This window comes from Sturnira hondurensis, unplaced genomic scaffold, assembly GCF_014824575.4.
Source record: "Sturnira hondurensis isolate 20B ecotype Veracruz unplaced genomic scaffold, ASM1482457v3 Scaffold0019428, whole genome shotgun sequence".
In the NCBI taxonomy this organism is placed as follows: domain Eukaryota; kingdom Metazoa; phylum Chordata; class Mammalia; order Chiroptera; family Phyllostomidae; genus Sturnira; species Sturnira hondurensis.
The window spans coordinates 7,838,174-7,910,262 of NW_028092059.1; the positions used below are offsets into that span (position 1 = coordinate 7,838,174).

The 72,089-nt window shown below is 41.1% G+C and overlaps 2 protein-coding genes across 4 annotated transcripts; both read right to left on the reverse strand.

Annotated features, from left to right (window-relative positions):
* Positions 1 to 14,972: 14,972 nt before the first annotated feature.
* Positions 14,973 to 25,023, reverse strand: RBM43 (RNA binding motif protein 43). The gene is made up of 4 exons (XM_037027817.1): positions 24,922 to 25,023; positions 21,387 to 21,591; positions 17,310 to 17,398; positions 14,973 to 16,588 (listed from the first exon to the last, which is right to left on the reverse strand). The coding sequence occupies exons 1-4, from the start codon at positions 24,922 to 24,924 to the stop codon at positions 15,833 to 15,835; spliced, it is 1,053 nt and encodes a 350-aa protein (XP_036883712.1). The 5' UTR covers positions 24,925 to 25,023; the 3' UTR covers positions 14,973 to 15,832.
* Positions 25,024 to 38,267: 13,244 nt separating this feature from the next.
* On the reverse strand, positions 38,268 to 52,500 carry NMI (N-myc and STAT interactor). 3 transcript variants are annotated; one of them, XM_037027805.1, is made up of 8 exons: positions 52,224 to 52,500; positions 49,141 to 49,230; positions 48,262 to 48,357; positions 45,264 to 45,426; positions 42,358 to 42,464; positions 42,084 to 42,270; positions 40,245 to 40,351; positions 38,268 to 39,489 (listed from the first exon to the last, which is right to left on the reverse strand). In XM_037027805.1, exons 2-8 carry the CDS (start codon positions 49,222 to 49,224, stop codon positions 39,304 to 39,306), a joined length of 930 nt encoding a protein of 309 aa, XP_036883700.1. In that variant the 5' UTR covers positions 49,225 to 49,230; positions 52,224 to 52,500; the 3' UTR covers positions 38,268 to 39,303. The 3 variants fall into 3 exon arrangements, with proteins under 3 accessions (XP_036883700.1, XP_036883701.1, XP_036883702.1); XM_037027806.1 differs by having other exon boundaries at positions 52,220 to 52,241; XM_037027807.1 differs by lacking the exon at positions 52,224 to 52,500 and adding an exon at positions 50,600 to 50,671.
* Positions 52,501 to 72,089: the final 19,589 nt, after the last annotated feature.

A 72,089-nucleotide genomic window follows, 5' to 3' on the forward strand; every position in this document is an offset into this window, starting at 1 on the left:
TATAAAATATCCAAAAATGCATATGTAAAGATAAACAGAAATAACAAAAGAATTTAGCAAAGTCACAAGATACAAGATCAATATTTCTATGTGAGCAATAAATTTCTACATAAACATTAAATGATACAAAAATAACTGTTTAAAAATGTAATTTACACTAGCATCAGAAAATATCAAATACCTATAAATCAATTTAACAGAAAAGATGAGCAAGACATTCATGCAAAAAAGTGCTGTGTGGCCCTGGCTGATGTGGCTCAGTGGATTAAGCACGGGCCTATGAAACGGAGGGTCACCGGTTTGATTCCCAGTCAGGGCACATGCCTGAGTTGTAGGCCAGGTCCCTGGTGGGGGACACATGGGAGGCAGTCACACATTGATGTTTCTCCTCCACTCTTTTTCCTTCCCTTCCCCCTCTCTAAAAATAAATAAATAAAAATTTTTTAAAAGTACTGGATTCATGGTTTAGAAGATTTGGCATTGTCTTCAAATTAATCTGTAGATTCAAAGTAGCCCTAACCAAAGTGCTAGCAATTAAGTGTAAGATAGGGAAAAATTTAAATGGCTGAGATCATGTAAGAAGAGAAACAAAGTTGAAGGACTTCACTAACAGATATCGAGATGTATTACAAAGCTATGAAAATTAAAATATATTATTGGTACAAGAATAGAGAAATAGGCCAATGGGAAAAACTGAGTCCATAAATAGACCTAGCACTTACAGTCCCCTAAATTATGATAAAGGTGTCACTACAACACTGGGCAAAAGAGTGCTCTTATCCATAGTAAGTGATCCTAGACCATCTGGGAAGGGAAATGTTGATCTGTACCTCAAACCATATATATAGAAACATTTATTCCAAACAAATCACAGGCCTGAATGAGAAAAGCAAAACATTAAACCTCCCAGAAAATTACATGGGGGGCTGTGTTCTTGATCCTAGGTTAGGCAAAGATTTTTTTTAAAGAAACACAAAAAACCACTAACTATAAAAGAAATGATTAATAAACTAGACTTTGTTTAACTAGATTTCATTTAATTTTATAATTACTGTTAATTAAAAGGCACCATTAAAAAGGTGAAAAGACCACAAAACTTGGGGACTAATTATTGCTATTATTACTACTGTTGCTTTGTCTATATCAGGCTCTATTTCTCATTTTCTACTTTACATAAATAAATTCCTAGTAGTAGCAAAAGACTATTTATATATATATATAAACATAGATATAAAAGTTGTGTGCAAAACCTGCAAATGCTCTAGAGTCTAGATGGGCAAAGGCGTTGAAAGAGTTTTCAAAAAACATTCACCGTAGCCAAATGCAGCCTCTCACAACAACACTAGCTGGTACATTAATACAGATGGATTCCTAGAACACTCACCTAGTGGAGAAGCCCGTACTACAAGGGTCCCACCCTCCAGAAGATAATTCTGGGTTTGAGTCCTCCTCGTATGTATCTGAGACTGCAGTTTCTTACTCTAAGCCAATTCTTGGAAATTTACCTCTACTTATACAACCTCTAGAAGGAAACTAATTACAAAGCTAGACATCTCACCATGGCATGTGTAGCTCAGTTGGTTGGAGCATCATTTTGTAAACTGAAAAATCATGGGTTCAGGTCTCAGTCAGAGTATATCCCTAGACTGCAGGTTCCATCCTTGGTCAAGGTAAATAAAAAGAAAACCAATCAATGTTTCTCTTTCACATCAATATTTCTCTCTCTCTCTCTCTCTCTCTCTCTCTCTTTCCCCCTTCCCCTCTCTCCAAAATCAATAATCATGTCCTTTGATGAAGAAAAAAAATTTTTAATTAAAAAGCTGGACATCTCTGCAAAAGAGGTTGAAATCCAATGTCCATTAGCAAAGAGAAATCAGGAGCCAGTTCAACATGGAATCACTGTCAAGGGCTCCCCGGAAGACAGAGCAGCAATTTCCCCACTTCTATCCAGAATACCATCAAATGAGGGGTGAAGGGAGGGAGAAAGAAAGAAAAAAAAGCTTGAGTGTAATAATTGCTTTTTCCTATAGTGCAGGAAAGGAACATGGAATATGTTTAGATTTGCTTTTCACTCTGAGCAGAAGGTCCTGGCAATAAACATTTGGAAGCCTATCCACTATAAATGGTCTGGTTTCTTCCCTCCCGTTTCATGAGGCCGTGGTGATACTATACACTTGGAATTCCTCCTTTCATCTGCTTCCTTTCCACTGACAGTTCATAAAGGATGGGCCACACTGGGAATGAAAGCTAAGCAGTCATTTCTTAACATGCCAAGAGAATTAGGCTCTGCATACCTAGGAGTAGATACTAGAGGTTTTTTCCCCCAGTTGTCGTCTCTTTGCTGGCGCCACACCCAAATTCACTCGTGGTCCTGTAAGACCTGATCTAATAATTTGAAAAGACCTGGGGGAAAGGTCCAATCACTGCCTGTAAACATAACACATATGGCCTTTTTCGCTTTTGTTATTCTCAATAAAAAGAGATGCCATTTATTGGTTTTATACAGGGGGGGCCAAATTCTGTTTGTGCACATTCCTGACATATATTCTTACTTACTCTCCCCAAAATAGTTTAGATATTACTGCCTCTGCTCTACATTGAAGAAAACGAAAGCCAAAAACTTCGACAAATTTGTACCTCATCCCTCCTAAAAAGACACAGAAACAAAACTAGAACATTGGCTCTATCTGAGCCCACATTCTTAACCACTATTTACCTACTGTTTCCCTAGCTTATTTCTGTATGAGAAGCAAGTGGTATGCAATTGAAATTATTCACTGGGATAACATTTTATTATATTAACTGAGGAAAATATTTTTCACCATTCCTTGACCCTTCACCCCTCTCTGCATCCAGATCTCTGAAAGACTTTGGGCATGTTCATGCCATAAGCAATCATCATGGAAGATTACGTGGTAGGCCCGCCCACCACACCAGAGAAACATCACAGGCCTCCGGGAGAGAGATCAGATGTTGCACTATTTCCTTTAAAAGGTGGTCTGTGGCCCTGGCAGGGTTGCTCAGGTGGTTGGAGCCACGTGCAACCAATGGGTGTTTCTCTGGTGCATCAATGTTTCTCTCCTTCTTTTTCTCCCTCCCTTCCCCTCTCTCCAAAAAATAAATAAATAAAATCTTTTAAAAAACATATCCTCAGACGAAGATTAAAAAATAAAGGTGCCCTGTGTTTATCCCTCTCCTCTGAGTATGTCCCAATGCCTACAGATTTAGAAAGGAATTTGAAAGAACAAAGTACCTGTGCCTTTGTCCCCAGTTGGAGCTTCAGGAAGCAGCAAGTGTCCTAGAGAAGTCCCGCAGGGCTATTTATAAGAAGCACGGTGAAGGGGAAGTAGAGCTGAAATGTCTAAGCAGGCAGGACAAGAGAGCCAGAGGCCAATAGGAAAACTTCTGGAGGCATCCTCCATTCTAAGAGAAGTTTGGCAACCCTAGGGAGAAAAGAACTGGAGAGGCTAGATAATCCCCAGATAATCCCCAGACAACATGGCTGTCATCTGCAGAACAAACGGACAGGTAGACTGAGAGCCAAGAACCAGCCCCTACCTCCCCGTCACCACCTCCCACTCCCTGGCTTTCACTCAGCAATGCTGCTGCACTTGGACCCTGCTATGCAGATGGGAGTGGGAAAGCCCAGGTTTAATTAAGGTTATTTTGAATTAAGTTTTTGAGTGCACTCTGAGATTACTCTGAATGAAATAATATTTCATTTCTCGTATGTAATAGAATTAAAAACTTAAAAATAAGTTAAATTATAGGGTGGTAGGGGAATAAAATAAATTTTCCCTCTAGCCTTCTGAGTTCTTAGTCAAGGCCCCTGTAACAAGAAAAAGACAAACATAAGTTTATTAATATGAATACTTCATGTATACATGGCAGATAAACAGTGAAAAATGAGTAATTCCTCAAGGTAGTTTAGGATTCGGGCTTAAATATCACCTTAGTAGGAAAAGGGGAAAGGGGACGTAGCCCTCTTAGGGGAAAGCAAATGATTTCCTAAAAAGATGATTGGGCCCTTTGAAAAACAGAACTGATAGTTTGTGGAAATTTTTGTCTGTTTGTGATGTCTGCTTCTAGTCTCCTCTCCTGTGACAGGAGTCAACCTTCCGTGGTTGATGAAACAAACTCCTGGGAAGGGATTTATGACAACTGAGTTCCTTTCAGAGGATCTGTCTTTAAGGAGGTAAGGAGACTTCAGAGAAGGCTCCTCCCTGCATTTGATGTCTTTCAAACATCTACACCTCAAAATAACCAACCTACCAAAGCTGCATAGTTTCGGGTGGAATGTCTTAAACTTCTACAGTCGTATTTTGAAGTGGCAGATTCTGCTGCTCTTCAGGGGAAAGGTGGTTCTTTCTTGCTGTACCTGACTTTGTAACCAAGAAATATACATCAGCCATAAATAATCATAAACTCAATCATAACTACAAGTTGTGAAAAATAGTGTCTGTGCTTTTGTGTTTTTACTTTTAATGGAAATTTTCAAACACTCATCAAAGTAGAACAAATAATATCATGAAACCTAATTCCAGCAATAATCAACATGGTGTCAATCTTATCTCATCTATTATCATATACACATACACTTTCTTAATTGTGAAATGATTTTTAATGAATTACAGGCATCAATAATTTTATACAAAAATTTTTCTATACATACCTTTAATAAGATTTAGAAGGAACTCTTCAGCATTACCAAGATATCATTAGCATACCAAATTAAATTAGTAATAGTTCCCTAACATATTTAGTGCCTGTTCAAATTTCCCTAGGTGTCCCACAAACAACTTTTTAAAATATATTTTATTGATTATGCTATCACAGTTGTCTCATTTCCTTTCTCCCCTATATTCCCCTCCATCCTGCATCCTCCCTCCCACCAGCATTCTCCCACCTGAGTTCATGTCCATGGATCGTACATATAAGTTCTTCAGCTTCTCCATCTCCCATATTATTCTTAACCTCCCCCTGTCTATTTTGTACCTACCATTTATGCTTCTTATTCCCTGTACCCTTTTCCCCATTCTCTTCCCTCCTCATTCCCACTGATAACCCCCCATGTGATCTCCATTTCTGTGGTTCTGTTCCTGTTCTAGTTGATAGCTTAGTTTGCTTCTGTTATTGTTATTTTTTTTAGGTTCAGTTGTTGATAGTTGTGAGTTTGTTGTCATTTTACTGTTCATAGTTTTGATCATCTTCTTTTTCTTAGGTAAGTCCCTTTAACATTTCATATAATAAGAGCTTGGTGATGATGAACCCCTTTAACTTGACCTGATCTAGGAAACAATTTATCTGCCCTTCCATTCTAAATGAGAGCTTTGCTGGATAGAGTAATCTTGGATGTATGTCCTTGCCTTTCATGATTTTAAATACTTCTTTCCAGACCCTTCTTGTTTGTAAGGTGTCTTTGAGAAATCAGCAGACAGTCTTATCGGCACTCCTTTGTAGGTAACTCTCTCATTTTGTCTTGCTGCTTTTATGATTTTCTCCTTATCTTTAATCTTGGGTAATGTAATTATAGCATGCTTTGGTGTGTGCTTCCTTGGGTCCAACTTCATTGGGACTCTCTGAGCTTCTTGGATTTCCTGGAAGCCTATTTCCCTTGCCAGACTGGGGAAGTTCTCTTTCATTATTTCTTCAGATAAGTTTTCAATTTCTTGCTCTTCCTCCTCTCCTTCTGGCACTCCTGTGATTCAGATGTTGGAATGTTTAAAGTTCTCCCAAAGGTTCCTAAGCCTCTTTTCATTTTTTTGAATTTTGTTTCTTCATTCTGTTCCAGTTGAATGTTTATTTCTTCCTTCTGCTCCAAACTGTCGATTTGGGTCCCAGTTTCCTTCCCTTCACTGTTGGTTCGCTGTACATGTTCCTTTATTTCACTTTGCATAACCTTCACTTCCTTCTCTACTTTGCAACCAGACACAAGCATTTTTGTGAGCATCCTGATTACCAGTGTTTTGAACTGTGCATCTGATAGGCTGGCTATGTCTTCATCACTTAGTTTTATTTTTGGAGCTTTGATCTGTGCTTTCATTTGAGCCGTAGTTTTTTTGTCTTGGCACACCTGTTGCATAGCAAGGGGCAGAGCCCTAGGTATTCACCAGGCGGGCAACCCACATGTCAGCATTGTGTCACTGTATATGGGATAGGGGTCCTAAGGGGAATAGGGTTGCTTGCTTGGCTCTTGGTCGGCTTTCTTTAACTTTCCCTGCTACCCACAAGCAAAGTAGGCCCTTCCATTGCTGATTCTCAAGTGGGCAGGCTCGTGCATATTCCAGGACCCTGTGAGTGTCTCCAGTGAACTTTCCTGTGAGGCTGGGAGTCTCCCCTGCCACCCCAACCCCCACAGGTTTTTACAGCCAGAGGTTTTGAGCCTTTATTTCCCCCCACTGGAACCCTGGGCTGCACAGTCTGTCTCTCCCCAGTTGTTTCTCCCAGGTTAGCCACACACAAATGTGAGACCACCTGGTCCACAAGATTACTTGTCCACCCTGCCACAAGTCCTCTCTGCCCCAGCTGCCCACCTCTGCCCCTCCTACTGAGATAGATGAATATTTCTTGTTTAACTCATTGGTTGTCAAACTTCCATACAGTTTGATTTTCTGGCAGTTCTGGTTGTTGTGTTGTTGTTGTTTTTAAATTTGTTGTTTTCCTTCTTTTGGTTGTATGAGGAGGCACAGTGTGTCTAACTACCTACACCTCCATCTTGGCCAGAAGTCTCCCAAGAAAGATTCCCCACAAACATCTTTTAAAAGTCATTTTGCTTGAATCAGGATCCAAGCAAGGTCTACGGATACTATTTAGATAATAGATCTCTCAAAACCCTCATAATACATAACAGTTTACTCTCTAAAATTTGCAATTTTTAAATGTAAAATATACGTGTAATCATGTGTGTTGACTGAGATGGGCACTGAATTCACAAGTTTACAACTCTGATCTGAATATGGGTGACAGCTGTGCTCCTGCTCCAGGACAAAGTACTTCAGAAAGGGATCTGGCGCCCTCTAGTGCTTTTCCAAATTATAACCATCTCTGATTCTCAAACCAATCAAGAAACTTAAGATAATCCTGATGTAAATTGTTCCAAGATCTGTGAACTTGGAGCTGCATATTTCTAATATCACACCATTCACCTATGAGAAAGGGATTATGTTCTTCTTTGTAATAGTGAAAAGTAACAGATAGTTGGTAAATGCCAAGGTCAGAGTCAATTCCTCATGATATTTTCTATCATAGAAGATGTGATTCAAAGTAACACTACCATCATTTACATCAGACTGTCCCATGCTGGTTTCAAAATAACCCGGTTGTTTTAATAATTCCTTTATTTCAAACTATAATTGGGAAGCGGCTATACAGAAGTTTCTCAAAAAGCAATTTGATGTCTTATAGTTGCTTTTGTCATAGCATAGGATGAAAGAAATAACAGGACAGGTAAGACAAAAAAATTAAAAACATGCATGCAGATTATAACAACCCTTAAGACTGAGACATGGCACCAGGTGGCAAGAAAAGGGAGGCATAAATACTCTTGTATAATCAACAGGCACTAAATTAATATATTTGAAAATAATAATTGATTATACAAAGTGTTATAATTGGTATAAAAAAGAGAAAGCAAAGGCAAGAGAAGATACACATAATCAATCAAGACTTGTTTGCCTTGAATAATTTTTATATATATAAGTATATAAACATGCATCTTTTCCTACTAAAATGTTAAGCTATAAAGATATGTTTGTTTATTTATGTTTAATAAACAATTGGCATTGCTCTGACACAGCCATTTTTGTAAAGAAATGCACCCCTGAAAGAGGTAAAGCTGAATTAAAGTAAAAAGCAGCAAGGTAGAAATGATACCCCATCTCCCTAATACCAAATGGTCATCCCAAAGTCCCTCACACAGAAATCTTCAGGGTACCAATAACTTAGCTATTCAAGACTGGTCTCCTATACATGTGAGAAATCTTTTCAACTGCAATCAAGAGAATGCCAAATTTAGGAGAACATTGTCACCTTTGAAACCTTCAATTAAAGCTAAGGTTCAACAGCAAAACCTATTATAGTCTTGATTAAACACGAATTCAGTCTTTAGCTCACCTCAAACCTCACTTGACTGTGGGCAGTGTTGATTTACTCCTGGCTCTCCAATAAAGCCTCAGGTTTTGTTCTAGGCATGATATAAATAGGATTTACTGGTAACCGTTTTTAGTATTTACATCACTATCTATCAGGGTGACCTTTGCTACAACTAGACAGCTCAGATCTTGAGAAATGTACTAGTGTCAGATTGTTTTATTTTTGCAATTATACGTTAGGGGGATGAGAGCAGAAATAGTACATATTCCCCCTGCAAATCATTCTGAGGCCAGAATGAGGAATTTTCTTCACATCTGGGCCCAATAGAGAGACCACAGGAGCGGGGCTGGTGGAAGGCTGCCTGAGAGAGGCAAGGGTCACCTGGACACTCACACCTCTGGATTACCCTACCAATCTGTGCCATACGCCGCCACCACCCCACCCCAGCTACAGGCAGTGACAAGGAAGAGACCCCTTCTGTACCAGCCCAGTGGTGCAAGCTAACACTTTGGAAACTAGGAGAGACTGGTTCTCCCACAGGTCTTACAAAAGGATAATCTCTGGCTCATGCTCTCTGGCCATGAACGCTTCCTACAGAAATAACTGTATATTCACAGTACATTCTTATTATTCACGGTAGTTTTGTCCTATAAAGTGGCCATGAATGCTGACTTAGCTGATAATACTGAGCCATTGCTCCTAGAAGAAATACAAAGCTTAGCTTCCCTCTGGTCACAGTATTTTTGTCACTCCATCAATACATAACCTGTTTTATGTGTATTTCTGCTTAATGATGCCTTGCTTGATAGCTATTGCTGATTCATTAACATTGAACTCGTCCAACAGCGCTACAATTCACAACAGCTCGTGCCTGAATGAAGTTTGTCACCACAGGTACTTTCTCTGAGTAACATATCACAGCCTCCTCACACTTGGGAACACTGGGCATACTTCAGCACTGCACTCGGGGACCATTTTAAACGGCAAAGTCACCCCCAAAGAAGCACAGAAATGTGAGAAATATGGCACTAAATCCCACAGAAAGGACACTTGTTTGCAGTGAGAGCTGGCATAAGAAGGCAGAGCCTCACCTTGTTATACCTCGGCTGGGACTCTATTAGTCAGGAGACTCTATTTTATTTTATTTTATTTTATTTTATTTTATTTTATTTTATTTTATTTTATTTTATTTTATTTTATTTTATTTTTTTACCTCATGAGCATTTGTGGGCATGGGGGTTACAAATAAGTTTCATCAAGTAGGTGAGCCCACAAAACACAGAACTCACGAATACTGATGACCGACTGTGTATGTACGAGCAGAGAGTTCGGTCCCTAAAGATGCTTGTCACTAGGAGTTGGCCTACCTTGGCACCAGTGCTGCTGAGTGAACTCCGGGCAGGGTCCCCTTTCTTTACCTGCGGAAGACACCCCCAGATCTGGATCGCCTTGAGGGCAAGGACCGCAATTGTGAAAGGATTTCAGCGTGAGGTGGAACAAAGGCTATGAAATGGTGAGTCTCGTGCACAAGTCCTCAGAGGAACACGGAATGTGAGAACAGAGAGACTGATTTCCAGTAAATGCCTGGTCTTGACTAAAGACCCAACAAGGTAACTCTTGACCAATGAACAATCCCTGACATCCTCAAGCCAATGAACTTAGCTGCTTGGACTCTGGCAGGACTTGCCCCTGCTGTACTCCTCACCAATACAGCCTGCCCAAACCCTCAGTGGACTTGCCTGAAGCTTGCTGCGGCGTGCACTTTCACAGTGCATTTCCTCTGCTATTCCAGAATGAGCTCAATTTCTGGAAATTTGAGCTTGCCTCTGTTTACCCCTTTATTTAGAATGACACACTGAAACAACAGACCACTAGAGACAACTTATGAACCAGGGTGGGTTCCTCTAGCAAACTGAGCAGGCTTACCATGTTTCTGTCCTTCAAGTCCCTCCCTTCTGCTGAGGACGTATCCCTGGGATTTGAAAGAGAGAGAACCCTAGAAAGGAAAATAAAGCCTTCTCACAGTGGAAAAAAAAATAAGGATTATAGTCACTCAATTATATAGTTAAAAGGAATGTAGCGTATACCCCAATGTGCTGAAACAGAATAGAACAATGAAAAGGGTTTAAAGCAATTTCCCGACTGTCTGACATGGTCTGACATATCACGAACTGCAGAAGGATACCTCCACCCCATCCCCTGCCTCTGCAAAAAAATCAAGGGGGAAACTTGGAAACTACAAAATCTGAGCTTGCCTCTGAGATATAAACTGATCTGAAATGTCCTGCAAGCAGAAAATTATATACATCGAGCCAAGTGTTAACACAATAAAGCCACTGCTCACACCTCTTAGGGGACCAAGAGGTTGAGTCGCCTACTGTCTTCACCCTGGACAGAAACCGCTCCCTCTTCCCCCAGGCGTGAACAATACCAAGGCATAATTCTGATATTCCCTCCCGAAATAAATGCTGTGAACCAATGAGCCCCGCTTTAGTTAAACTTTAGCAAAGAAAATGTAAGGAATACTTTTCCAATTATGTGACCACATTTGCTCTGAACTGGGGTGCGTTGTTTCCCATGATTGACGGGAATGGTAAGGAGGGCTTCCTTTTACCACAAGGAGCCAAGCCCCAGGCTGAGGGCTTCATCTTATCCTCACAAAATCTTATACGGCCAGTTATTATTCCTAGTTCATAGATGTGGAAACTGAAAGAACAAAGTCACAAGCTAGTAAGTAGTGTTGCTAAAGTCTATGCTCTATGGCCGACACGGGCCGTGTTCCCCTGACACAGAGCTACGTATACGTAAATGATGCTTGCTAGCTTTGGGGGAGAAAAAAAAGACACTTATTCACATCGGAAAAATTGACACTTGAAACCCAAAATATAAGTTTATATATGAGAAAATACTAATCCTTTATGAGCTTAAGTAGTCTGTACCTATCACATAATATATGCTGTAAGTGGACCAAAGAGAAGGTAAGATTAAACGTTTCAGTGAAATTTCAGGGTGGGACACACTAGCCTGATAGTATAAGCTCCCTGATTACCACTAATCAGTTCAGGCAGGTGAATCTGGTAGTGATGTAAGGAATGAATTGAGAGCGTGGGGCGTGGGGCGTGGGTAGAGCGGAGCCAGGAAGGCCAGTTAGAATATTACAACAACTCAGGCTATGAGCTAATTACAGTAGTGTAGTAAGCGAATTTGGGGTGGGGTTACTATTCAACCCACTAAATCTTGGAAGGGATGACATAGGCCTGATCGAAGGCCCTGGCCATGCAAACGGAGAGAAAAGGAAGAAGTCCAGAGTGACTCCTTGTTTTCTAGTTCAAGTACCATGTTGGTGCCAACTCTGAGATGAGACATTCTAAGCAGACAGAGTTTTCTTGGGGTGTTGGTATTACCAAGTTCTTCAAATAATAACTACTCTTTTTGTACATCTATTCCTTAAGATGCTTTTTTAAAACTCACAATAACCCTGTGAAATAGGCTGCCACTAAGAATCCTGAGGCCAGAAGGGTAAAGGGACTTTCCCGGAATCATTCAGCTTGACAGAGGGGAGAGACGAGAGAGACGGAGTCGATGGGAAATGTGGAAGAGATCCCACTCGAGTGAAGCATTTTCATTTTGGTCAACCAGGTTTATACCAGGAAATGTTTCAAAAGTGACAAAATCCAGGCAGGACAGTGAAGTTCCTTAAATTACTATTTTGTGGAAACTTGACCTATTATCACTAACACGGTTTATTAAGAGAAACTCACAGAGCAAGTTAGACATTTCCTTCTCTCTACACCTTCTTACCTGTGAGTCTCCTATTGAGAAATTGAAGAAGCTTGTCTATCAAATAGAACCTTGTCTAACTGAAGAAGCTGTCAAAATCCAGCCGTCCTTAAACTTCGCATTCATCTACCAAACCAGGTGCTGAGGTGCCCACCCACTTCATCCTTCCACTGAGCTAGCTCCCATCCATCGGTTCTCAGCCCCTAGGAAGCTTCTTCTGACACTTGTTAAAGAAAACTTCTCAAGATACAGAAATAAAGTACAAAATAATTATGTAGACCTTTTGATGCCACACCGGACAAGCTCTAATAAGCCCACTTGTGGGTCACTCTTGTGGGGAATGCAACTTGCTTTCACTTAATATCACAGTTGATTAGGACAATGACATTTTATAATTCTGTGAAGTCAGAAATTTGACTCTGAAAAAAGACCAACAAATTGTGATTCTCTTTTCTGACTACAAGCAAAAACAGTCCCCTGAATCACAATTTTATAGCATTAAAGGACAATGATTAATTTTGATCCAAGGTAGCAATCTTTACCAACATGCTTTTCCCTAGTGACTTTTTAATTCCATTTCTTATGTTCTTTCTGAACCAGCTTTTCATTCTGCTAGTTAACTTCTTAATAGTAAGGTAAATAAAACTTAAACAAATGCTCATTACCTTTTTCTATGAGAATTATGCCAATAATTTGGAAATGACTAGGTAAGAATTGACTCCCCAACCCTATGCAGACTAGTGGTATAGCAAACACTACTCTAATGGCTTGTCTGCTGGTCTCTCTGCCCGACTTCGAAGACGTCAGTGAACATTTTTGTCTTATGTCCCACTGCTTCCTCCAGAACACAGCAAAATAGTTGTCCCAGAGAATGAGCTCAACAAAAATTGCTGAGTTTCTTACCAAAAGCTTCAGAGCCCCTTCCCCCACTCTGCTCCTTTGTCCGCCAAGATCTCAAACTCCCACATCTTTTTAGACCTGATAATGGCTCCCTTCACAACCTGCAGCCTCTTTGAAAAGTATCAACCTGCCTAATTAAATGACAGGTTTTTCTCTCAATGGCAGACACACAACAGGGTTTAGGCCTGACAACAAGTTGGGACTCATATCATCTGTCTCGACATGAATAACCTCCCAAAATAAATTTTAATAAAAATTAGCATCACTGCTTTGAAAAAAGACAGTTTTTATAAAAGATAGAAACTGGTAACACAACTAGCATATTATAAGAAGAGTACCATTAAACAAATTCTAAAGTGGACAACAGTATGTAAGAATACCTGAAATACATAATCTTCTCAAGCAGAAGATGCTGTACCTGTACCTTTAAATCAATTAGTGTTCAATTTTTATCAGATCGTGGAATGAGACAGTATTCTGATCCAGCTCTTTGTTGAGAAACTATCCTATTGGTATTAAATACCCATAAATAATGAACGTCTTGGTAGGTACCGAAGATAACTCTGCCAGTTATTAATTTTTTGACTAAGCTTTAAAGTCATCTTGTGCATACTCTATAAAAATAGCCCTAGGCCCTTTAAAGATTTTTCCTTTGTAGCTGACAGGATGTTAGGCTTTCCCAGTAGAGGGCACCAGAGGGACACTGCAAGAGGAAAGAGTCTCGCTCTTGCTTCAGTGTGTTCAACTGGCAGGCTACCCCAGGTCCAGCTCCCTGAGTATCCAGCTCCCTCAGCACAGGCCGCTTCTCCACCATCAGGCCCATGAATCACCGGCAGCTCCTCCAGTGGGCAGCCCCTAGTACATGGGGCCTCCCCACCACTTGGAGCCTGTAGTGCATAGTGGCCTGTATCACCCAGCCACCAGCCACTTCATCCCTTCAGCAACCTCTTCAATGGTTCTGTAATGGAGTGTCCTTCCTTGTGAGATACTCCGGGGAAGAGAGTCTTCCACCACCCTAGAGGATGGATTTCCAGCAAGATGCCCTTGAGCAAGCCCTCCAGCAAGGGCAGGCTTCCAGTTCTAGGGATGGTGGGGAGGGAGCTGGGGAGTTCTTTCTTGGGCACGCTATCTAAACTGCTCCTTATATCTTTTATCCTTGTATTTTTTAGAGTTTTCTTTTTTCTTCATAGTCAATCCCTCATTATTCCAATCTCCTGTTATAGTTAACAATTCTTTATATTATGCGTTCCCTATTCAAATTACTGTCTTCTCCCTCCTGATTGGACCCAGACTGAGACAAAGTCCTTGAAGTAAAACAACAATGAAACCTCCTTTTTATCTTGAAGATACTTTATTGGGTTGCTTGATATAAACAGCCATTTCCCGTGATAAGTATTTGTTTATTCATACAGAAATGAAATGTCATATTTAAAGAAATTGAAATTAGTTACATATTTTGGATTTAGACGGATGAGAAAAAAATGAAAGCACACAGAGATTAATCTTTTCTACTGATATAAACAACTCCAATCATCATAAGCATGATTGTCTACTCGGAGCTATGTGAGACGTAGTCATCTTATTAATTCTAGATGGCTCTCTTGCAGGGGCCCAGCTACTTAAGATTGGCTTCACCCAAAGTGAAATTCAGGGTAGTCCTGGACAACTTCATGACTTACAAGCCCTGGCTTCTCTTATTCCCTAAAGAATTTTCATATCCTGTCATCTTTAAGGTAACACTTCTCAATTGTTTCAGTAGAATTGTAGGAAACTAGCTCTATTAAAGGGAGAAGCACAGTAGAGTCATTGAGAGTACAGGCGCGTTACATTACATCGGTGTGCTTTGGTTCCCTCATCTGTGAAAAGGGCAGAAAACCAGCACCTGCCCCACAGGACTGCTATCAGAACCGAACAAAAAAAGATATGAAAGGCTCTTAAAATTATGCCTGGCAAGTAGCATTTGTTATTCCTTTTGTATTAATGTCTCCTTTTATTTATTTTCTTAATTTTTATGTATTGATTTTAGAGAGAAAAATGAAGGAGAGAGGGAGACAGAAACATCGATTTGTTGTCCCACTTATCCACGCACTCACTGGTTGATTGTGAGTGCCCTGACTAAGGATCAAACCTACAACCTTTGCATAGGGGATGACGCTTTAACCAACTGAGCTACCCAGCCAGGGCAATTTTTCTTAGTTCCATACGTGAAAATTGTGACGCTTTAAAATTTTTCAATTACAGTTCACTTTCAGTATTGTTTTGTATTATAGTTTAAAGTGGACATCATAGTGGTTGGACAATCACACACTTTACACAATGTCCCCCTGGATATTTCCAGTACGTGTGTCATCATCCTCATCATCCATGATCTTATTCCTCCAATGTTGTTGCTTTAACAATAGTTACAAACTAAAAAGGGGAGCAGAGAAAAAAGACACTAAGGGTAGTGTCTTCATAATTATAACAGGGGAAGAAACATTTTACCCAAGCACTTAGTTAGGCTAAATAAAAATGTCCCACCTGCCCAGTAACCTTGTGCCAGTGGGATTAAGTCAAGTCATGATTTAACCTATATTAGAAATACTTCCCAAGTAGCTTCTCAAGTGACTTCGGGCAGCATTCTTATCCTATTTGGCATAAATGAAAACTTTGTAAATGCTCAGAAATTGCCAATAACATCCTCATCATCATCTAAACCTCTCACGTATTAGAATTAAGGCTACTTCTTTTTCTCAGAATTTGAGGTTGCAGAGAAAGTGAAATTTCTTCAAAGTTTCATGAGGGTTTTTTTTTTTTTTAAGTTTTACATCTTAAATACTATCTTGGTAGTCACATAGACTGGGTTTAGCCCCAGCCCCAATCCTTGGCAGCTAGATAACCTCGGACAAGTGTTTTAGCCTCTCCAAACCCCGGTTCCTTCCCCCATCATGGAAGGACAGCAATGCCCACAACAAAGCAGGGACACAAAGATTAAATGAGATAAAGCTGGCGTTATACACGGCGCCATCCCTGCTCAGTAAGGAAAGCAACCGTCCTCACCAGCCCTGTTGCCGAGATTCTATTACCTAACTGTTTGCCTTATTAATTCCATGGCCTCTTTTTTAAACGCGTAAATGACAGAAGTCGGTCCTATAATGTCAACGTGTGTCTCGTAAAACGTAATCAGAACATCAAGGTACTTCGAGCTCAGTTGTTTACATGCCCACTTAATATTGGTTTTCTGTCTCTTTTCCTTTTCTTCCAAAACAAATGTCTCTTTTCTAAGATCGAAGTGAAGAGCATGTGAATATTTCTCAATGAACTCTTTCACAAGTTTTTCATGGTTTGGCTGAGAACCAACTAGAGCATTTCTTATGCAAATTGTGGTGATTTCACCATCTACCCTCTCCTGACATACAACATGATATTTTTTCAATGTGCTTTTATAAAAATTGCCCTTTTTCAGGTAGTGAAAAATATCTGTGTCGAGAACAACTACTTCTCCACTTCTAGGAGTCTCGGGCACTGAGCACCTGAGTGTCTCCAGAGAGTTGCCACTTCTCTGTGGGCTCCTTCTGGGGCTCTGCCTATTCCACTTCTCCCGCTCACTCATAAAACCCCTGTTCTTTTCTAAAAGAGAACTTGCTTTTAATAGCAAAGATTCTTTGAGCTTCTTGACAGCCGGAAACGATCCTTGAACAGAGATTCTTCCGCTGTCTTCCAAAGAACTGAAGCACAAAGTTGGATGTTGCCTTTTCAGGTCTCTTACCAGACGTTCCAGAAAGACTTGACTCTGAAAAATGGAGAGATCAAGTACAGCACTGACCGAGCTGAAGACCTAAAATTAAAGAGAGGGGACTTGAACCAGCACCGTGTAGTGGGGCAGACCACATAACCACATTCTTCTTCCACCACTGTCTCTACAGGGGCCCTTCCAAGGGATCCCACAGCCCCAAGGCGCCCACAGCCCCTCACTGCACTCCCCAAAGCAGAGGTAGTCAAGAATTTTTTAGAGGCAGAACGTCTTTTTGAAACAAAGTCTTAAGCAGAATCCATAGATGCGCACTGTTCTGTCTCTGCTCAGAGGATGGGGTCCCCGTACGGACCCTCTGAGTGTGAAGATGGCTGCACAGCGCCCTGGGTTTCTTACCAAATACAGTTTCAAACCAATGCTTGGAATTTTAACTTTTTCCTCTGATTTCTGCCTTTCCTGCATCTTCAAAGCTTCTTTTTAATGTTCATGCTAATTGGGTTTTTGTTTTTTCCCAAAATTAGTTTTTTAGGTCCGTACCTGACTGCATCCATGAGAGTATAAATAGACTCACTAGCACTGTGAAAGCATCAATTGGGACACACGGAAACATAAACACAGACCAGGCAGTCACAAAAAAAATGTTAAGATGCAGGTTTGGCCTTGAACCCTGACTCAGGTTAGGGAGTTGGTGCCTTCTGTCCTAGAAGTCCTGGGGTAATAGTGCTACGAGTCTCCTGGGTAGGGAACACTCTGCGGAAGAAATGGGGTCCAGGACCACCGGCGGGCCTGCAGCATCACACCTCACCTTTTCACTCAAATGAGAGACTCTGAGTTGAATGTGTCCAACCTCCTCTGCTAGATGGTGTTTCTCTTTTCTGATGACATTCTCTGCAACTAAGTGGAAACGATGCCGTCAGAAGTGTTATGGCTCGATACGCTAGTAATTATTTTTATTAATAATAATAGAGATGTTCAGCTCTGTTATTTAGAATGCCTAAGTTTTCTTCAACATTTTCCCTCTAAAGTCAACTTTTAAATAGCTTTCCCTTCTACCTGAACATATTAAAATTAATTTATACATAAATATGATCCTAGTCATACTTTTAAAAATATACATATGTATATATAAATAGAAAACAAACACCTAAAAGTTAATCAATCAGTTAACATAATCAGTCTCTGTTAATTATGGCCCTGAGGAGACATCACCGTCTTAAATCCAGGACACCACACTGCCCTGGTTCTCCTCTAATTCACTGGCTGACCTGCTCAGTCTCCTTTGCTAGTTCTCCTTCTCCTCCCACTCTCCAGATGTTGGCATGCCTGCACCTCAGGTCTCATGCCTCTTTGCTAACCTCTACCCACCCCCATGGCTTCAGATGCCATTCCTACATGCGCCACTTTCAAGGTTCTATCTCAGCCTGGACTTTTCTCCCTTCCGTCTGTGGGAATCTCTATTTCATTATTCTAATAGGTATCTTAACGACCAAAATTCAACTCTAGATAACCATCCTTTGTCTAAAAGTACTCTTCCTCCTGTGTTCCATGCCTCAGAAAATGACTCCAATCCATCAGCAAATCACGAATATCCATTAGTTCTTAATCATCTGACCCACTACCTCACTAGTCGAAACCAGCCATGACCAGTAGCTTCCCTTCTCCACATGGCTGACAGACTGACCGTCCAAGACAAGGCAGTGCCACTTTGTCTGTCCTCTGCTCAAAATGCTCCAGTGGCTTCCCTCTCACCCAGGAAAAAGAGAATCCAGACGCCTTGGCTGGACCTATAAGCTACTCAACATAAACTGGTCCCTGGGTACCCACCTAACACCTCTTATTACTCTCCCTCTCACTCATTCCAGCCCAGCCACACAGGCCTCCTTGCTGTTCTTCAAGACGGCCAGTGTGCTATCCCTTCAGAGAATTTTCCCCAGTCCTCCCCTTGGCCAAGAATGGCCTTCCTTCCCCCTTATCTGCATGAGTCATTCTCTAACTTCATTTAGCTCTCTGCTCTAATGCCACCTGAACGGAGTTGTTTTCCTACTCACGCTATCTACAGTGACATCTTCCATCACATTCTCTCCTTTTATTCCGCTTTGTATTTTTTCATAATACTCATGTTATATACTATTGTATATAAATAAATGTGGGGGCGACTTTTCCCACAAGTCCCCCCACCCGCCACAGATGAACGTAAACACTACCAAGACATGATCCGCTTGGGAAGGAGAGGTGGGCAGTTTCTCTGAGGAAAAAAAAGGCTTTGAGCAGTGTCCAGTTTATCAGGGAAAAAGGCAGCAAGCCCCTTTCCTCCAGGGGCCTTTATTGGGTTGTAATACACAGGAATACAGGGTGGCAAGGATCAAACAGTAGATAACATTTCAAAAATAGCTGAGGGATTAGTCTAAGTCAGTGTCTGTCAGGAAGGGAGTTTTACAGAAACTTTAGGGTTTCCTGCTCAGACCCTTAACATATGAATGAAAGCACTCTTATCAGAGCAGGTTTCACAGGTTTTTTAGGAATTCTCTGTGATGCCAGATCCCCCCCACCCCCACCCCACTGGGATCCACTCTGGCATGGCAAGGAGCTGCACCTCTCCCCGACAGGTATTCAGGCTTAAGGGGATTAGAGCCAGGAAGCACTTCTCCCAGAGAACATGGGGACTCGGGCTATGTCAAAGCTGGGGGGCAGGGGTCCATTGCTCACTCTTTGTTGCAGCCCCCTGAGTCCTTCCATGAAGACCTCCCAAGTGATCGAGTCTGGCTTAAATTGCCCCCTGCTGTGAGGGGTCTTACTCCTCATTGACTTCCGACCAAGCTTTGGGAGCAGGAAGAGAAAACTGAGGCAGCGTTTGCTACCAGAGACAAGCTTTGTCTCCTGTGGCTCACATTCCGGGGGTCAATAGCTCATCCTTAGCCATGGGGGATAGAGTTACAGTTCCTGAAACCAGGCAGAGCGGTCCACAACAAATAAAAATAAACAAATGGCAACATTTCATCTTTTTCATGACTAGTAGTATTCTATTGTATATATGTACTACATTTTTTTAATCCAATCATCTGTCAAAGAACACTTGGGTCTCCCTGTCTAGGGTAGCATGAAAATGCTACAATGAACATAGGAGTACATATATCTTTACAAATAAGTGTTTTCAACATTTGGGTAGATACCCAGGAGAGGGATGGCTGAGTCATAAGTAACTCTATTCTTAATTTTTGGGGCAACCTCCATACTGTTTTCCACAGTGGCTACACCAAATTATATTCCTACCAGCAGTGTACAAGGGTTCCCCTTTTTCTCCACACCCTCTCCAACACTTGTTATTTCTTGTCTTGTTGACAGTAGCCACTTGACAGGCATGAAGTGGTCTCCTCGTGGTGTGTTCTGCATTTCCCTGATAGCTAGTGATGTTACACTACACGGACGAACCTTGAGAGTATCACGCCAAGTGAAATAAGTCAGATGGAAAAGGACAAGAACCACATGATTTCACTCATATGTGGGATATAAAACAAAAAGCAATAAACAAATGACACAAATAAACAAACAAAAACTCACAGATACAGATGATAGAATGGATGTTACCAGAGAAAAAGGGTGGTTGGGGGAGGATGAAGACGGTGAAGGGGGCCAAATACAAAGTGACAAAAGGAGACTAGACTTTGGGTGGTGAGTACACAATACAGTGTACAGGTGTTATATTGTAAAGTATACCAGAAATTTACGTTATTAACCAATGTTACCAAATAATTCCATTGTTCCTCATAAAAATAAGTAAATATAAACATAAGTATATAAAATACAAATAAATAAATCACCCAAGGTATTATATATACGTTTTGTTTGTTTCTTATCTGTCCACCCCCACAGACGTATGCTTTGTGAAAGACAACATGTTGCCGATTTCACTCATTGCTATATCCTCAAGACCTGGAATGGTACCTGGCAAATAATAGGTACTCAATAAACATGTGTGAATGAATAAATAAACCCACTCCTCTCTTTCTCTTTCTGGGTGACAAATTCAACATACGAAATATTAACTTCCAAAACACTACAATCCCCTTATAATAAGAAATAATAATAAGTCCCTTCCACCATCCCGCATGAGAACGGCTTAACTGATGGTCACAGATAAGGACACTGGTGATCAATAGTCTCTTGTCTTTCTCTCTGGACCCTGTCTTCCCTCAGCTGAGCAAAGTCTCTCCTCCTCCTACGCAATATGGTACTTTCATCTCCAAGAGGCTGGTATAGAGACTCATCTTCCTCTGGCAATTTATCCCGTCAGCCACTGAGCTCTAAGGAAAGCTGCCCTCTCCGTGAATCAGGAGGAGTGATACAATCTGCAGACCCAACTTCCTCGCCTGTGTCAGAGACGGGAGTGGGAAACATACTGACGCAGCCTGATCTCAGATCCAAGCCATATTTCTCCTTTCTGGCTTCACCAGGAATCAAACCGTGGCTTGAACATTTGTTGGCTTAAACAACGGTAATGTACAATCACATTGCTGAAGCCACCTCAAAATTTCCAAAGTAGTTATCTTGTTAGTGAGATTAGAGATCATTTTGTGGGGTTTTGTTTATTTTCCATAATTTACAAATTTGCAACAATAAAATGTGTCACTTTTATCCTAATACATAGACAATTCAAAATTTAAAAAGAAGTCTTCAAGACTTTGCCAGTTACTGCTACTTTATCATGAGCCATTTTCACATATATTCTAGTTAGTGCAATATTGTGCCACTTTAAATTCAGAACAGAATGATTTTTTTAAAAGCCACTTTGAACTTTACCAATCCCATGATTCATTTTAATGATATTCAATTTTCAATTTCACTATGGAAGTTTTTATATTACAACAATTTGATTCAGAAATACCTTTTTTTTCTTTGAATGTTACCAATGCAACTCCTTTGGTTCTTGTTGGGTATATCACATCTTCAACGACTCCGCCCTCATTAATATCTTGGAAGTGAATCTTCACTAACGTGGTGAGCAACAGATCATCGAAATGGCCAGCTGGAAGACCAGCAACTACAACCGTCCTTTCTGCTTTGGATTCCTTGACATTCAAAACTGACGCCTGTAAGAGAAATAGTAGGATGTTCTTTAACATATGTAAGATTCTATTTAATATAGGCAACATCACATACCAGCAGGAGAGGCTGTTTTATCTAATAAAGGAATCAGTGCAGGTGATTAGATACTTTTAGATAGATAGACAGATAGATAGATAGATAGATGGAAAAGATACATCCTTGCCTCATATACCAATATAAACTCTATGAATTTGAGAGGTAAATGTAAAAAAAGCAAACCCTTTTTGTCTGTATGGAACACATTGGCTGATGTTTGTCTGATTTTTTAAAGGCCTAAAAATAATGGAAATCACAAAGAAAAAGATCAAGAAATACACATTTGAATTAAAATTTAAATTTTTTAAAAGCCAAGCTAACCACCAAATATGGTAGTTTGAAGATGACTGTAAGTGTTCTTGATTGTGTAGTCCAAGGTTGATAAGCCAATAAGAAACACATCCTATACTTTTTTTTTTGTGAGAATCAGGAAAAAGTCGCCATAAAACAAATAATAAAACCCTGGCAATAATACTAGGGCTGCAGTGGAGTAAATCCTGCCTTCAAGCGTATATCTGAGATGGAATTGAACCACCAGGAATATATCCTATTGCAGACCCTGCCACCATGCTGGGCACAAAACACCGCCTATAAGTAGGACCTTCCCTGGGCTCACTCTCTTTGAACTTCTTGTATTACCCAGTGAAGGGGCTTGTGTGTAAATGTCTTCATTTGTCCCCCATTCTATTTAGGGCAGTGGACACATAAGTTTTCTCAATGCTTACAGGCAGTCTATCCTGATACTACCAGAGCTCAGATATAATCTATCCCAACTTACCCCCAGGAGGGACAGGATGTCTCATGGGCCCAAGTAAGGGGGAACAGATCACAAAGACAGTTAGGGCTCTCAGGTGAAAGAACTCTGTATTCAGAGTAGGACTTTACTGGAGATAGTCAGACTACTTCTGACCTCCCAGGTGACAAAGACAGCCAAAGCACACAGTGTCCTGTCCATCCCAAGAGCACCCTAAAACTACAGTAAAAATAAACGAATGAATAAGTGCCATTAAAGGGAACAATAAGCATAGAGGAGATTTCAACAAATTTCTGCAAGACTGAAAAAACATAGCAGTGTGTGCAAGGACACGGCCCAGGGAAGGAGCTATAACCCCAAGTAAGAAAAAGGGGTTGCAGTGGAAAAGTGACAAACTTCAGGCATACCCTCAGAAGTGAAAAGGAGACAAAAATGGACAGATTAGTTGAAAAGCTGTGGCAAAGCATCAGTTCCCATCGTCTCCCCACATTCCCTTCCCTAGACATGTACATGCACACACTACAATGCAGGCAGCTGCACAACAGCCTTAGGAAAGACAACTTGAGGATTATTATGCTTTAAGAAAAAAAAACTTGAGTGAACACACGAGGGAGAATCTGACCTGCTGGTAAGGAAGGGTGTTGGAACCACAGAGCAAGTCCTCCTGCTTTACGATGTTGGGAGGGGCCCCAGCCTAAAGACCACAAGCAAACTAAAGTGTGCCATGATTTGGAGCAAATTATGGAAGAGCAAAAAAAAAAAAAAAAAGAGGGAAATCTATTTCACTACAAGAGAAAACACCAATGTCCAACAATTTGAGGATGCAAAATCACTCACAATAAAGATGCTAAAATACACAATAAATGACAGACAGGATTAGGAAGCAAAATTAATTCTGGCTTATGCAGTCACAGAAGCTTCATGAAAGACAGGCCATGTTGGCCGCAGGTTTGATCCTGTCAGGGCACTTGTGGGAGGAAAACAATTGATGTTTGTCTCTCGCATTGGTTTTTCTTCTCTCTCTCTCCCTTCCTTTCTCTTTCAGAAAAGTCAATTTAAAAGAATATATATAGCCCTGGCTGGTGTGGCTCCACTGATTAAGCTCTGGCCTGTGAACTGAAAGCTCAGGTCAGACTCTGGTCAGGGGACACGCCTGGGTTGTGGGCCGGGTCCCCAACTGGGGGTGTTCTGAGACAAGTGATGGGTGCTTCTCTCTCTCTCTCTTTCCCTCCCTTTCCTTCTCTCTAAAAATAAATTAGTAAAATATTATTTAAAAAGCATATCCTAGGGTGAGTATGTTTTATTGATAGATATGTCTTTAGATAGTATGTATTTATTAATAGATAAAAAATGTATTTTATCTATCAATAAAAAAAGAGAGAGAGGCCTGAAAACTAAGGTTGAATTTTAATTAGTGATCAAATTTGATTTTAAAAAAGTAGGTAGCTCAGTTGGTTTGAGCATCATCTCCACAGCCAGGGTTGCAGGTTGATCAGGGTACATACAACACACAAAGAATGTATAAATAAGTGGAACAACAAATCCATGTTTTTTCTCTCTCTCTCAAATCAATAAATCAATAAAGATCATTTTCAATGCAACAGGAGAGTTCACAGCAAAAGCAAAAAGGTGTAAAGAAAAACTGAGTTAACTTTTGTAAGTAAAGCATTGGTGAAAAATAAGTATCTTCACTGCTTTTGTTTACATTTTTTAAATTAAAATCAGTTCTTTATTTTCACTGACGTTGCCTTTACTGCCACCCATTAAACAAAATCGCACTTGCATCTCACAGTACTTTGGCATTTCAGAGACCCTGGCATTTCCAACCAGTAATGAAGGGCCCTGCCACCGCTTTCAAGCGCTTGATGGAGAAGACAAAGGGAAGGCCAACTCTTGAATTCGCTAACGGCTCTTGATAGCTAGCACGGGGTGAAAACACAGAGCCCTTGCTTAGAGAAAGAACTAATGCCACAAGAGAAAACCCCCACATTCCCTCTCATGGAGACCCGGCATCAATCTGGATGCCTGCCCAACTTGCGTCCTTGGCTTGAATCCTTCTTCCTGGCCCTTTTTAAAAAGAAACTGTGGCCTCCATTTCTGGTTAACTTCTTCCACTCTTGTTCACCCAAGCGGGGCGGGGGGGGGGGGGGGGGGGGGGGGGGGTGTTGTTGAGGGGAACAACAGTTAAGCCCTAACACTGACTGCGAAGCGACTCCTTGATGAAACTGCTGTGTCCCTAGCGACGGGGCACTGGGTGTGGGAGACGGTCCAGGCGTTGGGTCTCTGGATTTGCGCAGCCCGCGCAGCCCGCAGTGAATTTCAGAGACTGGGAGTCCCGGGGCAGAGAGACGTTCTCTGGAGCGTTTGCCCCCGGGGCAGACGGTTCCGCCCCTGCCACAGGCCCCTCCGCGCGCAGCCAGGGTCAGCCCCGCACCCTCGCCAGCCCCCACCGGCCCGCGTCCTTCTAGGGGGCCACAGCGACAGAGCAGGAGGACCCTGCCCTGCAAAATCAAAAGCAACTTGCCATAGTGGAGCAGAGTCTCGCCCTCGGAGGTTGGCGGCACCGGAATCTAGCTGAGCTCGCGCGGAGGGGCGGGACAAACAGGCAGGTTTTGGTTTCGTTTTTTTGTTTTGTTTTGTTTTGTTTTTGTTTTTTCCCCACTCGCTTGGAGACCTTGGAGGATTTGGGCGGCCCCTCCTCCCCCTCCGCTGGTGCGCGACCTCACAGCCTCGTGGAGAGAGCTCGGTCCGGGACCGGCTGCTGCCAGCGCCCACCCGCATGCCCTTGGTAGTTTCCCAACATTTGAAACCTCGCAAGAACTAAGACAAGATTCTCTGCCGGAAGGCGTGAATTCGGGGATTCTCCAGGGTCTGTCCTCTGCTCACTGGAATCTGATCCTCCTTCTTATGCCCTCGCGGTGTCCCCAGCTGTCTTTTCACCACACCTGTGTCTCCTCTTCCTCACCTGCCCAGCCCAGGGCTGGTCGCCAGACACAGCCAGGTGTGCAGGGCACAGATGACAGGCGCACGGTCCCTGTCTACAGGGAGCTCATCATCTTTCCCACGCCAAGCTCGGACTCCTGAGTCTGGCACCTGGGAGGACCCAGGGAATCCACACACAGCCTCAAAATCAAAGAAAGCATGAAGAAAAAGGCAAACGGTTGGCAAGTAGGAAGAAGCTCAATTTCACTCCTAAGAAATACAAATTGAAATTATGAGATCCCTTTTTTGACGATTGGATTGGCAAAAATTTAGGTGCTAATACCCAGTGTCAGCCAAAGTGTGAGGCAGCATCAAGGGCGCCACCAGCCTAGACAGGTGCAAACGTTTCCAGGATTTTGACCCCTTTCGAAATGTAAAATGAAAAAAACAAGTGTACAAATGTGCATATTCTTAGATTAGCAATTCTACTTTCGGAATTGCACTGAAGTCATCCTGCACACGTGGAGCTAAGATATTATACAGACATTTTAGTTGTGCATTGCTTGCACAACTAAAAAACACATATTATTTGTTTTAAAAACTGGGATCTTGCTTGTCTATCCCCTTGATAGCCATTAGTACTGCTCACCATGATTCCTTGTTTTTCTCCATTAGAGCACATTGCAGGAAAACCCTTCCTCACTCACTGTTTAAGGCTAGGCATGGCCATATGATTTAGGTAGCCAGTGCAATGTGAGAACTGGCTTGTCTCATATATTTGGGTGGAAGCATCTCACTGCCAGCACAAGAGTCTCAAAGGCCCTCTTCTTTGTCTTGGTGCTCATGTATTGAAGAGAATGTGCGTCACTGAGCCAACATACAGAATACAACTGCGCTAGGGAGTTACCTGGACCTGTAACAAAATTTACGTGAATGAGAAATAAAACTGAAGTTTTAAGCACTGAACTTTTTTTTTTCAACAATATTACCTAGAGTATTCTGACTAACATATTGGGTTTGGCCAAAAAGTTTGTTTGGCTTTTTCCCATAAGATGGCTCTAGTGGCGCTTAGCCAACTTTAACTTCACTCAAAACAATTTTGTTAGATTGTATTGTTACAGCTGTCACGTCAGCACGCATTTTTTAAAAATAAAAATTGGTGAATTTTTGTGTAGCTGTTTTAATATTAAAGATGGAAGAAAATAAGCAACATTTGTGGCATATTATGCTTTGTTATTTCAAGAACAGTAAAAGCACAACTGAAACACAAAAAAGTTGTGCAGTGTATGGAGAAGGTGCTGCGACTGATCGAACGTGTCAAAAGTGGTTTGAGACGTTTCATGCTGGGGATTTCCCGTGGTTTAGAGCCATCAAATCGAGACATTAATTGGGAATATTCAATGTTATACCACACAGGAGATAGCCAACCTACTCAAAATATCAAAATCAATAAAGTTTTTGGAGAAAATGAAATATGTGTCTTTTATTTTACAGAAAAAAAAGTATGGACTTTTGGTCAATCCAAGCATCACACTACAATGAAAGAACACCATAAAAATGTTTGCACATCACATATCTGATAAGGTATTTGTATCCAGAATGTACAAATAATTCTTGCAATTCAAAAATAAAACAATACAATTTTAAAATAGACAAAAACTGAATAGACGTTTAATCAGAGAAGATGCATTAATGGATAACATACTCATGACAATATGCTCAATATCATTAGTCATTAAAGAAGTGTAAATTAAAGCCACTCCACATTAAAGTAGCTGTAATAAAAAAGACAGATCACAAAAATTGTCAAGAATATGGAGAAATGAGAACTCTCATACATCATACATGGTGGGAAAGTAAAATGTTACAGTCACCCTTTAAACATTTCAGCAGTTTCTTGAAAGGTTAAGGATAAATTAACTATATGACCAAGAAGTTCACTCTTAGATACCTAACCAAGAGAAATGAAAACATGCCCCAACAAAGACTTACATGCAAATGCTCATAACATTATATTATACATAATAGTCAAGAAGTGGAAATAACCCAAATGGCCATCGATTGCTTAAAGGATAAGCCAAATGCAGTATATGTACACAGTATATACAATGTAACACTATTAAGCAATAAAAAGGGGTGAAATAGTAATACATGCTACAAGAATGAAGTTCAAAACATCATGTTACATGAAAGACCCAAAGGCCATCTATTGTACAATGCCATTTAGCCAGAAAAGTCAAGTATATGAAGAAAAAGTAGAAAAGCGGTGGCTTGGGCTGCAGGCGGGAACAAAGATGAACTCGGGGTGAACAGGAGCGCCGTAGTCCAGGCGGCATGCTCTCTAGGGAATGATGAGAGGTCTGGTATTGGTAGGGAACGCAGGTCTACGCATCTGCCATTGAACCACATGCAGAGCAACCCTTCACCATGTCTGTGCCAGCTCTTCCAACTTGTATGTGCTGACAGGGACACGCTACCTTGAAATGTGATAACTTGGCGTATTGAATATTTAAAGCAAAAGGAATATGAGAAACGGCATGTGCAAGAAGGACTGTCTGTACTTTCCCGAAACAAGTCGTAAAACCCTCCGGTGAGAAGTGCCCTCCCTTAACCCAGAGGGAGAGCGGATCTTTGTCTCCAACTACGGAGGGACACAGAGCGCAACCTGCACAAGCAGGCCTTGCTAAGTGTCCCCGAGTTCACTACACTTTGATACCCTGTCCTGTCAGTTTCCACTTTCTATGACTTCGCACTCTGCACCAACCCCAGCATGAAAACACTCAGGTTTAACCACTTATTTGGGTTTTCATTTCGTTAGGAAGGCTCTGGTGTGATATAAAATTTATCTTAAATAAGTTTGTATGCTTTTCTCCTGTTAATCTCTTTTTGTCAGTTTAATTTCCAGATCCAGCCACAGATTCTAGAACGGCTGAGGAAAACTTCTTCCTCCCCCAGAGTGCCAAAATGCACTAGAAAGAGCACGACTCCAAATGCAACCAAAATAATTCTAGCAGCTTATCACTGAAACTACATCCAAAAAATATATATATATTTTAATCCAATAGCCCCAGTCATGCGGCCTCATACCTCACTGTAGTTGTGTCTGTCTTACAGCTTAAGTAAAATCCAATTGGTCATCATTTTCCTGAATGTGTTAAATTTGTGATACCAAAAAGCAAAACCACACCAATTACCCATATCTTGATAACAATTTATTTTTATAAATGGTGACATACATTGAGAAGATTTCTAAAACTAAGATAAAAAGAAAAAATGTTAAAGGAGTAATGCCCAATGCTGAAAGGGATGAATGACACAGCCCTTCACTAGACTCTTAATAAAAGCACAGACCAATTTCTACCTCTCTAGAAAGCAATTGCAGCCACAGGTGTTAAGATCCTTAAAAGAACTGGTATCCCTTAACCTGTCAGCTTAGCTGAAATAGGGTCAGAACTGCAAATAAAGCTGTGTACACTAAGATAACACAAGGGCTTATGAATATCATAGCACATATAATGCAAAAAAGTTGGAAATAACCTTAATGACCAACAATAGGGAAATAATAACATGGGGTATAATCACAAGATGAAATGTGATATGACTGCGGGGGAAAAAAAAGATTGGAAGGAAGGACATAAAATGCTTTACCATTATCTCCAAGGGGAGAGTTTTGGTGATTTTTATTATCTTCATTATACTTTGTATATTTTTCAAGAATGAGTATCTTTTCTTTTTGAATACCAACTGGATAGCATAATATTATTCATTCTACGGTTTTGGCTTTCTGCCTTCCAAGCATATTGTAGGATTGAACATCCAAGCTCCGCTATTGTTGGCCAGAGTCATATACTTAGTTCTGGTTGAGTTATGAATGGAAAGGACATTTCTGGACCAGGAATTTCACTGCCAGTTCAAAACTCTTCAAAGTTCGTCCCTGCAGCCTGGCGTCATGACCAAGATGATGCTGCAGTTAGCCTGGCCCCTGAGTGTCTATCGTGAGCATTTTGTTTGTTGCCTATCATGGACATGCAGCCTGAGCAAGGAGTCAACTTCGGTTGTCTGGGATCTCTGAAATTTAAAGATAATTTGTCACATTGGTGGCACATAGTCTATCCTGATTGATACATAAATTAGTATTCTGAATGGGAGTATTTTAACAGCCAAAGGATGGGAATGGGGGTCACAATGTAAAATACTGCACGGCTTTGGCTTAAGAACCAATTAGGAGGTAATTAGAATAGAATTACCAGAGATTACAGCTAATGATCCATATTATATATCAGAAAAACAGTTGGTAAAACTTACACATGATAGCTTGGAAGGCAGATAATGTACCTAATTAGTTTGTGGGGTTTGGGGGTTTTTTTTTGAAAGATGTGTGAACAACAAAACTAGTTGTGTTACCAAAGTAAATGGGTTTGTTTGCCAATGTTGCATTCACCAACCGCAAGAGAACAAATGTCGGAGATTTTCGGGGTTCCAAAGATGTTACTTTATTGGCCAAGTTTAACCTGCGCAGGGGCGAACTCTCCAAAGTGTCCAGAGACACGGTGCCCGCAAGGGCTGCAAATGAGAGTCGCGCCAAACGCTTACAGGCTTAGGGTTTTAAGGAGGCGCGCAAGCAAGCTGGATACAGAAGCAGATGTGGCGGTTAGCGGTTGGCTCAGGGGCATAATAGGGTCACTGATTATTGGTGAGTTAACTCGTGCACTGGCTCGTGCTCCTTTACTTGATTGGTCAGTTAAGCTCGTGCACAGGGGCAAAATTTCCCTCCTTAGTGACTGTCCAGATGGCTATCTGCTTGACTAACCTTGTTGCTCTTACACCACATCCTGGAACACACCCTGCTCTTCGGGTGTGTCCCGGAGCCTCTTTGCGTTAGTTAGTAAAACACCTTTTGCTTCCTTACAGCTATGTTCTGGCTAGTTCCCCTTTGCCCTCAACACCTACACACATCAAAGCCCACTAAAATGCCAACAGAGTTTGCAGCAAAGAAGGTAAAGGTTTATTCAAGAAAATCATGCCAAGCCCAGAGACACAGGTGAGCTTGCCTAAGACTTGGCTCCTCAATGGCTTCCAAGGGATCGATTATAAAGGGGAAAAATCATGGGTTACAGTAGCTAAGGGAGTGGGGGTTCTGGGCTCTGCTGATTGGTCAGGGCCGGGAATAGCTGGTCATTGTGTTATTTAGTAGCAAGGAATGAGCAGCCTGAGGGGAAACAAAGGCAGGGCCCTCGCCATTACATCCTAACAAAGAATTCAATAGAAGAGGCTGGAAGCAAAGGAAGATACTCTCACTCATTGACCCAGCAGCCCTGAGCCTTGTCTGATAAGATTACCAGGCATTCTGAATGACACAAGCAAAACTGTAATGGTGCAGGAAGGTGGCGAGCCCTTGAAAGTCTGCATTTATCATCTCCACCAGCTTGGAAAAGGAAAACCTTGAGACTGTGTGTTTATCCCAAGGCCTGGAAGGGGAAAGGGCAGGAGGGTCCATAGTGCCCAAAGAAAAGGCCTATAAAGTAGCTTGGATTAACTGCCTTCCTCTTGTCACATATACAAAATGAACAAATGGAGTCTGGAGCAAGATAAGGATTCAGGCTAACAGACCCGCACACATACCTATGTTTGGGTAGTCACATCTCCCTGGGGAAAGCTGGCACCACATTTACCCGTCAATCAATATGTAAACGTCTTCACCCCCATCCACCAATATATAAGTCCTTAGAACAAAGGGCTCACTCTCGGCTTTCTTGCCACAAGGCAGAGGGTGTTTCCTGGCCCTCCAGCCCCTGGCCGCTCTCTCTGGCCAGCAGGCCTGTCGCAGTCTGGGTGCTGTCCACCTGGCCCCTGGCCACTCTGTTCTTGCTACCCTTCCTTTTGCTCTCCCATTAGAGCTCAGCACTAATAAACTTCGCCTGCACGCTAATAGGATTGCTGATCTGTAATTCTTTACTGCGTGAACAAGAAGAACCTGGTTTCTTTTGTAACAATTGTTACCAGGTCCAAATGTCAGTCTTGGTAGAGTTCTTTCTGATTTCACGAGGCTGTGGTCAGTGAGGTCCTCTGCTTTCATAGGCCTCGGGCTGAAACACAACTGAGGTCAAGATGTCATTTTTAGTTTGGCCAAAACTCCGTCCTGAGGCTTTATTCTAAGACAGCTTGATATTGACCAGAACCTGACGCCCTAAGTAAGGACTCAATGATTAGGGGAGTGAACGTGAAGTATGTGCAAAGGGGGAAGGATCTGGCTGAAAGGATGCGAGTGAGTCATAGTGCTATTTAGGCTGGACAACTAGCCTGAAGTAAGGAAAAGGTCATATTAAACAACAGAAGTTCCTGTTAGGTTACAGGAGCGTATATCTGCTATTATTGGGAGCATTCGACAAGGTATTTAAGAAAGAAATGAGTTTATAATTGGCCATTTTGAGAGCAGAAATGAAAGGAAATGAAGTCCAGGAATACAGGAATTCGTAGCGGTGAAGAAACAACATTTTTCATTCTCAAATGAAAAAATTGAGAAGACCCTTAGTAACAGAGGCTGCCTTCTGGCAAGGATCAGATCAATGTTTAAATCAAGGTTCAAATCTCTGAACAGAGTAAAGTCCCTCAAAACAAACAAACAAACAAACAAACAAAACAATTGAACTGCAATTTGACAAACTGGCTTAGGAAAAAGAAACTAAAACTCACTATCGACTCAAAGTACCACAATTTAGTGAAGAGAGCGAGAGAAGAACAGGGCCAAGAAAACAGAATTATAGTAACTTTAAAAAGGAAGTCCAGGCTCTGACCAGGGTGTCTCAGTGGGTTGGAGCATCATCCTGTTAACCAAAAGGCCGAAGGTACGATCCCAATCCCAGTCCGGGCACAAACCTAGGTTGTGGTTCTATCCCTGGTCAGGGTATGTACGTGAGGTGACCATTGATGTTTCCCTCTCATACTGATGTTTCTCTCCCTCTCTCCCTCTCTCTCTCCTCTTCATCTCTCTCCAAAAGACAATGGAAAAATGTCCTTGAGTGTTAAAAAAAATTTAAAGGTAAATCCAGAAAAAAACTGTGGGTGCGGCTGTTAGCACAGGTAAATTGATCGGAATAAAAGAGATAAGTAGCTTATCCTGGCCAGATAGTTCAGTTGGTTAGAGAGCTGTCTCAACACGCCTAGGTTGCAGGTTCAATCTCTGGTCAGGGCACATACAAGAATCAACCAATGAACTTCTGGTAAACACTGTTTGCCTTCTCACACAACCACATCAAAATTACATCTAAACTATAGAACAACCATCACTCAGAAGCATCAGAGATCAAGGTGAAAGGAAATATGACAGCTACAGTGTAAAGAAATCCCATCCATCCAGACTGGTAGGAACGAAAGAAACACAGAAACATGGGACAGGCTGGGCCCACACCCATGTGTGGTGGACAAAAATTCAGGAGAGATATCTCAGGAGCAAGGGGTTCCAGCCCCACACAAAGGCCCCCAGCCCAGGGTTCCAGTGCCAGGAAAATAAGTCCTTATAACTTCTGGCTGCAAAAACCAATGGAGATTGATCAGTGGAAGAAAGTTCTCAATCCTCAAGCAATTTCTCTTAAAGAACCCACACATGAACTTACTCAGACTCACTCTCTCTGCGCTCCAGCGCCCAGGTAACCGCTTGAAAGGCACCAGTGGCATACAGGGAGGAACTGAAGTGTCTGGCATCAGGGCAAGAGCTGGGGGACAGCTTTCTCCCAGACAGAATGGCCAGCAAAAGCCATTGTTATTTTTCTGAACCCTCCCCCAACAGAGCCACAGAGCTTGCAGGTGGGTACCATGTCTGAGGCTCCATCAACCCAGCTAACACTGTTTGCCCTGCCCTGATGATTCTGAGGCTCTGCCCCACCCAATATATGGGCCCACCCAAGCTGTTAACAGTGGCTTTTCCACATGAATGGCTTGTCAGAACTTCCCAGACAAAAAAAAACTAAAGGACTTCATCATCACCAAACCATTATTATATGAAATGTTCAAGGGACTTATTTCAAAAAAGATCAAAACTATAAGCAATAAATTGGCAGTAAATACATATCTATCAATAATTGAGTCTAGCCCTGGCTGGTGTAGCTCAGTGGATTGAGCATGAGCCTGTGAACCAGAGGATTGCCGTTCGATTCCCAGTCAGGGCACATGCCTGGGTTGCAGTCTAGTTCCCAGCAGGGGATGCACGAGAGGCAACCATACATTGATATTTCTCTCCCTTTCTCCTTCCTTTCCCCTCTAAAGATAAATAAATAAAATCTTTTTAAAAAACTGAAAAAAAGATGAAGTGGTTAAGAATAAGTAATTAAAAAAATAATTGAGTCTAGAAAACAAACTAAGCACATAGGAACAGAGACAGTATCGTGGATACAGAGAGGGTTTTGATGGTTACCAGATGGTAGAGGAATTTGGGGAAATGGGTGAAGAGGTGAGGGAATTAAAAAGTACACATTGGTAGTCAGAGAATAGCCTTGGGGATGTAAAGTACAGCATAGGAAATTGAGTAGAAAAAGAGCTTACTCACATGACCCATGAACATAACCATGTGTGGAGGCTACTTTCCTCACAAGTCCCCCCATGTGCCACAGATGAGAGTAACCATGACAGAGACATGATGTGATCTGCTTGGGGAGGAGAGGTGGCCAGTTTCCCAGAGGAAAAAGGCCTTGAGCAGTGGCCAGTTTCTCAGGGGAAAAAGGGCATTGAGCCCCTTCCTCTAAGGGCTTTTATTGGGTTGTAACACACAGGAATACAGGGAGGCAAGGATCAAACAGTAGATAACATTTCAAAGAAATCTGAGGGCTTAGTCCCAGTCAGACTCTGTCAGGAAGAGTTTTAGGGTTTCCTGCTCAAACCCTTAACATGTGAATGAAAGCACTCTTAGCAGAGCAGATTTCACAGGTTTATCAGGAAGACTTTGTGATGCCAGATTTTCCCCCAGGACACACTCTAGCAAGGCAAGGAGCTGCACCTTTCCCCATTGGGTATTCAGGCTTAAGGGGATTAGAGTCAGGAAGCACTTCTCCCAGAGTACATGGGGACTAGGGCTTTGTCAAAGCTGGGGGGCAAGAGGGCATTGCTCCCTCTTTGTCCCAGCCCCCCCCCAAGTCCTTCCATGACGGCTTCCCAAGTGATCATGTCTGGCCTAGGTTGCCCCTCCTCTGAGGGGTCTTACCCGTCAAGGACTTCCAGCCATGCTTTGGGGGCAGGGAAAAAAACTGAGGCAGCATTTGCTACCAGAGACAAGCTTTTGTCTCCTTTGGCTCACATTCCAGAGGTCGCTCACTCATCCTTAGCCACAGGGGATAGAGAGTTACAATTCCTAAAACCAGGCAGAGCAGTCCACAACAACCATGAACAAAGGGTGGGGATTGCCTGAGGGACTGGGTGGTGCTGGGCGGAGGGTGATAAAGGGAAAAATTGGGACAAGTGTAATAGTATAATCAATAAAATATAACTTAAAAAAAGAATCAACTAATGACTGCATCAATAAGTGAAGCAAATCAACGCCCCCCTTTCTTCTCTAAAATAAGTATCTTTTTTAATTACAAAAATCATAATGTAATAGGGTGCAGCCAGGGACCCCCAAATGAAAGATTTGAAATGAGGTCCAGAACTTGGGGTGTCCAAGAAATATAAAGCTACAGGATATTCCCACCCCCACAAGTCTGGACTGAGGGAAGGGACCTTTGGAGCAGGACCATTGAAAGTTATTTTGCGTATCAATACTTGGCCAGCTTCATACCTGATATGCACATGGTTGTAAATGGTTGTTTTATATATCTGTAACAGCTGGCTAGCTTCAAGGATATGGAGAGATTGGCATAACTTTAGCCCCTGCTATAAATGGGAGGCAGCTCCCCTTTACAGGGCTTGTGTGAGAGATCGAAGATGGTCCGCTCCATACCAGGGGGCCACACCTGCCTGGACTCACCAAGGCAGACCAGAAAGGCTGAAAAAAATATGGGAGTGCTGGCAGGTGTGGCCAGTTCTGGGAGGAGTGGGAAATGGGGTTACAGAGGAAGATTTGAGCCAGGATGTAACCCCAGGCATGGCAGCCATGCACGGGGCTAACCCTGCGGTTTTGGAGCACAGAAGGGGGGCGGGGGGAGGGCTCCTTTAACCACACAGCTTAGAAAGCAGTAAAGCAAAATATAGCAACCATGTGTTACAGAAAAATGAAGCGACCAGACACCTAGGGTTCAGGAGCACGATCTTTATTTACGGGCACGGGCCCAGAGGAGAGTGATCTCCAAATTCTGAGCCCCGAACAAAGGGCTCTTGGGGATTTTATAACCTGTAGGACCTTCCTGTCTACATAGCGGAAGCAGGTTACAGAAGTGGAATGCGGAAGTCATGTCTATCTCCTTATGTGGAGCCTGCAGGACCCTCTTATCTACAGGGCAGAAGCAAGTCACAGAAGCGGAATGCGGAAGTTAGGTTCTCCTACAGGGCGTTCTTAGGCTAGGGGAAAAGCGGCTTTTCTCTATCCATGCAGAGCTCTCTCTTAGCAGTTTGGGAGAATGCCGGAGAGACACTGCGGGAAGGAAAGGGGTGAAAGGACTCTTGCTGATGGGCCATGGGAAGGTGCCACGTGGGTCTGGATTAAGAACTGGAGATCCCAGCAATAGAGCTGACGGTGCTGGGAACTGTGAGAGGCTTGCCACGGATTACTGGGAAGAACCTGGACCTAGCCAAGCTGCGGACTTCTATTTTTTCCTGAGATACAGTACCTCTGACTGGCCTAACTGGGCAGAAGGGAAAGAATGTGTGTGTTTGAAGGGACTTTGGGATTTTAACAAAGACATTAAGTCATTACTCTAAGTCTGTATAACTTTTGAATGAACAGTTCCTTCCCTTTTCACCAAACTCTGGCATTGAGAGCCATAATCTCTTGGTGGTGGACAAAGAATCCACCGTGACAGAGGGACCCCATAACTCCCTGGTCTATTCTGTAACAATAAGAAGCCTATTTATTTGAATTGCACTAGCTAACTATCCAGCAGGCAGAGTAAAGAGACTGACTATGCAAAACTTCAAAACCTTTGGTCACAAACATTGATCATAGGAAGTATAATGAGTAAGTACTTAGTGAGGAAGCTTTTTGGCCTCGAAGAAAGATACACTTTGAATGTCCATTCTAGACATGTCCAAGCAGAGCAAGGAGAAAAGAATCATCCAGGAGCTGTAACAATGAGCAAGAGAACTTCCAGCGAGTGGAATCACAGCCTAGTCAAAATTCCACATCCAGGAGATATGGATTCCATGTCCACTCAATGCAACTGCAGAATGACCTTGACTCTGTAACTGCTATGTGTCCCATTTGGACCCTTTCCAGATGCGATACAGTCTACTGCAGTTATTTGGTTACAGTTCCACCACTGTATATTGGGGGATTTCTGGGTAAAAGAGAACATTCAGACCTGATACAGAAACTACCATATATCACCTAAAGTTCATGCATTTTTAAAATATTTTATTTATTTATTTATTTCTAGAGGGGAAGGGAAGGAGAGAAGGAGAGAAATATCAATGTATGGTTGCCTCTCGTGAGTCCCCTGCTGGGAACTGGCCTGCAGGGAACTGGCCTGCAACCCAGGCATGTGCCCTGACTGGGAATCGAACTGCAATCGTGCGGTTCGCAGGCCCATGCTCAGTCCACTGAGCTACACCAGCCAGGGCAAGTTCATGCATTCTGGGCTTGCTGCCATTTGGGGGGGAACATTATGTTTTCCTCCCTGGGGGATGGGGTGAGTGTATTTTGTATGTGAAGAAGAGTGGTCCAAATACTGCTGACCAGGACAGGACAGGCTGCTCTCTTCCTTATTCTGGATCAACTACCTCTGGTTCTCCTCATTTTTACAAGCTGTTGGTGAGGCCATGCGATTACTTCTGGCAAATGATATGTAAAACCAAACCACACAGGTCACTTCTGAGTCACATTTAATTGTCGGTGCAAGATTCTCCAGGTGTCACTTTTCCTCACCTCCATGATTCTGGAAGAATGTTCTGAGATGGGGCCTTGAGTGATCAGCACAGAGTCCCCTACCAACCTGTGCTGGACATTCGACATGAATGAGAGTCAAGTGTGTTTGTTTGGTCAGGTCACTGAGACGTGGAAGGTCGTTTGCTGTCACAGCATAACCAAGCCTGCTTTCACTTGCAGGTCTACAAACAGCAAGGACTGCAATTCCACAGACCTGTCCTGACTTACATACTAACAATAGCTCTCCACACGTTCGGTAGAGCTATTTCACCTGGACACAAAATTTAAGTTTTCCAAACTTAAAATATAGTACATTAAAGAGTTAATACAGTATCTTTCAGTAAATTTCTAAAGACTCAACTTTCCTCCCCTAAAATCTTTAAAACTCTACAGATAAGCGGGAGAGCCAAAGCTTGATTTTTGAGATCCAGCCATATCACACATGGGTGGAGTGGTGAAAAGAAAAAAAAGTGTAATTTTCTAAAATAATCACTTAATTTATCAAAAACCACTGTGCAAATTTAGAATTGAATAAAATTATCCATTTTACTGCCTTCAGAAGGCCCCCCAAAGGAACAAAAGTGCCTGCTTCAAACTTTATCCCAAATATTAGGAAAAAATTCTTTCTGATTGGCAGTCTGCCCACACGAAAAAGGACACTCTCTGGGCTAGTGAGACTGAGCCCACTGAAATTAAATAAGCTCCTAAAACTTTTCTTCTTATATTTGAGGAAACCAAAATAATGTCACTATTTCCAAAGAACAACTGATACAATGGGAGATCTTTTTTTCTAAAACAATGAATCTGAAGACAGACACATGCTCAGTTTTTAGGCTCCATCTCTCATTCCAAAAAGAAATGTGAGAGTAATGATTACTTCTGATAATAGCACAACAACTTTAAAACCTAAAACTAAAATATCAGAAGAAAAACAAAGTACTTTCTAGCTTTTCTTCGTTTATTTTAGATGGCAAGCAGTAGTGGATAGGTTTAGGTCTAGGATCTTTCCTAAAAGCATTTCATTTCCACGAGCGTTTTAATATGAATTAGGCTGTTGGCTCTTCATGAACCATGCCCTATTAAAATATAAAATGTACAAAAGTTCTTTACCAAAAAGAACTTCACCTTCTCTGAATAGGAACCTTGACTTTCACCATTTAAAGTTTCTGCAAGTTAAAGCAGGAGGATGCTAACAAACCGGGTCTCTCTCCGACTAAGTTTTCAGCCCCTACGCAGCAGGTATGGTGTTTTTACCCTCAGACACTCCCCGCACCAAGCATGAGGGAGAGAACAGGAGCTATGCACTTACTTCTCTCTTTATTCCAAAGTTGTCAACCTCTCACACCTATTTTTCCCACTGTAAGTGTAAAAGGAAGAAAATTCTGGTCTTTACAAGTTCTATTTGGAGAGGGGTGTGTCTTAAAAAGGACTTGACACTCTGGGAAAAGGAAAGTTCAAGAGAAAACTACACTTGGCTCTGAGAAATTCCTCTGGAACTGTGGAAATACTTTGGAAAATGGGAACTGAGAACTCCAAGTTCTGTGAAAATTCACTACAAAAACCACCAACTGCTGAATATAATAATTCTTTGGGGGAATGTTAAGAATCAAATCTGCATGCTAGTGAACCCAGGGCCAAAACTGAATTGGCTCAAGTGACTGTGGCAGGAGCCAAGGTGGCAACTGTAAATGATACAAACAACCATTGTATTGTTTACAGTGGATTTCAAAGGAAATGGCACCAATCCACATAATTTATGAACAAGACTGTTTTTAATATAGGGAGCTTATTGCATTTCTAAATATGCAACATAGCCAGAAACAAAGGAATATTTGGAAGCATAAAAATATATTTGTCTCTAAGAATATATGGACACTAAGAATTAAAGCTTTTATTTTTTAAAGGAGAAAGAAATTCATTTTTCCCTAATGCCGATGGTAATTTGGGCTCAGAAGCTCTAATTGTCACGACTCCATAAGCCTATTCTTGAAAGTATGCTATGTAAGGTTGATGGAGAGAACATTTGATCGTGTCTACTTCTCCACCTCCGTTCTTCTCCCGCTGAAAGTGAACGCCAATTAAATCCTCCACGGTCTCCTCATCCATCATGCCAAGGTCTGCCATGCCAGTCAGAAGCACCGTCCTCTTAGATATTCCTGAAAATACCTAGAAAGAAAAGTAAAAAAGGTCAACAGAATATTTTCTAACAGCTTTGAATTGCAAAACTTTACATTAATCAGCTCTGCTTAATATTTCAGAGTTATCTTAGGAGACAAGGAGCCCCAGGAAAATTTTTCAAGAATCAGCACATCAGAGTCAGATCTGAGTTTCAGAAAGACAACTCTGGTGACATCAGACAAACAGAGGAAAGGAGGGCAACTGTACTGACAGCAAGACCAGTTAGAGAGGTAGTCAGGGGTGGAGGCGACGAGATTGAGCGGCCAAACGAATGTCTGAGCTGAAGTAACAAGGAGTTAAGCATGAGTTCTAACTTTCAGGCTGGTGGACCAGGGAGGTGGGGGCACCATTTAAGACCTGAGTAGGCCAGAAGAAGGGAGCTGGTTTGGGGTAAACATAATGAGTTCAGAGTACACGGGCAGGCAAAATTATTTTTAATGTCCAGTGGTAGGAGACACACAAGAGGCATGTAGCCATGTATCCACCGACAGAAACAAAGACTGTGCTGTTATCTGAGAAATTTTAGTTCTAAAAAGTGCACAGCAAATTAAATAAGGTACAATTTTACACTAAAACATTCTTTTAAAAGACAAACTCATTCTGTGCCAAGCAGATGTGGAGAAACAATTTTGCTATTCCTCACTAATGAGGTTCAAACAGTAACAGACTCACAACTTTTTCTTTATTTTTTTTGCGGCGTGGTGTCAAGCAGTAAGTTCCCAAAACGAAACAGATGACCTTACCTGGAACTTTTTCAGGTGTGTTTCCATGTACGGAGAAACAGCAACCCTATGGCGGTCTTGATTTATATAGAGAGGAAAGTCTTTGTTCTTCAAAATCCTTTCAGCAACTAGGAGTAAATTTTTTTTTAATGATTTCATTTATATCCTAAACATTTTAAACTAAGTTAAAACTTCCTTCAAGCAGGGAAGTATCACAACAGTAAACTGAGTGATTAATTTTTAAGACATCACCATGCACTTTAAAGACTTCACAGCACAATAGTGAGGCTGAAATAGATCCTTCTCTCTTGAACTATCCATTGCAGTCAGTCAATCAAGGCACAGAGGGTTTCACTATTCCCAGACAGACCCGCCTGAGCCAGCTACATAAAATGCAATTACCATCTGCAAAAAGAAACCTACCCATCCTAAGAAGACTGTTTCCCAGTTTCTAAAGAAGTGTGAAGAAAACTATGACTAGAATACTGTACATATTATATTTTTGCTATATATGTATATACACATATATAACAAATTACTATATTACCATAGTGTGTGTGTTTATGTATGTGTTCGTTATCCTGTACCTAATACAAGATACTTAGTAAACTAATATAACGATGTTAACCAAAGGGATGGGGGAAGTGTTCAATGCTGTCCAGAAAAAGTGAAAGCAAATAATAAAAATTCATCAGTCTTCTCCAAAACAAAGAATAATCAGATTTATGTTTAGCAGCATTTTCCTCCTGAAGGGGAAAAGGGTGATGTGTCAAGATAGCATAAAATTTCACAGAAACAGTTCTGAAGAACACCCAGTGTGTTTTTCTCTCCTCTCCCCAGCTCCCCTGGGACCAGCAGCATATACAGTGCTGAAGAGTGTGGGCCCTTGCTGGCAAGGATGCGGAGAAACCGAAACCCCAGTAGACTGCTCGTGGGAATGTAAAATGGGGCGGCCACCGGGGATCACAGTATGGCAGCTTCTTAAAACATTAAACATAGAATTACCTTATGATCCAGCAATTCCAGAAAGATCTAACCATAACTAACTACATAGTAGGAGAAAGGAAAGGAAATGTCTCAATTTTTTACTAAATTAGTTGCTCTTCTCTGTTATTTCAGTTTTCCTAGAAAGCATGGATTATTTTGTTATTAAAAAAAACATAATCAGTTAATGTTTTCTAACTGTACAATTGCAAACCCCAGAGAAGCCCTAAGAACTACAACAAGAGATTTTTACATTGAGAATCATTTGAACAAATTAACAGAAGCAGTTGTAGAATCTTCTACTTTTTATCGTAAGAATGTAAGCTTTCCTAAGATGCTTTGGTAAAAGTCCATTTCTACCTTAAAAACAGAACAGATGTCTAGCTATTCTTTCCCAGGAAAACCCTTGTCTTCTCTGTTATCAATTTTCTCTGCCTAAGAGACCCCTGACAGTCCTAAAAGGTGGGATAAAACAGTCAGTTTAATATGCATGTTTATTTAATGAACATAAATATATAAATGTAAATTTATCTGCCACCATCGACTATGTGATCTTGGGTGAGTTACTCACCTCCGAAGCCTGCTTCCTCATTGATAAAATGAGTCTAAGACAGAGGAGACAAATGTATGGAACACCTGGCTCCACGCCTAGCACATGAAGAAAACGCACTAACATGTATGTACTTGTTATTTCTAATACTACTATTCTCAGCATTCATGAAAATCATTTTCAGGACTCGACTGCTTTATAATACTTTTAAAAATCCCCTAGTATGCAGTGTAATAAATTCTGTAGAAAATAAATATTTTTAGAAATGACAGAACATAATTTAAATGGTACATTATTTCTTATTAACATTCTAAAATTGGGAATACCTCCACTTTCCACAAATGTGATGACAGCACTTCTAGCCTGCTCATCGTACTCCACGGACTCCACTTCTCCGCCTCCATTTCGGGACTTACAGAAGCTCAGTTCTAGCTTGTCTCTCATCAGGTCTTTAGGCAATTCATCAGGAATTTCAGTAACGGTGATCTTCACTTTAGACACTTCCACATGAACCTGGGAGATCATTTCATATTCAGAGATACGGATGAGAACAGTGTCCATGTTTAACAGAATTCTGAAAAGCTTTAATCACCATGTTACCTGGAATCTGACGCCTGATTTTAAGGGAACTGGCGTGGCCATGACCTCCACAGCTATGTCCTTTATAGGCACATGGTGTTTCCTCATTCTGATCACATTTTGGGCAACTGAAAAATAATTTGGAAAGGATTAATTTCCAATATTTCAATATATTTTACCCTTCCAGCTTAACAACAAATTATCGTAAACATTTTCAATTTTCTTTAATTTTAAAGGACCTAATTTTTAAACTTTTCTTAGCATTTCCAAGTGATAATGGTCTTGCCACACAAGCAGGATATATTAATGTCAGAATACGTCAGCAAAGATTACAATGTAGAAATTCTCATTCAGTTCTGGATTAATCTCTTAAGAGATAAGCCTGATTAAATCCTTTGGAAACTCACATATCATTTCAGTACAGTCACAGGCCCTCCCTTTCCACTGCTGGCAGAATCACCAGAGGATTCCCTTACAGTAAAGCACAGCCAGAAACTTCTCTCACTTCGAGTGAGCTGGGAAAGCCTGCGTCGATCAGCGTCATTCTGACAATCGACCTTATTCATCCTTTCCCGCTCCTTTTAACATGTTACAAGCACCACATTTCTTTTGTCTCTCCTTCCCAAGACTACATGTTAAAGACCACACAGGCTTCACTATCAAAGAGTAAATCTCTATTTTTTGCCCTACTTGATTAGGAATTTGACTTTCACTAAAAGGTTTTTGAAACCATTCATTAAAAAGTTGATACGGATCACAAAACTATCACGTTAAATTTATCCATACAAATAGGACAGGCTTAGTGATTGTGCCAAAAATCCTGAGATCTGTACACAGAAACTGTATGTCTGCTTAAAGGGCATGTGAGTGTTTACTTTTAATTGTGTGACACGAGAGGTTATAACACTTCAGTTGTCAATATTTGGAGATGCCTGCTGTAATTTGTCATGAAGATAAGATATACCCATACTCTTGGTCTTAGCAACCTCACATGTTTCTAAGACAATCAGCTAGCAAACCACAGCTGGGGGAAGAGAGAAACTGGGTTAGAAGACAGGGCGTTGTCATGTGGGAATTCACAATCATCGTACCATATGATTTTATAACTTGAATTATGACTTTTTTTTTGTTAATGACAAGAGGCGGCCGTAACAGAAAATATCAGTGAACTAATACTTAGATGATAGATACTCTTTCCCTTCTACTCCCCACACCCAAACCTCCAACATCGGGTGATCTGACTCAGCTGAGAGCAACCACTCGGGTTTCAACTTCTGTGACCATCAAAAGCCAAATCCTATTAACTGTATAAACTGAAAGTTGCCCCAGGAGAGCAGGACCTCAGAGCCACACACACAGGAGAGGCAAAGTTTCTGAGGAACATCCCTTTCTCAGCATTCCCAGGAAATCCCTGTGCAGAATCCCTGCCTCCCAAATCCCCACTTTGGTCTTTCTGGTTAATCCCAATAACCACGGCCAACTGGCTGCACAGATCTTGGTCTCCTGCTCCGCCCTCAGCTGTAGGGACGGACCCAGGGTGAACAAACAGTATGGCTAGATACAGACATGCTAGAAAACCATTGATTTTTTTTTTCAATTGAGGTAAAACTGACATACAACATTATACTAGTTTCAGGTGTACATCATAATTCGCTATTAGTACATACTGCAAATTAATCACCCTAAGTCTAGTCACCATTGCCACCATTAAGAGTTACAAAAACATTTTTTTTCTGATGAGAACTTTGAATATTGACTCTCTTGACAACTTTCAGATATGCAGTAAAATATTACTGACCACAGTTGTCACGCTGTGGGGCCGTTGCACCTTCATGACTGAATTATTGTATATGAGGTTGTACTTCTTGAGAAAGAAACAATCACTTTCTTTCTAACACTTATTTTCAGGCTATTGTGATGGACCAGAAATCAGAAGACATGAGTTACAATAATAGATTCCCAGCATCTGAGCACTTGAAGGGCTTGTGGAGACCCATAACCTGACACATGGCGGCCTGCTCAGAGGAATGTTGGTTCAGGAGAAAGTAAGTCAGGGTTTGGATCTCAGCTGTGCAATTTGTTAGCTGTATGGACCCTGAGCAAGTTCCCCATCTTCTTTAATCTTCAGTTTCCTTACTTGGAAAAGTCCTAACATGGCAATAATGACAGCTAACATTTCCTGTTTATTATATGTCAGACACTGTGCGAAGTATGTTATCAGCATTTCTCATGTAACACTCAAAGCAACCCCATGAGGTAGGTATGACCTCAAAGCCTGTCATAAAAATTGGAGGTTTATAAAGAACCCAAACAAATCACACTCCTAGCAAGGAGCAAAGATAGCACTCAAAGCCAGATTATCCTCATAAGGTGCCCCAGCATGGCCAACTTAGCGTACATCGGATCCCACCCCACATATCTGACTCCTGGGCCCTGTCCACTCACTGGTCATGTGCCCTTTGGTAACTCACTTAAACACCTGAGAATCTGTTTCCTTGGCTAGAAAAAGCAAATAGTAATGCTCCAATATTATTGCTTTCATAGACTCATGAGAGTATAAAATGAGACAATGTCTGTGAGAAATGTGCAGAGCTCTGCATCCTCAAACCATTATTTCTAGGACGATCATTTGGAGGTAGCAGGTAGAACAGAAAGATGCTGGGATTGCACATCACAGCCCTTGGGCTTGAGTCTCAGGGTTACTGTATTGTGAATGAGCGATCATCTTCAAATCACTTAACGTCTCAGAGTCAGTTTTCCCATATCTGAAATGCGGATAATCATACGTGCCTCAGAGTTTCACTACTAGGATGAGATGAAATAGTATGTGTAAAATTGTAAAACAGTAGCCAAAGATCTATGAAAGCTCTTTGTAAGTGCAGGTGTCTCCCAGAGGTAACTTGGTCATATTATTGGATCTGTCATACCTTCTTCTTCATCAAAGGTGATGAGCGCTTCTCCCTTTTGTAGCTCGTAAGGAACTGGTGAGGTCACTTGAAATGAACAGGAGATGTTTAAAAACTGGCTCTCACTCTCAGGTTTCTCTAAAGATGTGAATTTCATCTTTGTTTCCGGAATGTCCTCTTTAATCTAATTCAAACAAAAATGTTTGATTAAAATCAAGAAAAACTGTCCTTTCACTGTTCATATTTTTCATCTTCTTTTTCTTATATAAGTCCCTTTAACATTTTATATAATAAGGGTTTGGTGATGATGAACTCCTTGAACTTGATTTGATCTGAGAAGCACTTTATCTGTCCTTCCATTCTAAATGAAAACTTTGCTAGATAAAGCAATCTTGGTTGTAGGTCTTTGGAAAGGACAGCAAACTCACAGTTATCAACAACCACACCTAAAACAAAAGCAAACGAAGAGGACAGCTAGATCAGGAGTAGAACCATAGAAATGAAGAACACATGGAGGGTTAGCAACAGGGGAGTGGGAGGAGGAGAAGTGGGGAGAAGATACAGAAAATAGCATAGATGGTAGGTAGAAAATAGATAGGGGGGAGGGCGAGAATAGTGGGGGAAATATGAATCTAAAGAAGTTGAGACACATGGTTATAAACTAAAGTGGGAGAATGGCAGGGGAGGGGGTGTACAGGGTGGAGGAGAATGAAGGGGGGAATAAAACAACTGTAATGGTATAATCAATAAAATATACTTTTTTTAAAAAATCAAGAAAAACTGAAGTCCTTCCAGTGATAATGTGATCTGATCATCCCATAATTCATCCTCCACTGATTGCAGATCCCCACAGAACACTGAGTATGGTCTTACTCAATAACTTTAGTAATTGCTTCTGCCCAGGCAAGTACTCAGTAGTGTAATCAGATGCTGATCCTTTAATCTTATTGCACAGATGAAGCTGTAAGTATATAAACTCTCACTTTTTCTGATCAATATTTAAACTGGTCAATATAGTATGGTGTTTGATTCTAGAGACTACATCATTCTTATACTTAAGCAACTTTTAAACAACTGTGCCAATAACAGGCTTGCTCACACGGGAGTCATCAGACAGAGTGTTCACTCTCACTGCACAGAGATATGAAATTACCCCACCGAGTGGGGAGTACACTACAGGTAGTCAAACCCTGAAAATGTCATCCAGAAAGAAAGACTCCTGAATTATTGTAATTTAAAGTTTCTCAAATGGAATTCCTTCCTTCAACTTTTCAGCCATCACCACAGACTGGGTGTATAAAAATGTGAAGGGACATTATCAACAAGATTTATAATCTGGAGGATAAAGTTAAGTGGTTACACTTAGCTGCTTAAAATCACTGAAATAACAGACCTGTGCAACTACACAAAAATGCTGAGTCTAGTGTCTATTTCCAAAGGTTATTTACATGCTGAAATAAAAGGTGTTACCACAAAAAAATCAGTAATATTCACTGAGTCATCTGAGCTAATCTCAGATTCACTGTATGCCTACATGTGATTTCAGTAGAATTCCTGATTACCATAATTCCCATTTCCAAACAATCTGTAATGTCTGAGAAAAGGCAAAGTGTTGCTCAATGACATGGAGATATCTAGTATACGGACAGACCTCATTTTATTGTGCTTCACTTTACTGCACTTTGCAGATATTGCATATTTTACACACTGAAGGTAAGACCCTCCACCAGCAAAAAGGTTACGATCCACTGATGGTCCAAATGATGGTTAGCCTTTTTCAGCACCACAGTATTTTTAACTAAGGTATGAGATTGTTTTTTGGATATAATGCTACTGCACTCTTAGTAACAGACTACAGTACAGTATAAAGATAACTTCTACAAGTGCTGGGAAACAAAAAAATTCACATGGCTCACGTACACTGCAATATTCGCTTTACTGCGGTGCTCCGGAGCCGAACCCACAGTATCTCTGAGGTGGGCCTGTGCCTGACAAAGTCCGGAGTTCTTGGAGTGAGAGTGAGTGTCTCACTCCAGTCCTGGGCACAGTGGGGCGGGAAGCCTTTCACTCTGCCCTCTGGACCACGGCTTCAGTCCCCTGTGAAGTGGATCAGCTGAGCTGGCTGGTTTCTCAAGGCCCTTTGAATTCTAAGAGTAAATGGTTCTGGTTTAACAGCCTTCCCTGAGTCCCACAGACAGGAGAAACCTCACTTCCGGATATTCACTATCCTACCCCTATTTCAGAAACAGAGTGGCAACGCTTTAACAATTTAAATCATGTAAAGAAACAATGAGGAGCTGTTATGAGGGGAAAAGGGTGAAATTTATGTCAAATTCAAACACAGGAAAATTTAGGAGAGACTAATGGTGAAAACAGACATCCATTTTTTTTAAACTGTGCAACTCATTTAAATTACTGTAGCACTTTAAATGAGGAGAACAAAAAAGACACCGAAACCAAAAATTTTGTCCAAAAGTGACTGATAATGATCATCATTTTTTTGTTTTTGAAAATTTTATTAATGTACATATAAATATAAACAGTGCATTATCATAAGTCTACAGCTAGATGAAATTTTACAAAGTGCTCACACACACGTGTGACCAGCACCCAGATCAAAAACAAAACACAACCAACACTCCACAGGACTCTTGGGTTCCCTTCTAGTTCCTACCACGCTAACTTCTAATACCCTGCTTTTGCGTTATATTTACATGGAAGCATATGATGTGCCCTCTTTTACCTTTTTTTGTGTTCATGAAATTCATCCATGTTGCTACATGTAATTGTAATCTGTTCATTCTCATTGCTGTGTAGTATTTCATTGTGTGAGTACATCCCAAATTATTGATTCACTCAACTACGGAGGGACACTGGATTGTTTTCACTTTGGGACTATTACAAACAGGCTGCTGTGGACAACCATAATGTTTTTAAAAGTTAATTTTATGTAATAAAATCACTTTTTCTGAAAAATGATATCATTAAAAATGTGATACATAAAATAAGTAAAGGGTACCTGAGCATTCCCGGTGATCTCCTGTAACTCCTCTTTAAGCTTTTGGATCTGCACCTTTAAGTCGATATTTTCCCTTAACATGTCATCAAGTAATTTCTAAAAATATATACATATACATATCAAATAGCATCAAAAATTTAAACAACCCCTGACCTCATTTTTCTAAAGGAACTAAAGGAGCTAAACTTCTCTCACCCTGAACACAGCAAAGAAATTAGACAGTTCAAAAAAAAAATACAATAACGTGAATCATAAACTTGTTGAATGTTTTACATCATGTCCTACCACTCCCAAATATTATTATCTCCATTTTACACACAGGGAAACTGCCTTTCACACAAACATTCACTCGGAAATTTTCACAGAAGAGCAAAGACTGAGACCCAGGTCTTCTGAGTCTAAGGCCAGTGCTCTATCAACTCCTTTCCTCCTTATCTGGCTGAGGTATGATTTTTAAATTGCACGTATGTTACCCTGGAGCAATTTTTTAAATCTGCTGTTATTTTTTTCTTTTTCTGCCTTCACCTGCCAGGCACAAGGCCTATTGTAAATGGGTTAAGCTACCCTCCCTCCCCTCTTGGGTCTGATCAGATCATTGCTAACTAAGCTCCTAACGTCTAGGTGAAAGAGAAATTATTATTCTAGAGAAATAAGGGAGGAGGTGTAAAAGCAGCCAGGTTGTAAGCTCTGTGAAAGACAAAACAGAAATATGGGTTTTTTCTTGTAAGGTTTGAATATGAAAGTAAAAATATTTTGGAAACCCTAATATACTTCCAAAGTCAAGGTAATGTTGGATAAAAACATATGAAACATGATTCACTGCAAAACTAATGTCCATAAATTAATTTTTAAGAATACCCAGTAATTTTTCCTTTTTACCTTAGTTTGTTTATCTTCCATAAATTCTTCATCTAACCAATCCTCCTTCCAAAGTCGCATTTCATTGTTTTCGTCAGCTGCCATGATTCCCTAATGTAAGAAGTTGTTAATATTTTATAAACAGTATAAACACACAAACTCAGTAAGAAACAAATAACAATTCTGACACTTCTACAGAAGACACATCTGTTCTTTGTTATACCTTTTCTCCTATCATCTAAGTCTTTATTATTACATGGCTTACATCTGAACAAAGTCTGTATTTCGAATAACTTTACACCTATAAATATATAAAAGTGGTCTAAAATTTTTTTGCTTTTCAACACAGTAACAGAAAATGATAGGTATTAACATCCCTCTGCAGTTAACAGCTCAATCATAACACCAAGTTCCATCTTAAATGACTACTCTTTTGGTCTTCTAGCCATTTCTAGGATGGAGACAGGAAAAGTACAAGAGAGCGTTGTATGGTATCCGAAAGCAAAGAAGTGCTCAGCGAATGATGAGGACCAAGGAAGTTCTCACTGGCCCAGTGTGTAAGTTAAGCATAAAAGTAAATAATGACAGTAATGATTAAATCCAGAGTACAGTTAAAAAACAAAACAAAACAAAACACAACTATGAGTCCATATTCATGTAAGTAAATAAATTAAAATTGGGGGGGAAAAGGATCCTTTCATGAGTTTCAAAATACTTCCTCACAAAATACTTATTAATTTCAAAGGGGAGAAGACTTTTACAGTGGAGAAGCCAGGCAAACGCCACCACAGTGAAATAATCAAAGCCAGTGATGAGGTGAATCAGATCGTGAGCCACCCGGTAGGGTGCACTGCAAAAACAGCAGGACTTCTATGATATGGCTGCCAAAGATACACGACCTGAATATAAGCATGAAGAATAATTACATAAATTTCAAAGGTTTCAAGTTCATAAAAACCAAGGAAAGACTAAGAAATTGTGCCAGACAAAAGGAAACTAAAGAGACATCACAATTAAATGCAATATATTATTCTGAACTGGGTCTCTCTGTTATACAGTATATTAATGGGACAACTGGCCACATGTGAATTGGATCCAAGAATTAGATGGCAGTAATGTTCAATATGAATTCTACATTGTGGTTATATAGAGAATACTTTTGGGGGGTAGGAAATACATATTCAAGAATCCCAGGGTAATGAGTAATAAAGTTGGGAAAATTCTCAAATAATTCAGGAAAAAAATTGTACTTGCTACTTGTCTGTAAGTTTGACATGGGTTCAAATTGTTCTTCAAGGTCTATCCCAAATTTCCCAAGTTCTTTTCTGATTCTCACAAAGGATGGTATGTCTCCCTCTTTCTGGGGAGTTTTGTTTGTGTACCTGTGTCATTTTCCATGACCTTGAGGCCAGGGACCATGTCCACCCCTCCTTGCACCCACCCAGGGCAATATACAGGTTTACCCACTAAAAACACTCACAATTTGTAGAATGATGCAGGTTCTTGATTCAAGTATTTGTTCTGCCCAGGAATCCCAGGCATATGAAATCCTCTTATTACATTTGCAGAAAGCAGAAACTGCAACATTATTTAAATGCTTTTTAAAGTCAATATTCTTAGAAACTTGTAATAAAGGCTCTCAATATATTTAACTCATATAAGTGGTCCACTACATTTTATCCCCAGAACTTCTTATGACATATTTAATATGTTGACTTCCTATGACATATTTAATATCTGGATACACTCCCTCTTTGCATGAGTGGACGCACAATACAGCCTTCCTTTTACGCAATCAGAGGGATGGCTCCCTTAAAGATGTCTTCATCCTAATCCCCAGAATCTGTGAATATGTTACATTATTGCTAAAGAGGATTAAGGTTGTAGACTGAAGTAAGGTTGCTAATCAATTGTCTTTAAAATAGGGGTCTCGCCCTGGATTATCAGTGGGGCCCAATGTAATCACCACAGTTCTTTAAAGTGAAAGAGGAAGGCAGAAGAGCAAAGTCAGGGTGAGATGCGAGGACGGCAGAAGGTAAAGTTGGCTCTGAAGATGGAGAAAGGGGACCACTGAGCCAAGGGAGGTGAGGAGCCTAAAGAAGCAGAAAAAGGCAAAAGAACAGATTTATCCCAGTAGCCTACAGAAAGGAAGGCAGCCCTGCAGACACACTGATTTTAGCCCAGTGAGGCCAGGTTGGGCTTCTAACTTAAGATCATAAATGCGTGGTTTTTAAGCTATTAAGTCCGTGGTGATTTGTTATGCAGGCAAATGAAAAAGCAATACAAATCGCCTCCACCCACCTACTCCCTATTCCCCTAACATTCTCTTATCATTGGAGTGCCGGCCTGAGAGAATCAAATCTTCCCATATGCATACATGGTAGCAAAAAGAAAGAACAAGGGCTGGAAGGGAAGTGGTGTTTAGTGAAATGGTGGTACACACAAATAGCTTTTTTAATAAACGTATGTGTGTGGTGGAAAAGGGTATAAGGAGGATAAATGCTAATGGAAATAAAATACAATTTTAAAAACGTGTGTTTTGCAGACAGGGAAGCATCATATTCTCCTTCAGGTATCTCTTTCAGGAACATCCCTGCATATTCTGAAAAGCGAGGCACGACTGCCAAACCCTGCGCCTGCCAGAGTACACTTCATTAAGGAACCAGTTTTTCTAAGAACTATCTATAGAAGCACCGCAGGAACAGTGGGGAAACACAAACCATTTTAAGTTTCAGTTTCCGGAAAGAAGCAAAGCAAACTAAGGAGAGACGGGGTCGGAGACCAGGAAGGTAAAGAGAAGGTAAAGTGAGCTCGGAGGCAGGCGCGCCCCCTCGAGGACACGTCGCCGCAGCGACCGGGGAAGCTACCCGGAAAGGGGGCAGCTCCGGGCAGCTCCGGGGAGCGGGGAGCGGGGAGCAGGGAGCAGGGAGCGCAGGGGTGCGGGGAGCCGCAGAGCCGCTGCCTGGGTGCTCCCTGTCCGTCGCTCCTCGCGCACGCTGTTCCCGGCCCCGCGGCACCCGCCTCCCCCCGCAGTCAGGGCCTCTAGCCCGGGACCGCTAGGCGCAGGAGTGGCAGAGGGGGCTCGGACCGCCCCACTCACCTACCTCGGACCCCCGAACGCAGCGCCGCCGGACGAAAGCGCCCCGCCTCCCGGAAACTCCGCGCGGCGGCGGGATGGGGGGCGGGGAGGAGCCTGCTCGCGAGTCTCCGGAGCCCCTGGGAGCCCGGCGGGAGGGCCCGACCCCGGAGGTGGCCGCTGCCTTCTCCCGACTGGGTGTCGCTCAGATTAACGGTTTAGCTCCTTAAAGAAAGAGAAAGTCTGCTCAAATGGTTATTTTATCTAAAACTATCCAGAATACCGAATTTACTGTCTCTAATGAGTAATCACTAACAAGTTGTAACAGCTTTCACTTTCGGTTTTAGAAAGGTCGTTGTTTTGTTTTGGTTTTCAAGAAGTGCCTCACAAAAGTGTTCCTGAAGTTTCCATGAACACTAATTAAAGAACACGTTTCTTTCTAAAAACAGTCGTGTGTGTGTGTGTGTGTGTGTGTGTGTGTGTGTGTGTGTCCTGGACCTATTGTTGGAGTGGCCGATGGACACATCAAGTCAAGTCAAGGCAGGAGTCTCTCTTAAGATTGTTAACTATTGTAATTTATTGATCATTATAACCTTAATCTGCAAATTTTTACAACCAGCACAACATCATCTTTCATGTTTTTGGAGTGTTTTTCAATGTCCTTGGGACACAGGAGTTGGGAAAGGGGGTGGTTTCTGTGACCTCTATCCCCTGAAAGTTTTCTTTTAATCTTTTGTTGTGAGGCTTGTAAATAAACACTTCTCTAGGTGTGATCTTTTCCTTTGAAAAAAACATCTGGCTTATTTCAAGAACGTCAGTGTTTCTTAATCCTACACACAGAACCACCCCACAGCTGCCCTTGCTCATAAGTAGATGGGGGAGGGAGGGATGCATCAAAATGATTTCCGGGCATAACTTCTAGTTTATAATGCTATGTAATCATATATAATAACCAATACAGTGGTCTAAAGTAACAGATTACCAAAAGTCAAATTCCTGTATATCAAAGAAATTGATAGGAATTGAAGTGGCTTTTCTGAGTGAAAAAAAAATTTAACTGATGTGTGAGAACTTTTGTGCTTATCAGCCCAGTTAGGAACTACAAAAAATACGTGTTGAGAATTACTCCCATTCTACCTTAGAATTTCAGAGAGCGTGAACTCTAGAGTTTATCCAGTTCAATCTCATTTCTTCTTTTGTCTTATTTTTGTTTTTATAAGAAGATTATAAGCAGCAGGACCACGGCCAGAACGGGACTGATCTAGTCCTGACTGGTATCCTGTTAAAGGACAAAGGATACAGGTAGCAGGGAAACCATTGGCCATCTGCAGGCTAAAGCTGAGCCATGTGTAACAGTTTACGGTCAACTCAGCTTCAGATCCATTACTTTGCAAAGCTGGGACTCTGAAGAGGAATAATCAGCTTGGGGGCATGTTATCATTAACAATTGTAATTGCTGGCATCCACTGAGAACTCCTGGGAATTTTATAAACCTTTTAGTTTGCCAACCACTATATGAGATACAAGTTTATACACATTTGGCGTAAGAGGACACTGAGGTTTAAAGAGATGACCCCAAGTCAGGCAATTAGCATGTGATGACGTTGATATCGGACCTTACTCTCAACCATGAAATCAGTGTCTCCAGACTGTGCCGGGTGGCGTGGAGAGAAGGAGCATGGCCAACACGATCAGGAAAGGCTGCCCTCTGGATTCACGTTTGGAGGTTCCCAAGTGCACATCAGCACATGAAGAGTTTTGAGAAATATTGCAGGAAAAAATTAGAACACGTTATAAAGATTAAGTGTATTCAAATTAATTTGACCATTAAATCATTTCTTCATGGAACAGCTATTACATATTGAAGATTTTCTAGTGGGGCAGTTGAGTAATCTTTATTAATGATGGGGTTCAGGACATACTACCCCAAAATATGGCACCTTAGCATCTTGAATATTTTAAGTTGAAGGAGTTTGAGAAAACAGTAGAAGAATATTCTGATCTTCCCCCCACCACTACCCGTCTCCTATGAAACTGGCCATAAACCCTCCTGTGTGAGGTGCTCTCCCTGTACCCAAAGGAAAGGAGCAGTCTCACCTCCAAAAACAAATGGACGCTGAGAAGGGTAACTTTCTAAAGACCTTGCTAACTTTCTCCACTTTACTACACTCACCTCGTACTCCTTAATATACATTCCTCCACGACTGTCTACTCTTCATTAAAACCTAGCATGAAATAGGTCTGCTTCTTTGGCTCTTCATTTCCTTAGGAAGGCTACTGTATCACGTAAAACTTAAATGAATTTGTATATTTTTCTCCTGTTAATCTGTCTTTGTCGGTTTAATTTTTAGTTTAGTTTCAGACCCAGCCAGGACCTTCTTTCCTAAGAAGATGTAGGAAAACTCTTTCCTACCATACACTATATTGTCCTGTTTCCTAATATAAAAGTCATTAGTTAAGGAATGCCTATCACATGCTCAATAAATATTATGTTGCACATAAAATGCTGTGGACATCTCATGTAAATCTACAATGCCATCATATGAAATATATATATCTACCCATTTCTCTCCCCCGCCAGGTTGCAGTGAGCTCCCTATAAATTCACACACACACAAACACATCAATGTTGGATACAGTACAATGTATGCTGTGAAGAGGTGGGATACCAGTAGTAGCAAAACACGAAAGAAAAAGTAGTCCCCTCTCTCTCAGGAAATTAGGGAATGATTCCTCCACAGAAGAGGTGAAGATTGAGTTGACTGCTAAAGTTAGAGGGGGTGGTTTGAAACAAAAGTGAGCTGAATACTTCTGGTAGAGCTCTCTAAGATAAAGTGATCAGAGGATAAACCCAATCGTTTGGGCTTGAATTTAAAGTCACAAGACAGAAAAACCTCGAAGAATCTTGACATTATTTTCTTGGAATGCTTAAAAAGAATGTGATCTTGGGATGTTGGAAAAATCAAAACATTAAATTCTGATTGTGTTATCATCAAAATTCCAGATTAGAAAGAATCAGACAAGCCCTGGCTGGTGTAGCTCAGTGGATTGAGCTCGGGCCTGCAAACCAGACGATCGAGGTTCGATTCCCAGTCAGGGCACATGCCTGGGTTGCAGGCCAGTTCCCGTCAGGGGCCATTTCCCAGCAGGGGATGCACGAGAGGCAACCATACATTGATGTTTCTCTTCCTCTCTCCTTCCCTTCCCCTCTAAAAATAAATAAATAAATAAATAAATAAAATTTTTAAAAAGTATTTAAAAAAAAGAAAAAGAAAGAATCAGACAAAGCCCCAAATAAATCAATGTAACTTCCAGGGAGCTCAGCTGTTGAGAGAACCTGCATAAATATACTGAAAGCAACTAAAGGAATATTACTGGGTTGGCCAAAAAGTCCGTTTAATTTTTCCATAAAATTAAAGACTCGTTTTTCATTTTCATCAATATTATTGATTTGGATACTTTGTGTGGCTATCGCCTGGGTGGCATAACATTGATGGTTCTCAATGTCTCAATTTGATTGCTCTCAACTTCAACTGGTCCACTGGACTGTGGAGCCTCATCCAAGGCAAGGTATCCAGCAAGAAGCTTCACAAAATATTTTTGACACATTCGATCAGCCGCAGCGGCACCTTCTCCATACACTGCACAAATCTTTTTTTGCATTTCAGTTGCATGTTTACCATTTCTGGAAATGATAAAGCATGTGTTAAAAATGTTGCTTATTTTCTTCCATCCTCAAGCGGTTGTACAAAAATTCACCAATTTTGATACGTTTTTTTAAGGCACGCTGATATGACAGCTGTCACAATACAATCTAACAAAATTATTTCAAATGAAGTTTAAGACGACTAAGCGCTACTAGAGCCATCATACAGAAGAAAGAAAAGAAAACACTTTTTGGCCAACCCTAGAAGAAATGTATTTGCTTGACTATCTTTGGTTTTTGATTTGAAAATTTGTGATTTATCTTTACTTAAAAGCTGTATGAGGAGTTCCAGAAATTACCAAGAACAAAGATTTGGGTTGGTGATTGAATAAGTGCTTTCTGACTATTTCCCTGGTTTGAATGGCCCTCCGCAAGTGGCGTCAAGTCATTGCAGCGGGGAAGTTAACTGATCTCAGGATGTTAGAACCATATCAGGCAAAAAAGCTTGACTTGTTTTTCAAAATTAAGTTTGTTTTCTAGTTGGCCTTAGAGAACCTAGTCCTACATAGGGACATAATTTCTACTAAGACATATCTCTGTATAGTATATGATTTCTACTGTTTTCCCTTTCACCGTGTGCCACAGTTACAAAAGAAAGAAAGTGTGTTTGTGGAGAAAGGACAGCCTGGAGAGCAGTACTTGTCAGACATTAACATCCCAAGAATCAGACAGGGGTCTGCTCAACACGCGGATCCTGATTCCAAAGGCCAAGGGTGGAGGTTCTCCGTTTCACACATAGCCAACTGGTGGTGCTGGCGCTGGTCCCTGACTATACTCGAGGTAGCAAGGCCGTAGACTAGCCAGTTCACTGAAAGAGCAGAGAGTGGCCAGAAACGGTCATTCAGTGGACAGGTAGTGTGTACTGCATGACACTGTCCTGGATCAGTCAGGAACCACTCTTCCTGACTGTGGGTGTGTTCCCAGAGAGAAGGCAAGGCATGTATGTCTAGGTGCCACAGCGGAAGGAGCAACAGCTGTCCCTGTCTTCCACGCTTTCTCCAACAGAGAACAATTGCCCCTGTCTGCAGCTAAGCTACCATTACAGCAACTCTGAAATGGAAAGGAAGGAATAAACCATGAGGGTGAAGAGGTCACAATGATTTAAAAAGTAGAAAGAGGAAGTAAGAAGAAACCAGCAAAAAAAAAAAATAAAAAAGACTAGTATATCTGGGACCCTTGAAAGGAATATTCTTTTCTCTTTCATTAATTATTCATTTTGGTCTATTTTAAATAGTTTGCCCTAGGGTACAATGTAACCAGATAGAATGATCTCACACACAGTGCTCATTTTAATAAACATAATATCTGCATGGGGCAGTTTGATGATTTTGGATACATAAAGCCAAAGGTAATTTATCCCTCTCAGTGCTTAAACTCCTCCAAAGAAATTATAAATAAAAACAGGCTTTGTCCCCAATAAAAATAAAACAAAAAAGCGTCCTTCAGATCTTATTACTTGGTGACTTTATGAATTGGACTGGACAGATTATTGCCTTTTGGGAGGATGACCTCAGCTGTTTTTCAACCCCTTGAAGAATAAAAACTCTAATCTTGGTACCAAAACTCAAAACAAAGTTTCCTCAAGTGGGTGAGCAGTGGCTGGTAGGTTGGTTGTTTTGGAAACTGCAGCATCTTAAAATGACAGGACATCCGGGCTAGGTCTGCTCTGACCCTCACCGGGAATATGAACTTGGGAATATGTAGGGATGCTGGCACATAATAGGCGCACAGAAAATGTGAGCTCCGATCGTCCTTCCCTTTACCTTTCGGAAACTCAGTCTCCTCAAATGTAAAATGAAGACAATAATGTTTACTTAATAACGATAATGTATTTTGTGAGGATTAAGTGAGCTAATGTACATAAAAAAGCTTTTTGAACAGTAAATGCAAAGTAAAATAATATTACTAATGTGAATATTGTCTTCTGGTTGTAAGCTTCAATTAGAAGAGTTGATGTTCAGAGGTGATTTCAGATAGGAGAAAATAACTAGATAATTTAAATAAAGTTTAAAATCTCATGGGAGTTGCCAAACAATTGCTTAGAACTGCACTGGATGTACACTGTACAATGCTTCCTGGTGTTCCCTGGAAGTGTGCAGTGCGTGTTAGGGAGGGTTTCTGGGCTGCCAAGACTTGCATGGTTGCTAGTCTAGTATTGTATAAAACAAGTAAAAATAAGCCAGTCAAATAATAAGTCTGAGATTCATTCATATTCTATCAACTATTTTTATCATATTATTTTATGAACTTTACATAAAAGGGACAGGTCACATTTTTGTGGCATTTTCTTTATATAGTTTCTATTATACTACCCTGAAGATATCCCAAGCAATACTGCAATTTTCCCTGTTCTCCATAGAATTCACTTCTGTGGTCACTAACATGTTCTGCTTCCCTCCTAGGGACAATGGGACCAGATGGCCCAGGTTGTTAAGACTCCATTCCAAGCATTCTACCCAGTTGTATTCATGTGTCACAGCCAGTGTCTCTTTTTGTCCCCACCCTCCTGCATTGAAATTCATAGTTGATGGTTTCCTTATGTCACAAGTGTTTGTTCGTGGTATACAAGGTCTATCCAGAAAAAGTTCAGCCATTCTTAATAAAACAAGAATGGTTTGCACGACATCAATGTAACCTGGTATCAAATGGACTGGAACGAACGTGTGTGAATAATGACAAATTCACCATACTAGTCAGTGGGGGCGGTAGATGCCATTGAGTGTGCACATGTACTGTGTGTCCATAGCATTCAAAATCACTGAGCAAGTAAAGCAAAGAATCTGCATCAAATTTTGTGTTAAGCTTGAACATTCCTTTGCAGAAACCGTTGGGATGATTCAGAAGGCCACAGCTATGAGCAACTAACTGGTGATTGACAGCTTCATCACAACAATGCTTCCACTCATGCATCATGTCTTATACAGTCTTTTGGTGAAACATCAAATCACCCAGGTGACTCAGCACCCCCTACAGCCCAGATTTGGCACCCTGTGACTTTTGGCTTTTCCCCAAACCAAAATCAACTTTGAAAGGGAAGAAATTTCAGACCATGAATGAGATTCAGAAAAATACAATGGGACAGCTGATGGCAACTGGGATAACTGTGTGAGGTCCCAAGATGCCTACTTTGAAGGGTACTGAGGCATCATTATCCTATGTACAATGTTTATTATATCGTGTATATTCTTCAATAAATGTCTCCATTTTTTATATTACATGGCTGGATACCTTCTGGACAGACCTTGTAGTCTTTCCTGTAAGTCAGCCTTCAGTCCCCACTCAGATCATCTGATCTGGGCCTTAAGAACCAAAAACACCAAGCCACCTGTATAACCGCCAGTCCTATAGTGACACCAATACTGAGAAATAAGAGGGAGTCAAAACAGGAGACTATTTCACTCAGACTTTATTAATGCAGGTTTATTTCAAATCTATACTAACCTAATAACAATACTAATCACTCAAAAACCATCAGTAATAACATCGCACAAGAGAACTGGGCAATAACAAACCCAAGTCCCAGAGTCTCAGTCTGTGGATCCAGGAGACAGCTTGGTAAGCAAGGGAGCTTGGGCATCTTTCAAGGAAGAATGTCCAGAGCCAGATGGGCAGCAGGGCAGATGAAGTCTTCAGTCCAGCAGGGCAGAGGCTCCAGCAGTCGATGCCAAAGGGAGATCAGCGTGGCAGGAGCAGCGCTCTGTGTGTGGAGCTGGGCTGTCTCAGCTGTGGTCTGGAGCCTGCCTCGGTTATACCCTGGAAGGTGGTGTACTCCACCTTTCTGGGTCTCTTGATAAGCGTCTTGGCACCCTTGATGGCAAGTGGGGAATGTACCCAGGAGCCTGTGTATGGGTGGTCCTCTTCTGCAGACATGGCTGTTCTGATCATGTGTGCAGATATCTTAGGTGTGCCTCCTTGCTAGACATGTCTGCTCTGACTTGGATAGTTTCCCTCTTGAACCAAAGTGTCATGGATGGCTGGCAGCCATCTTGGTTGACCCGAGTGACTCCGCTTTGTTTTGTATGCTTTATGCTGTCCTTACTGGACCAATGCGTTTTGTTGGTCCTGCTCTCCACACCTTTCCACAGAACTTTTCATGATGGCTAATTATCATCTGGAATTTACCCTGCTAATGATTCCCTCTGTCTTTTCATCCTACACACTCCTGTGAGATTATTCTCATAAAAGTGCCACATCCGTCACATCATTCCCCACCTTAAGCACTTGCAGATGACATCTACGATTACCTACAGCCCAAACTCCAGACTTCAAAACCTACCCTTACCATGCTCCCAGTCCCCAACTGTTTCTATAATAGGTTGACTACAACCTGTCTTTTTTATTTTATCATCCATTACGCCCCTTCTTTGTATCCAACTAGGTTAGTCAGCTACTTCACTCCAGCAGTCTTATTGACAAATTGGGCTTCTTCACACTCTCATCATTTTCCTTTCCTCTCCCTTCTATTATTTCCATCATACAGTTGTACAAATGAACTTCCAACACACATCATACTTTGAATGCAATGGTGATGTTCAAAATGAATCATCAGGAAGGCTCTAGCCAGAGTGCTGGAGCAGTGTCCTACAGAGTTCTCTCTGGACCAGGCATTAATCCTACAGCTACTGGATCCTAGGAAGGAGGGCGGGGAAGGGGGCCTCGAGCTGCTGCGGGGGGGATTGGTGAGTGTTTGGAATTCCTGGTGGAGATGTAGGCATGGCCATGGCAGTGGCGGCACTGGAGAGGATGTAGGAAAAGACTACAACCAATCGGCACAAAAGCATTTCATCTTCAACATTCAGTATGAACACCCAGGACAAAACAGCTAAACACCATCGGCAGCCTTCACTGATGCAGCTCCAGGCTCAAATTAAACTCCTTATCCAATAACCTCAGAAGCCGTGCCCACAACACTCACTAGGCACATTTACAGCCTTGTATTATTAGCTATTTTTTGAAGGATTATTGTGGAAACCATCCCTTGAAGATGATAATCTTTTCCAAAACAAGAGTTGTACAGCATCTGTGTCTCTCCTAAAATGTCAAATATAGTGTCTTTCTTAGGCAATCACCTCCCCTGTGCTTATTAATGAATAAATATATTCTAATTTATTTAGGAATAAATTAATGAACACTGATGGATCAAATAACTGGGAACTATATACATTAGAATATAGTCATTTTAAATCAGTTAGAGTAAGGGAGTGACATCCATCCTTGAGACTGTTAAGACCTAGGAGTCCTCTTCCCAGAAATACCCATAGCTACACAAAATTGTGCATATCATTTCAAGCATCTCACTTATCCCCTCAGCCATTCATAGATTCCTGGAGGTCTAATAGAACCTCGGTTAAGTACTGTGGTTTAAATGTAATTTTATAGAACTAGAGCACTAATCTAAAGAATTAACTTTAAAATTTTTGCATCTTATAGGTACATTTATTAATAACACAAAGGAAATGACACATACACAGTGAGATTCTACGTTCCCATCTAACAGTTTGCTTCAAGATACGGCACCTTGCATCAGATGTGCACTCCAAGTAAAGCTGGTTAATGATGACCGTGGGCGGGCCTAGAACTGGGAGCTTTCAAAGCTTTACTGTTTTTATCAGCATTTCCCCCCCAAGGTTTTATTTATTTTTAGAGAAAGAGGAAAGGAGGGAGAAAGGGAGGGAAACATCAATGTGTGAGACATCAGTTGCCTCTCGCATGCCCCCAACTTGGGGCCTGGCCCACAGTCCAGGCATGTGCCCCGACCAGGAAACAAACGTCAAAGCTGCAGTCCACAGGCTGGCATTCATTCCACCGAGTCACACCAGCCAGGGCGGCACTCTTGATTTCATAAACAACGAGAAGCCCAGCAACCCAAATCTCCAGGTAAGCCTGAGTGTAGTAGGACTTCACGGGATTTACAAACACTTTTAATAAGGCTTTGCAGCATCTCCGTGAAGGACAAATGGTTTAGGCCCACCAAAGCCCCAGAGCCAACTATTACAGATAAATTCTGATGTGTTACCTTGGTATTTCAGTGAGAAAGGTACTTTAGGAGAGCTCATCCTTTTCTCATCTCTTCGATCATAATATCTAAGTGCCTGTCTCCTCTGTCCGGAAGACAGAATTTGCAGCAGGACCCAATTGCTTGAGGTAATGGTACAATCTCTGCAGGGAATGTTGAACTGCTGACTAAGGGTTTCAGTGCACTCATTATTGGTCATACTCATAGAGGACAGATAACAAGTTCCAGTAACAATCTGGAGTCAGACCATCACTGACTGGTTGAACCACTTAACAAGAACCACACGCCTAAGTGTGGAGAGTATGATTCACGTCTAACTGGGATTGGACAGGCATGTGAAAATGCAAGGTCAACTTTGTCTCAGATGGATCTTTGTTCATCAGGGAAAGCAACCTTCATACATAAACACAGCGTAGACATGAGGTCTAAAATAGTGAGATCATTGTCACTAACACTCCTTGTGAAATTCACGCCCACTGAGCTTTGCACCATGACTAAAAGGGATGGGACTTCCATCAACTCCCTGAGGCAGTGAATTAACCTCCTTGTAATACACTTCTCTCTGGGGGAAAAAAAGAGAGCTTAATTATAAAGGAAGCTCCTTGTTATGGGGGAGACATAAAAGTTGAGAAAAAATAACACTTTTTCATATGTCATAGTGATTTGCTTCACTTCTTGGGAAAAGTAAAATTCTTTTAAATGGTTTCAATTTTTGGACTCGTTTCTATTGTCTGAAACTTCTTGGGGCACACTACTGGGACAAAGACATTAGAAATGGACGTGAAGAGAACCCCAGAAGAAAATAATAAAGACAATATAGTTAAATAATGCTAATCAAAATTAGAGCCAACCTATGCAGGGTTTTTTTTTTTTTTTGGCCTTAGACCAAAGTATTATTACTGGGAGACACAAAAAAAGTCACTGTTTTCCAAGAAATCTTTGGAGGAATTACATCAGTTTTCTGGAACATAAAGAAGTGAGGGTGTGCCATTGAAGAGTCTGTGACTCAGCAGCAGCCTATTTCTCTTCTGCTTTGACAACTATGACAATGAATGAAAGTACCTGAAAGGAAAATAGTCATTCCCTCCATGTCATTCTGCATAGTGTGGGGTACTGCCCTCCACATGGATAGATCCTAATGGAAAATACCATGATGACAATGTGAGATTCTGGGCCTCTCCCATGGTGCAGGGAAAGAACATTAGGAGAAGCTGTTCCCCTGGGCCTCTTATGCAACTGATTTACAACATGGTCTCAAAACCGAGTTTCCAGAAGCAGGGAGTTGGGTGAGAAGGTTTGGATGGTGGGTGGCTATCTTCCACTATTTCTTCATCTGTGGCAGCCCCTGTGTATGAGTGAGAAGCACAACTTCCCTCCACTAATGTATCTTGGTTATTGGGCAAAGAGCTTAAACAGTATCAAGCCCACCGTTTCAGCAGTCATGTCCACTTTCTCCACCAAATGGACATCTGGCCTTTGTGGGAAGAGCAGTGACTACAGCAATGAAGGCAGTATGTTCGACCCAGGAGTAGCCTGTGAATACAGTGGTGGGCAAAAGTAGGTTTACCGTTGTAAATATGCAAAAGTTTCTTCTTGTATTATTTATTAATTATTGTATTGTTAAGACAATACAACTGTAAACCTACGTTTTCACCACTGCATTAATTGAATAAGGTACTATGAACCAACTTATGGCTTTGACCTCATTCTTTTTCAATTTACACCAAAGGCCCAGTCCTAGATACTGGGAGAACAGTAGCTATGACTGAGAATTTTTAAAAATAATATATTTTAAGAAATCCTCAAAGAATTCTAGGCTGTCAAATTGAATCTGGAAATGTTAGGAAATATTCAAGTAGAACATTGGTAACTTGTCCAGGCCCAAAATGCACAATAAAGTATTAACAGGATTGTCACTCAAAAAAATTTTAGTAACATGAATGGATAAACAAAATGCAGAACTTATATAAAATGGAATATTATTGCACTTGACTTAAAAGCAGAAATAATTTCTGACGTAGGCTCCAATGTGGATGAGTTCTATGTGCATGCGAATCTTTCTATGACATTGTAAAGTGATGTAGATAAAATTAGTCACTGTTTAACAAAGATTCACTATTTCCAGGCTGATAGGAAAAGAGAAGACAGATTTGTGTGTGTGTGCCATTGAACTTCCCCTTATTATCTGGGAAGGGAACCAAGTTATTTTATATAGGAATTCAAGAAAGAGTAATATTAGAAAGTTGAGAGAACTTATTCATCTCACATGAAAGTAAAGAGGAAGTGGAAAGGAGAGAAGAGGAAGAAAAAGAAAAGGGGGAAGAAAAGACTCCTGACCTTGGCGTTCTTCTTTATGCAAATCTGCTCCCATGAGTTTCCTCTGACACACTTACCTACCTGTAGCCTTGGGCCCGAGACGTGAAAGCAAAGTTGAAATCTGACTTTCCAATCTGATTTCCGAAAACCCCTCACACTAGTCACTTCAGTTTTGTAAAATTCAGATTCATCTAGTGCAGCCGTCAGCCAGAGGCTTGAACCCTCTTGCAACAGCTGTGACTCACCTTGGGCTGACGTCTTACTTTGTTGGTCTTTCACTCATGTTTTTCCGTTGGACCCATGGAATAATTTTACATTAAAACTACTCTAGGGGAAAAGAGGAAGAGAAAGTAAAAAGACGCACATTCTACTGTATTTTTGGACTATAAGATGCACTTTCCCCCCAAATTTGGGAGGAAAGGGGGTGCATCTTGTAGTCCAAATGTAGGTTGCCTGGCTCACTGTGGGGGGTCAGTGGTGGAGTGGGGTCACAGGTTATTAGATATTTTACCACATTTTTTTGTTTCAAATTTTTTCCTATTTTCCTTCTCTAAAACCTGGGTGCGTCTTATGGTCCAGTGCATCTCCTAGTCCTAAAAATATGGTAATTTAAAAGTTAAGTTCTTCTCAATTATTAATTATATCTTATTTTTTTACTTTAAAAAATACTATTTTATTTATACTCATGGCCGTAGTATCATGTTTACATACATATCAATATTGGAAACAGAGTTCAATAATGAATCACATCTAAATTTTATAGAGAATGCACAAACATTAAAACACTGGTTATAGAAAGCAGAGTAGGGGAAAAAACCATCAGCTATCATTTTCATTTTTAGCAGCAACCTCTGAGGAGAATCAAATCAAGTAGTAATATTCATTCTCAGTGTAGGGCACATGCCTGGGTTGTGGGCCAGGTCCCTAGTAGGGGGCTCATGAGAGACAACCACACATAGATGTTTCTCTCCCTCTCTTTCTCCCTCCCTTCTCTTCTCTAAAAAATAAATAAATGAAATATTTTTAAAATTTTTAACTCATTGAATAGAACATGTATTGTAAAGTCTGTGCATTTTATATAAATTATACCTATTTAAAAATAAAAATAAATCTTTCTAAAGGAACCCAGGCTTATTTCTTAAAAACAAAACTTGTGATATCAACATTCAGAACTCTTTTAGTCAATTTAAATAAAACATATTAGTTTGACATCATCTTTTTCCAACCTAAGAACCTAAACACAGGAGCAATAAGTGAAAAAGATGCTGAATCACCATAGAAAAGTTATTTAAAAATATAGTCAGTTTGCATGATATCATGTCTGACTAAAATGTAGAAATAGAAGAAAGAGTTCTATTTGTCACTAATAATAAAAATAAACCACCCTGGCTGGTGGTTGATTGAGCACTGGCCTGCAAACTCAAAAGTTGCCTGTTTCATTCCCAATCCGGGCACATGCTCAGTTGTGTGGGCCCAGTCCCCAGTGGGGGGTCTGCAAGAGACAACCAATCAATGTATCTCTTGCACACTGATGTTTCTCTCCCTCTTTCTCCTTCCCTTCTACTCTCTCTAAAAATAAATAAATAAATAAAATCTTTAACAAAAAAAGATCATCAATATTTTCTAAAAATATAAGATAAAGCTATGATTAGTCAACTATGAAGTAGAATATACTATTTTCTGCAAATTTTTCATAGTTAAAAAAATCAGAGTTACATAGTACACAGAAGACCTTTTTAGAAAGCTTTCCAAAAAGAAATGAGAATTTATTTTTTCTAAATCTTAAAGAAATGATGTTTTGTTTTACTGAAATACAAAAGCACTCATAAGAAAAAATTATTCTTCTCTTTCTTTTTTGTTTTCACCCTTAGTGTTTATAACTATTCTCATATCCTTAACTTCCTTAACAAAAAATATTGTTGATTATGCAATATACTGGTTTAATGGCAGAAAACCAAACATCCCTGGATATAAAAAAGCAATAGAAGAAATTTGTACAAAATGAAAGTTAAAGTTAATTCCTCTCCCACATAGCTTTCCAAGAGTAAGGGTGCCGCAGCTGCATCCTTATTTTTAAACACCCAGATTTTTTCTCTCATGACTCTGCCGTCTCCAGGGTGCATGGTTCATTCACATTGTCCAGCTAGTATGCACCAGTTCTTTACATTTTATTGCCAGACATTAGTGGAGAACAATTAGCAGTACCAGAGTTATGTTCTGATGCCCTAAGAATATAGATGCTCCATAAGCTTGACCATTGGGAGCAATCACCATTTGTATTTATATTAGAATGCACAAAGTTTGGTCTGCCATTCAAATATGGCAAAGTAACACACCTATTTACCTTCATTGTCATTACTCAAAATCTCACTGAAATTACGGTAAAGAAATTTTTAAAAGAAAACTCAGAAATTCACAAGCACAGAAAGAATAGGAGCGGAGATAACAGCAGCTACCACATATAGCATCACAACCCAGCAAATGGGTTGCCCCGCCCTGGTGAACACCTAAGGCTCCGCCCCTCATACATAACAGGTGCAAACAGACCAAAACACTACGGCTCAAGAAGAACAGCTCAAAGCCCCAGAGCCAATACTTCTAAGCAACCAAGAGATAGCCAACCTATCAGATGCACTGGTGATCAGGATGCTCACAGAACTGGTTGATATTAGTCACAAATTAGAGGAACAAATGAAGGCTAAAGTAAGTGAAATGAAGGGAAATGCACAGGAAGCCAATAGTGATGAAAGGGAAACTGGGACTCAAATCAATAGAGTGGACCAGAAGGAACTAAAAAATGACCAAACAGAAAACAGTGAAGAAACAAGAATTCAAAAAAATGAGGAGAGGCTTAGGAACCCCCAGGACATCTTGAAACGTTCCAACATCCAAATTATAGGGGTACCAGAAGGGGGAAAGAAACAGCCACGAGTGGAACACTTATTTGAACAAATAATAGAGGAGAACTTCCCCAATCTGGCAAAGGAAATAGACTTCCAGGAAATCCAGGAAGCTGAGAGTATCCCAAAGAAGTTGGACCCAAGAAGGAACACACCAAAGCACATCATAATTACATTAGTCAAGATTAAAATGAGGGAGATAATCCTAGAAGCAGCAAGAAATAAAGGGGCAGTCACTTACACAGGAGTTCCCATCAGACTGTCAGCTGATTTCTCAAAAAAGAGCTTACAGGCAAGAAGGGGCTGGAAAGAAATATTCCGAGTCATGAAATCCAAAGACCTACATCCAAGATTGCTCTATCCAGCAAAGGTTTCATTTAGAATGGAAGGACAGATAAAGTGCTTCCCAGATAAAATCAAATTCAAGCAGTTCATCATCACCAAGTCCTTATTACATGAAATGTTAAAGGGACTTATCTAAGAAAAAGAAGATAAAAATGTGAACAGTGAAAAAACAGCAAACTCACAGTTACTAACAACCACACCTAAAACAAAAGCAAACTAAGAGGACGGTTAGATCAGGAGTGGAACCATAGAAATGGAGATCACATGGAAGGTTAGCAACAGGGGAGTGGGAGGAGGAGAAGGGGGGAGAAGGTATAGAGAATAAATAGCATAGATGGTAGGTAGAAAATAGACAGGGGGGAGGGCTAGAATAGTATGGAAAATATAGAATATAAAGAACGTGTGACACATGGACATAAACGAAAGGGGGGAATGTGGAGGAGGGGGTGTGCAGCGTGGAGGGGAATGAAGGGGGGAAATGGGACAACTGTAATGGCACTAATGTAATGGACAACTGTAATCAATTAAATGTATATTTTTTAAAGTTGTGTTTAACCAGATTATGTAATACTATGTAGGTTTTTAAAAAGCAAAGGCAATCATGTATAAAATGAAAAGTTTTCTAAGACATGTTAAAGAAATGAAAATGCATGTCATGGAGTAACATGTATAATAAAGTTATAAATATGTAAAAATACAGATCTGTAAATGTGTGTAGAGATAGGCAGACATAAATAGGAAGAACAGAGACATCTAACTGCTAACAGAGGTTACATACAGGGAGGGAATGGGACTGGGGTGGATGGGAGGTGAGGATGATTAGAGAACAGGCGATTCAGGTTTCACTTTATATATTTTATTGTTTGAAATTATTTTCACAATAAGCAGGTTTCATGCATTTCCTTAGTACTTATAACATTTTAAGATATGCTATTCTGCATGTGCATTAGATGAGATTGCCGCCATCATCAGGTGACTCCTGCCGCAAGTGCTGTTTGATGGAACTGAGTGCACGGGAGTGATCTAATATTGACAACAAAAATCAGTTTAATTTCCCACCTAATTTATCAGACTCTTAGATTTGTGCTGTTTTCAGGGATGGCTTCCAACTATTACTAAAACATCCCCTTGGCATTTTAGACAAAGGCAGATCTGGCGCTAATTAGCAAGTCATTCCCTTTGGCTCCTGATAAAACAAGAGTGGGATTGCAGAGGCCACGAAGTGAGCGCTGACCTCACCTCAGACTGCACCCAGTGGAAGTTAAAAAGTCTGCCTTTGTTTTCATAGGTGGGAGACACCGATAAGCAATTCCTAATGGGGCAAGTATTTCAAATGTATTTTCTGATGACTTGTTGGATTTGTGTCCACTCAGCCAAGCCTCCCTGCCTCCTGTGGCACTTACCAATTGCCTTCCTACGGTTGTCATGCTGATCAGTGAAGGCTTCGGTGTGCAAGTAACTGCAAGATCACTGGCTAACTTAAGCAAAAGAGAAATTTGTCAGGAGGTCACGAGAGCTGCCTGAATTGATGAGAGGCCAGATGGCCAGGCTTAAGAAAGCAGAGGAATCTCAGGGAGGACTGTAGGACCAGGCTGAGCAGCAGAAACCCCAGCAACAGTCACTCAACAGGACAACAAGGCCTCTGACACCGTGTCAAATCTGGCCCCCATCTGTTCCCACAGCCTCGCACGATGAAGTACAGGACAAACTGTGCAGCGGGAGGATCCCACGCCGTCTGTCCCTTGAATCTGCCAAGGCCAAAGTGGCTGCTATCTCACACTGAAAATATATGTGTTGGGAGACTTCTCAAATCTTCTCAATGAGAGTACTGAAAAATAATCATCGTTTACACAGTGGCCATGTCCTAGGACCAAAATAGGCAGCCCAATTATGAACTTATTGTTGACTTGTTCAAGTGGTGTTCCAACAGTGATACCAGAGCTCAGTTCTTGGGTCATTCTTGCTTTTTCACACGATCACTCTGTTTTCTGTAAGAATAATATATCTTGCCAGCCTCAACAATTATAAAGCATTCTTTTTTCATTAGAAACCACTAAACAATTGAATAGTGGAGAAAAGAATGCTTTAAAGTAGACAGAAAGCAAAAAATAGACTGTTATTAATCTCTTTTTTTAACCACAAGAAGTTATAATCAGCTTTAAAGAGTGAGGATGATGGATGTAGCAAATGCATTAATGTTCTATGCCACCTGAAATGACAGTAAAGTGGTACTAAATGGATATATAGTAGTCTCCTCTTATCCACGGTTTCACTTTCTGTGGTTTCAGTTGCCCATGGTAAGTGGTGGCGTGAAAATATTAAATGGAAAAGTCCAGAAGTGAACAATTTATGTTTTAAATCATGTGCTGTTTTGAGTAGTGTGACAAAATCTCATGTCGTGCTACTCAGTCCTGTCTGAGACATGAGTCGTCCCTTTGTCCACCACACCCATGCATGGGCCCTACCTGCCTGTTGGTCACTCAGTAGTCATCTCAGTTATCAGACTGACTGGGGTGGAAGCACAGTGTCTGTGTTCCAGTGAGCCTTCCTTCATTTAATAATGGTTCCAACGCCACTCGTGTATCTTCTGTTAGAGCATGTTATTGTAATTGTTCTATCTTATTATTTGTTATTGTTGTTAATGACTTATAGTGCCTAATTTATAAATTAAATTTTATCACAGTTGTGTATCTATAGAAAAGATATAGTATATATAAGATTCAATACTATCCATGGTTCTGGCTCTTGGATTATAACCCCCACAGGTAAGGGGGGACTACTGTATTTTAAAAGATCTTTATCTAACATGAAGATTGTGGAAGCTAGAAAGCAGATGTGAGAGTGGTAATGATGGTAGCAGGACAAGAAAACCAAATCTTACTCTGCTAGTGAGGGAATCTGAGAAGCAACTGCTACAATGTAGAGAAAGGGGGGAAGGCTCAGGAATTGACAGTGCCGGACACTTACAGCAGCAGGGAAATGTGAGGCCTGGTTGAGAGCGCGTTGAGGAATCACCGTAACACCCAGACCCACGCTGCAACTGTGGGCAGCTTGGCCACGGGTCTTCTCCTCCTTCTATGGAAGACTGAAGAATTTTCTCTTTTAGAGGGGTAAAATAGAGGATCTCTGGACAGGACAAAACCACTTACTGTAGAGAGTAGAAGTGGGCATCACAAACAAGGGAGTTAATTGGATATTCTCATAGTGAATGATGAGGACCTGGCCTTGGTCCCCTACACAACTCGCGTTTGGCAGCCCAGCTGTACCTTCCAGGGACCAGGAGCAGCCTGAGAGCTCAGACCCCAGGGCACCAGCACAGAGGGTCTCCCAACAACGCCACCCAATCAGGTCCCGCTGGAATGGAGGCCACAACAGGGTTCACCCATGCACTCAGGACTTCCATTCATTTTTTTACTACTAATTTTTAAATATGAGGAAACGCTCAAGGGTCACCAGAAATTGCGAAAGTGTTTAACATGAAAAACAGTGATGCAGACCAATGAGCAAAAGGAACTTGATGTAAACTGGCTAAGCAGGGGGAAGAAAATTTCAAAATCAAGTATAACCAATATCCTCATACAGTCAAAAGAAGATCTATCCATGAAATATAAGTATCTACTTCTAAATGGTTTATTCCAGGAGAAGAAAAGTGATCTCAGAAATTAAAAAAAAAAGTGATGGCAGAAATGAAGAAACTCAGCAGAAGTGTCAGAAGGTAGTGTTAGGTGAGTATCTCAGAAAGTATGCAAAAAAGACACAGAAGCGAAAAAGACAAGCTACGAGAAAAGAAAAACTAGAGAGTAGGACAAGAAGCTGTAATATCTAGTGCATAGTAATATGAATGCTAGAAAGAGACAACTTGCAAAACACAGAGAAGGAAATCAAAAGCAAAATAATCAAGAAAAATTCCCAATACTCCGGGGACATAAACTTGCAGATTCTAAGAACCCACTGTGCAACACCACGGTGGGAAAAGTGTTTCAAAAAAAGCAACTCGGTGAAGTTTCACAACACCAGGGACAACAAGAAGATTTAACAAGATTCTGGGGGTGGGGAGACACAGATTCAGGAATCAAAATATCATCAGACTTTTCAACAGCAACACTGGGAACTTGAAGCAATGAAGCAACGTTCTGAGGACAATTAAAACTGAGAATTCTATAAATTATTAACCCAGCTTATCAGCCAGAATCCTGGCAGAAAAAAGATGGTGCACTCTGGGGAGCAATGGAGTAATGGAGGTGGTTTAATAAAGGGACTGGTTGTGAAGGTTTGGTTCGAGCATCATTACCACTGAGGCGCAAAGGGAGAAACGAGTCACCAGCACCCAGAAGGCAGCTGAACGCAGAGTGCCCTGAGACAGGACCTGTGTCCTTCAGTAGAGCCAGCGAAAAGGAGGCCAGCAAACATTTTTCCCAACTCCCCTCCTCCTGCCCCCTTCCCATCTCCTGCCCACAGTTTCCATTGGCCAGACACTTTGAAGGCCAGATTGCCAGTGACTCCAACGATATTGCCTATGAACCTCTGCCTCCCAGAAAACTGAGTCAAATGGCAACTGGTAGAGTAAGTTGTAGACTAAATTTGTTAAAATGTATAAAGCCTTTAGAAAAA

Excerpts from the sequence above, each read along its gene's own strand:
- RBM43 (XM_037027817.1), bottom strand. Across the intron at positions 17,399-21,386 it reads AACATTCAAAGAAAAAAAAG|TTGCAGAGAATGTCATCAGA; the intron begins GTATTTCTGAAT and ends GTTTCCACTTAG. Across the intron at positions 16,589-17,309 it reads TCTCTCATTTGAGTGAAAAG|GTCTTCAGCTCGGTCAGTGC; the intron begins GTGAGGTGTGAT and ends CTTTAATTTTAG.
- NMI (XM_037027805.1), bottom strand. The coding sequence starts at position 49,224 with ATGGCAGCTGACGAAAACAATGAAATGCGACTTTGGAAGGAGGATTGG. Across the intron at positions 48,358-49,140 it reads TGGAAGATAAACAAACTAAG|AAATTACTTGATGACATGTT; the intron begins GTAAAAAGGAAA and ends ATATATTTTTAG. Across the intron at positions 42,465-45,263 it reads CACCTTTGATGAAGAAGAAG|TTGCCCAAAATGTGATCAGA; the intron begins GTATGACAGATC and ends ATTATTTTTCAG.